Source organism: Alosa pseudoharengus, unplaced genomic scaffold (genome assembly GCF_046254945.1).
Source record: "Alosa pseudoharengus isolate Yale_2024_CS ecotype anadromous, Long Island Sound unplaced genomic scaffold, YU_APseudo_1.1 YU_APseudo_1.1_scf_4, whole genome shotgun sequence".
In the NCBI taxonomy this organism is placed as follows: Eukaryota; Metazoa; Chordata; class Actinopteri; order Clupeiformes; family Clupeidae; genus Alosa; species Alosa pseudoharengus.
This window is the reverse complement of record NW_027468774.1, coordinates 13,319,484-13,386,441: the sequence shown is the minus strand read 5'-3', so window position 1 is coordinate 13,386,441 and position 66,958 is coordinate 13,319,484. Positions and strand designations below refer to the sequence as shown.

The following is a 66,958-nucleotide window of genomic DNA, read 5'->3' as shown; positions in this document are numbered from 1 at the left end:
TGTGGTGTTTTCGGTCTCTTTAGATAACACAGTTAAAACTACCCCAGGCTACCTATTTTAACTGTTGTTCCTTGCATAGCCACTAGACTAGATTGTGATATGTAGTTCCATTTAGAAACACAGGTAATCCAGATTTCATAATCCTGAAAAGGTTGTATCCGAATAAGGTTGATCAAATCGTAAATTGCTTTAAAAAACAGGCATACAAGAAACATGGATTACCTGATCCTGGATAGTAAAACATGAGATTTCCAAATCTGGATGATTCTGATCCAGATTAAACTCTTTGAACAACTGGGTCCTGGGATTACTTGGGGCTGTTGGCCCTCAACCATGAGTATGGAGAGGAGTGATTCTTGGACACCAAAAATTACTGTTGCACCTTATTCCCCTTCCAGAGAAGCCCCTTGCCTCTGCATCTAGGTTCCACACAGACATGACTGAGCGCCCAGTGGCGGCGCTCATTCCCCTACTACCAGACTTTAGCGACTTGGTCTGTCTCCAGTTTTCCTCCCCAACTACTTTTCGTAGGTGGTCTGGCCAGGCTAAGGTGCTTTCTAACATGTACGGCGAAGGGCTGATTGGTTGTGGCTCGCTTCCCCCAGTGGATCAAGCTTTGGAGCCCCTCTTCTCCTCTCCCAACTCCCTCTTGGTGGTCCCTCCTGCCTCAGTGCCAATTGCAGGACTATGGAGGCTCTGCTGGGTAAGCTGCATAGGCCCATAGCGATGCAAGCCCGTCTGGCTAACACAGTGGCCATTCTGTCCCTGTATGTTCGACACCTCTCTGGTCTCTTGCAAAGCAGTGCCGGAGATCCCACTCTTTTGAGAGAGCTCCAGTCAGCCTCTGTGTGCCTCGCTGCAGTGTCTAAGGAGCAGGCAGTGGCATCGGGCCGCTCCTTGGCTCAGTTCTGGGTAGCTAGACGCCATATCTGGCTGTCTCAATCTCAGCTCCAGCAGGCAGACAGAGAGCGTCTTTTGAGAGTGCCGGTGGAGCACTCTGTTTGGCCCACAGGCAACCCTGTTGCAGCAGGCCATGACAGCCGCCGCTGTGCGGAAGAGGTGTCAGGGTCTCTTGGCAGGCGCTCTAGGGCATTCACACCTCAGCCAACACCTACCTTGGGGCATCCGTGTTCCCTGATCTCCCGTTTCCTCAGAGGAGCACGGAGGCTCACAGTGCGCAGTGCTGGCCCTCTTGTCCCACCATGGGATTTGGACCTCGTCCTTGCGGCACTGACGTTTCTGCCTTTTGAGCACCTCACACACACCAGCCTGAAGTGGCTCTCTCTTAAGACGGCGTTCCTCTTGGCCATTACTTCTGCAAAGAGGATTAGTGAGCTCCATGCGCTGTCTGTTCTACGACTTGTGAATCCAAGATGGCCGCAGCGTGAGTGAGTCTGTCTGAGTCATGGTCTGCTTGCTTCTTTTTTCATCTTAAACCTGTGGCTATGCATTGCCTAATATTAAGTTACAATTAACAAATTACCGGTAGTGGGATTCATTTAACAAGTTGCGTGACTGCTTGATGAAGGGACGTAACAATGGATTCAATCCAAATGAAGTCTGTTCGATACCATCCATCAAGTCAAACATGATCTAATGACTTACTTTGACACTAAAGTTGATCCGATTTTTGGTACCTTGAGTGGAATGGAGAGATCCCTATCCACATTAGGTGATCATGTGTCGCTACTGGAACGTGTCGGAATAAATAAAGACAATCTGACCAATCTCTCTACCCAGGTGGAACAACTTGAAAGTGATAATAAATACCTGGTTGATAAGCTCGAGGATCTTGAAAATAGGAGCAGATCTGCAAATCTTCGCTTTCTCGGGATACCAGAGGCCACAGAAGGCCATGACATTCTCGAATTTATGGCTGGTCTGATCCCTCAACTCCTGGGCAAAGACGATTTTCCCACGCCGCCGGCTATCGAGAGGGCACACCGCACCTTTGTCCACAAAGTCCACTCTTACGAGAGTCTCAGCCCTAGGCCTATCCTGATAAAGTTGAGCCATTTTCAAGATAAATTAAAGATCCTTCGCCTAGCTCGTGGAAAAAAAGATCTGACTTTTAATGGCAGCCGCATCTTCATCTACCCAGACTACAGCGCTAACTTGACAAGGAAACGTAAAGCCTTATTCACGGTTAAACAGAGGCTCCGGGATATGGGTCTCGAGTATTCCCTTCGTTATCCTTGCACTCTGAATGTTGTAGTTGATGGAGAAAAACGTGTTTTCACCGATCATAAAGAAGCTGAAGCTGCCTTTACACCATCCACTAACTCCTCCATGAACTCTCCTGGGTAGTGTAGCCCAGGCTACACTTTTCTTTGTTGTTTGTCTCTCTCTTCCTTCATCTCTTATTTTGTTACATTGTTTCCGCAGCCATTCAAAATACAGTATGTCTAATGCCTTCTTAAATTAAGCGTATCTAAAACGTTTCTTCTGGTACTCGGCAGCTAATTTAAGTTAATGCATGAAGTTGATGCGTGGTAGTGTTTGCCCAAAACAAAATTGTCTCCACTGTAAGGCCTAAGTCTCCCCTGATGCAGATTTTGTTGCTCCTGTTAGGATATATAATATTTTTTATTTATTTTTCATACATGTGTTAATAAGAATTATCCTTAACAATTTAAAAATGACCTGTCAGAGGCATCTGACTTAGGCTAATATATTAATAAAAGTTTTGTTTTGAGCCACTCTAACGTCTTCTCTGTGTAGCAGGCCAAGCTTATTGGTTTACTTACCAAAAAATCTGGGCATGGGGACCTGGATTAATAGGCTAGTCTTGTATTTGTGTTCTGTTGTCCTGTCTTGTCTTTGTGTTTGTGAATTGTTTATGTGTTATGTTGTTTTTTGTATGTTTAATTTTAATGACTATTTACTTTATCATTTTGAGTCCTACCATTTACTCCCTCTTACTTATTCAGTTCTACAATGTCTGTTCAGTGAATTTATTTTCTTAAACTTTAAATATCGTACTGGACGGTGATAAAGGTCTGAAAATAATTCACTTAAACATATGAAGTCTACTACCTAAAATTGATATTCTTCGAGTATGGGTTGAACAGTAAACCGGCTGTTATTACTTTATCTGAAACTTGGTATACTAATAAAATACCTAACAATGAAATCGAATTAGCTAATTATGTTTTATATAGGGCTGATAGAGGTACAAGAGGTGGTGGTGTATATACATATGTGTCTTCTAATCTTCAGAGTTAATTATGCCAGATATTGAACCCCTGCTCTTTGAGTGCATTTTTGTAAAAAATAACTCTGCATGCAAATAAGTATATAACCATTGGAAATATATATCGACCTCCCTCTGCACCTGCTGAATCTATAAATTACATGATCTCTACCATTAATTTTATTAAAGACACAAACAAGCTTATACTATTGGGTGATTTCAACAAAAATTGGCTTGATAAATCTGCTATTAAGGATAAAAATAGTTTTGGAAATCTTAATCTAACCCAGTTAATCAGTGAACCCACCCGTGTTACAACAACATGTCAGTCTCTGCTTGACTGGATACTAATCTCTCATCCACACAGGTTCTTTAAATCAGGAATTATGTCTGATTGTTTCAGCGACCATGCAATTGTGTACTGTATATGGAAAATCAAACTGCCTAAATTACCTCCCAAATTAATTACAATTAGACAATATAAAAAACTAAATGTAGATCAACTTATTAATGATATAATTTCAATTAACTGGGATAGGTATTAGTTAATACCAAGACGCGTGGGATTTTTTACATTCAGATTTGAATATAACTAGATGTACCGCAGAGCGGTACAAAATATGACCGCCGCCCAGTCCAGCACATTTTTTCCACAAAAATAAATCACGCTGAAAGGCCTATATGATTCTAACTGTCTCACTAAATTGCATTAGCCACACTCAATTCTAACTGGTATCTGCTAGACAACAAGTACCAAAACATGATTAGTTCATAGATTTCACATGTAAAATTCATTTTATACAACCCCACCCCCATCTTGCCTGTTCATAATTCTGAGAAATTCTTGAATTGTGTGCATGTGTGTGTGTACACGTTTATGTTTATGGGTGTGGGTGTGGGTGTGCGTGCATGTGCATGTGCTTATGTGTTTGCCTGTTTATGTGCCTGTGTGTGTGCATGTGCATGCATGCGTATATATGTCTACTGTGTGAGTATGTGTCATACGTAGGATTACTGTGAATGTATGTGTGTGTGTGTGTATCTGTTTATGTACATGTGTGCATATGGAATGGGTTTACATGACCCATGGAGGCAAACATACGCAAAACATTGGTCATCCTAGGCCCTACGGTTCTCAAGATATTCACAGAAAACTGTGTCTGCCCTACCCTCCTTTCGGGGGGTCCAGTACAGCGGGGGGGCTACAGATCAAAACGAAAAACGATGGTTCCATGCTATCCATGTGGGGTTACATGCCCACCAAGTTTCGTGTACCCCGGTCTTTCAGTGTCCCGGGAATCCTTGTTGGTGTACGGTCACTAAATGTACACATAAATTATTTTATTGTAAGGCCCCCCATGAACGAAAGTTCACAAAACTTGGCATGCATTCGGAGGGTGTCATAATGATCCTACACTTTAAATTTCGTGCAGTTTTGACCATGTCAGCCAGAGATATTGTGATGAAAACACCTACTTTTTTGCTTTTTAATTTTTAACTAGGTGGCGCTATACATGAAATAAGTGGTAATGGGATGGGTTGACATGCCCCCTTAAGACCAACATGATGGACCTCCTAGGCCCTACGGTTCTCGAGATATTCACAGAAAACTGTCTCCGGCCACCTACAGGCCAGTTGGTGTATAGTAACATAAATTAATTTATTGTGTGGCCCCCCATGAACGGAATTCCACGAAACTTGGCGTGCATTCAGAGGGTGTCATAATGATCCTACACTTCCAATTTCGTGCAGTTTTGACTATGTTAGGTCACAGATACCTGCGCTTACAACACCTCATTTTTACTTTTTTTTTTGTGTTTAACTAGGTGGCGCTATACATGAAATGAGTGGTTATGGAATGGGTTGACATGGCCCCTTGAGATCAATATACAAAAAAAAATGGTCCTCCTAAACCTTACGGTTCTAGAGATATTCACAGAAAAAAGTGTCTGCCCTACCCTCCTTTCGGGGGGTGCAGTCCAGAGGGGGGGCTATAGATCAAAACGAAAAATGATGGTTCCATGCTATCCATATGGGGTTACATGCCCACCAAGTTTCGTCTACCCCGGTCTTTCAGTGTCCCGGGAATCCTTGACAGAAATTTTAACATGAGAAAAAGAGTTTCAAAATATCTGGGAACTTTCCGGAGCTCTGAATGGCAGAGGATAGCTACAGATCAGTTCTCACAATCATTGAAGTAGGCTGCATTATGGGCCATCATTTATGGCTTTGTCAATCAACATAGAAGAGGAGAAGCGCAAGTTCAACAGCAAGCAGGACATTTTCAGCATTTCAGCATTTTTAAATCTACCCATGTAGGCTAGCCCAATGAACGCCTATGTAAATAGACAAAACACTCGCATCAAAGCAGGGTGACGTCTTCGGACTTGCGAGTGCTGTGGTGGTGAAGTGTCATGCTGCGTTCAAAAGCGTATAGGTCTACGTCCCGTAGTAGCCTATTTTAATTTAACGTAAGAGATCGCACAGGGATGGATAATGAGCGTTGTTTAAGATCAAATTACAATGCCAGACACCTTCAGATATGAGAGACCCCCTCAGATTTTTGACTTTGTTGTTTTCATGGGAGCCAGTCCTCACTCTATGGGAGCTCGGCTCCCTCTGGCTCCCATGTAATTCGAGCACTGAGTGGAGGCTTAACGCAAGTAAACACAGTTTATCCGCCTCTGATATTTCAGTCAATAACATTCAAAAATCACACTGTATTACCCACATTCACAATATGTACACTCATTAACACTCTAGGAACCATTTAATACCACTGGTATTGTTATAAACATTGGACAATAACCTCCACCATCATCAAATAAGTTCTGAATGCCTTTTTTAAAAATCCAATACCGCATGGTTTGCGATGTTGACAAACATGTGTGGCATGTTTATAAAAACAATATATTTATGGAATAAAACTAGACTAGGTAGGCCTACCTTGGATTAGCATTGCTGTTTATTCTTAAAGTTAAACTGCTCCGCTCTAGAATCTTTGGTTAGCATTAGACAACGTTCCACAAAGACGTGCTGGCAGAAGATTTTGGTAACATACCAACAATTAACACTTGACCGAAGCGCTCTGAAAATGAGGTTGAGGGAGCTGTCGCCACAAAAAAAAGGATTGGTGGACTGGACACAGGCCCTTAAGGTATTTTTATTGTTTCCCATAGGAGACCTGCTGCCTCAAACAGACATTAGACACAGATTTAACACAATAAATACATCTTACATTAACATTTACAAACATTACTACATTATCACAGTCTCAAAGCACAATAATGATAACGTGAAGGGCATTCTAAGTACACAGACCTCTGCCAAAGCAACATAGCTTTGTGTATTGATGCAAGTCGACATCACATTACTGTTCCTAAGGAAATGCATTTCCTTGTGTAGAACAATAGGGGATACTGTGTATATTATAGGGCATTATGGACACCATGAAAACTAAGCGTGAAAATTTGCTAACAGGTTTGCTTGAGTTCACCCAGGCTAGTGGATTTTCCTCTTGACTCTCTATGGACCGCGTTTTTCGACCGACAGAGAACGCATTCTTGAACCGGTTCCGTTCAGAATTCTTTGAACCTTGGTGCTATCTAGTGAACCAGCCCACATTTCCACCAGTATTGAACCGAACCAAGGGTGCGTCATCAACAAGGTGTTGCATGCAAAACAAAAGTTAATGAGATGCATAAACGGGAGAATGATATGAACAGTTGTCCCGTAAAAATGGCAGAAATTACCTGTCTAAACTGCTTATTAATGTATGCAGTGTAGTGCTAGTTGACTAGTTTTGTTTACTCATACGCAACAGTTGATATGGATGGAAAACTCTCGCTTTAGCCTTCTCCCCTCTGAACCAACTTCTGAACGGTAGAATGACACGCCCACTCCAGTTCACAGGAAAAAACAACTATTTTCTGATTCCAGCTCCGAACCAAGGTACCACGTTCTGAACCGTTTTTGTTTGGTCGAAATGCTCCAAACGGTGAAAATGTTGGTTCACGAACAGGAACTGAACCGGTTCTCTATCGGTGGAAAGGCTATATGTCCCTCAGGGTTGGCCATTGATAAGTTTAACTGGCTGAGGGACAAATTAATAGTTATAGTTACTGTGCTTACAAAGAGGGACTCTGTATCTTCTTCCAGAGTTCATTAACACATATTCCACGTTCAGCACACTAGAAGGGTCAGATAAAATCCTCTTGGCCTGCCACATAGTGCATTGCTCAAAAATGTCTTGGGGTGTGTGTCACCTTTCTCTAGATTACAACTTACAATAGTCTATAATATTAACTATGTTTAATATTATATTATAATTATAGTTTTATTTAATTACCGTATTTTCCGGACTATGGGCTCTATTTTGCACACCAGCGCAATTGACTTTGTATACTCGCGCTTTTGTCTTTCCTATTTTGCAGTCAGCGCATATTGGAATTTTCCCTCCACAGGTACATGTGCGCCCACGGGGGCGTTTCAGCAAAAAGAGGGGGCGTGTTCCGGCGCAAACGGTCCCTGTTGATATTTTGCAGTTTCAGAAAACAATTCCGCCACAGACCAGGAACCTCCTGGTCTAAAGTCAGTGGCGTGAATTCAGATGCTATTTTAAGGGCGCATACATGGCCACAAGCCTGCAGAAATGAATGCTATGCACACCGATCTACAGACACCCTGTGCACAGATGGAAACATTCAAAGCCTTGATAATATTTGTCCGTTTCCCGGCTTTGTTCATGCATTGGTCAACTAAAAATTTAGTATCCTATATAGTACATCTACATGCAATATCTTTACAACAACAACGCCTAATTACGACCTATTAATTTGGACAACTTTATACAGCCCTATAAAGGCTAAAGTTACCTTTAGTTTTGTTCCAATTTACCGTTGTGTACGTATGGCTTTAAACATCGTATGCGCTTTAACATCAGCCTATAAGCATTACTCCAGCTGCGCTAAGGTTTTTACAAGCACCACAAATTTGCGTACCTTGTTGTAGCCCATCTGAAATAACTCCAAAACTTTGCTATGTTGCCTCCATCCTTTCGTTGTTTTCAAAAAATGTTTTATATCCATGGTGGCCTTGAAGTCTTGAGTTTGTGAATTCGCTTAAATAAGCTTATTATGTGCTGTTAACCAGCAACCATAGACAGTAAAAGAAAGCAGCAAGTAGCCTTCGCTACAATTTCTGTAGTTGCTGCGTCCATTCATTGTTATTCTCTCTCCTGCTCAAACAAAAGTTGTGAGTGCATTAAGTTGATGATAACGTGTTTACAAACTCTACTTTACATAAAATAAATATTGTAAATAGCCCACTGTCATGCAGTTAATGGGATACTGTGCAGAGTTGGAAAGTTAGGTCAACTTGGAAAGTGTTTCTAGTTGCCTGTTGGTAAGGTACAGCCGTAGCTTTCACCTGCAGGAGCGCTTGCTTGGGCGCCTGTGTTGCGAACACATTTCCACGAATCACGGATGTGTTGATGAGATAAATTAGGAAATATTAGAGGACTTAATGAGACGAACTGCATGCCTATTCCATTTAACCCAAATGCCCCAGCAGCAGCACGGGAGAGGAGAGCTTATCTGACAGATCTGCATTGTCTATAGTGAGGTAATGTTAGATTACATTGCAAAAATATCACCATGCATTCATAAGCTCGTGATTCAGTGAGAGTGATCCCAAAACATCGGAAAGTGACATTTCTGTATTACATTTTGTCAAGAGGAAAAATCAATAGCAAAGTGTTGCACAACTGACAACTGACTATAGCACTGTAAACCGTTCCTGGTTGCGCCTGGCAAATCCGCCATCATAAATCATAGCAATCCGCTATGGAACAAGCGTGCCTGTTGTTAAAGGGAATGTGAGATGACGCTCTGATTGGTTTATTGCATTTTACGCCAAAACCACACCCATGAATAATGTAGCTGCTACAGACCACCCCATTTTAGATTTGCGTTGGGCGCAACAGTCAATATTCCGCCAGTAAAATAGAGACAGCGCCCAAGATCCGCCCACAAAGCGATTTGCGAGAAGTCAATTGCGTTAGAGTGCAAGATATAGCCCTATAAGTTGCTCCGGAGTATAAGTTGCATCAGTCAAAAAATGCCTCATGAAGAGGAAAAAAACAAGGGCCAAGGGCATAACACTGAACAGATGTGGTACATGAAAATGTAGCTAAAAATGTGGAGAATGCAATGCAATCAATGCATAATCTTTGCAACCCACCTTACAGTGTATCTCTGTAGATATTGTTGCAATGCCTAGTCATATCTGCCTCGTTTTAACGGTTAGGACCATGCTGAAGAAAAAGTCATCATTCTCAAAATAACCTATGGCTGAGTTTTTTTTCCAAATGTTTTCATGCATGTCTGGATAACGGCTGAGGAATGTTTAGGAGACAGACTCGTAAATCTTCAAATTATGGCTGGCACACAGGCCTTTATTTGGAGCAAGCTTGTATTCGAGGCAGGCCTTTATTTCTTGCGTGCGTTTTATTGTGAAACGTGTTTTGTTTGGAGCGTCATACCGGTAGGCTATCAAAAGCAGAAGATGTTCGGTTTGGTTTGGGATTTAATTTACGTTTAGACTGTTTGATTATATTGTTAAATGTTGGGACTGTTGGGCACTAAAATCTGCGGGGTATTTGATGGTTCACTGTTAAGTTTCATGTAGTTGAAAGAGTGTCGGGATTTCCACCTGCTGTTTATTGCGAGACAAGGCATCCGCTTCCATTCATTCATTGAATGTGCGCTGTGCTGTAACAGAAACCTTATTGCATAGGCCTACAGTAGCCTAAATTGAGTTATTTTTTTTTTTTTTTTATTAAATTCGTAGGCTGGAATGCCTCTCGGCAACAATTGTACAATTGTGTAAATGTAGGCTAGTACTGCTTCAGCCTGTGCAAGAAATGACAGTATTGTAATCTTCATCAAGATGTTGCAGACAAAACTCTTATTGTTAAACACCTTTAGAGGCAACAATGAATCTTTTCATAACCACACAGCGCAATACCATTCTGCAGGTCAGCCATTACAGGCTTCTATACCCGCCAACTCCTATACCTGCTGGTAAGTGAATTATCAAGATCCAATTATCCATCAGAATGAAGTTTTACTTCAAGTTTCCACAGTCCCTCTTTGAGAGAAGGACAGAAGACAGAACCCTTGTCTTCTTTCAGCGTTGTGTAAGAACAGCACTCTCATCCATATCAGATCATTCAGAGAAATGTTCCAGAAGTATGACTCTTGCTTGGGCCTCATAATTTTACCTCATACCTCATAATTTTTTCACAGTGTGAAGAAAACTACGGCACTTTGGACATTTGTGATTCACATCTTTAAAATTCTTGATGCAGAAAGGAAGTAAACAGCATCCGGCCGCACAACTAGACAAAGTGAGAAAAAGACAGTGATACAGATTAATTAACTGATTATGTTTTGGAATTAAAACACATATACACCTCGGATAACCCATAAAACCTCCAAGGTCTCCAAGCAACTGAAAACAAGGCATTCATTTAACTTACCCAACCAGAAAAGTCATTGTGCACACCAGCCAAACGACAGGACCAACTGTGTGGGTGATTTCTGTGGTCACAAATGCGTGGCAGTATGGACACTGTGTTTTAGCAGGGTAAGGAGGTAGTTCCTCTACATCCATGATGACCTTGGGGGCTGCATTAAATATATACAGTTGGCTTTATTGTTCTCTTTATGAGTCAACATTTGTAATATGAGTACCTCCTTATGTAGTCATGTACATTAAATGGAGAAGAAGGAATCACTGAATCACTTTTGTTGCTAGTTGTAATTTGCATTTACATTTTTTAATTTGACAAATGTGTTTATCCAAAGCGACTTACAGCAATAGAATAACATTTAAGCATTTTGACATTTAAGATCGAGAGAGCTACAGCTACAGCAATAGAACAACATTTAAACATTCTAACATTTAAGCTACAGAGCTACAGCAATAGAAGGACATTTAAGCTACAGTGCAGAGGAGACTATAGCTAGGAATTACAATTGCATCTGTCAATACTAATACTAAAGGATAGGAGTGAACTTTGAATAAAGGCTAGGGGAGGAGGTATTCTCCTGATGGGACTTGGCAGATCGTTCCACCATTGGGGGACCATAGATGAAAAAAGTCAGGAATGCTGTGGGAGTGGGGGCAGCAGTGCCAGATGACATTCCTTGGAGTAGTGCAGTGGCTGAGGAGTAACATAAGCCTTTATGAGAGCACTTAAGTAAGTTGGGTGCAGACCCAGCAATCACCTTTCATGCAAGCATTAGTGACTTGAATTTGATGCCTGAATTTGATGCCTTGTGATGTTGATGTATGGTTTGTTTAGCTGGGAAAACCAGTCCTAGAGAGGTTTAGCTGGAGGTGATGTTCTTTCATCCAAGCGGATATGTCAGAGAGACAGTCCGAGATCCGTGCTGAGACTAGCAACATTAGGTGGGAAAGAAATCACAAGTGCTCCTGAATTTTTTCAAAAACGAATGACTGAGCTGCTCTGGAACATTGAGGGGGTGTGCTGCTTTATGGACGATGTACGGCCACACCCGTGACGAACATGACCGCAGACTCGCTGAGGTGCTGCAGACCATTCAGGCCTCAGGGCTAAAGCTGAAGAAATAAAAATGTGTCTTCAGCCAAAAAGAGCTGAGCTTTATCGGACATCGACTTAGATAGATAGATAGATAGATACTTTCTATCCCCAGGGGAAATTCAAGACTTGGTGGAGAGGGGGGCAGTCCGAACCCGGACAAGGTCCGTTGCCATTCGCGATCTCAGTAAGCCTTAGAAATCAGACTGAGTTGAAACGCATACTGGGCATGATCAATTATCTTTGCTGTTACCTGCCACACAGTGCTACCGTGCTTCAGCCTTTGAATCAGCTACTTAGAGCTGATGCAGTCTGGAGATGGGATAAGAGTCAGGAGCTTGCTTTCACAAAAGTGAAAGAGATGTTGGCCACAGCCCCAGTACTAGCTTGTTACAATCTGGAAAAGCCAACTGTCGTCACGACTGATGCCAGTAGTTACAGGATAGGTGGTGCCTTGCTCAAAGAGCATGATGGGAAGATGCTTCCAGTGGCCTTCTGCAGACATCCCAGAAGATTCCGGGAGTCTTCCGCATATCATAGCGCCTCCCTGACGCCCGCAAATTAGATAAAATCTCCCATACTAAAGCTGGATGACCCTTTCCTGCCTCTCCTTGCATACCAAGCAACCCCTATCGCATCCAGAGGCTGCAGTCTGTCACAGCTGCTTATGGGAAGACACCTCAGGACTACCGTGCCAACATTGGCAAGTAATCTGGTGCCAAAATGGCCTGATTTGAAAAGTGTGGAAGAAAACGATCGAAAAGCAAAAGCATCTTACCAACACTTCTTCAACAGACGCCATGGAGCTAGATCCTTATCACCACTATGTCCAGGTGACCCTGTGCGGATTAAGCTTGATGGGGAAAGGGGTGGACAACCAAAGGTGTTGTCAGTCGTCAGGCCGAACAGCCAAGGTCCTACTACGTCACAACAGACCATGGAGAGTTCGGGAGGAATCCTAAACATCTTCAAGCCATTCCAAGCCTGTCCACCTGTAGTTCCGTATGAGCCACCTCCAAAGTGCACTGAATAAGATTTTATGTTGTAATATTTGCAGTCGTTCAATTCAGTTAGTTGATGATTTGAGTCAGAAATTTTGTTTATGTAAGTTGTGATAACTGATCTTAAAAAGGGGGGAGATGTAATGATAGTATCTGAATTATTGAGAAGTTGATCTCTGATTGGTTGACCCCTGACATGTATGTGACATGCACAACAGTTCCGGTTTAAGTAAACCACCAGTTCAGTAACATGTGTCCTGCGTGATTTATGACAGACTGTTTTGCAGTTAATGTAGGGTGACCAGATTTGTCAGAACTAAACCCGGGACACTTTGTGCGTGACTGCGTTTAATGTGAACATGCGGCAGCTCAGACAGACAGACATTTTTTCTTTAAGCCCAAAAGTTATAGGGGGTTCGGCGGTGTCAACTCTGAGAAAATGTATTAAATATTGTTATGTAAACGCACAAGTTCTGCACACTTTCAGTCAGAGAAAAAGGCCCTGTACTATGCCTAAACACGAGTGCAAAGTCATTTGTTTGTCTCCTAAACATTGCTCACCCGTTATCCAGACATGCATGAAAACATTTAACTCACAGTCATTTTGAGAATGATGACTTTCTCTTTAACATTGTCGTAGCATAGCCTAACCGTTAAAACAAGGCAGATATGAAGAGGCATTGCAACAATGTTTATGGATACATTGTACCGTTGGTTGCAAAGATTATGCAGACTGCTTTAGGCTACAGTCTTAGGCTTTAGGCTACAGTCTCTTTACATGGGTTTAGTTAATGATCAGGCTATAATAAGACCATGTCAGCTATGTAATCTCTGAGAACCAGGACACTTTAATAGTGGTTGGTGTAAACCGGGACATTTTAGCGTCCCGACAGGCTTTTGTCGGGACTCGGGACACGCATCTCAAAATCGGGACTGTCCCGGTTAAACCGTGACGTCTGGTCACCCTAAAGCATACTACATACTCGACGTTCCCGACCGGTAACGTGACGTCAAAATGACGTAGATCTCTCTGGCGCGCCAGGATTTTGGCCGGGTAGCTAGACCTGAACAAAATCTCTTTCCACTTTAGGAAATTACACAAACTCAGCCAGCTGCTAGCTAGCTAGCCAGCTAACTAAAATGTTTAAATTATTAAAAATTTCCCTCGGGATGACTAAAGTATATCTATATATCCATCTATCTATTTATCTATCTATCTGCACTTGGAAACTAGATGGTAATGATGATGGTAGTTGTGAATAGCAGCAACCAAAGTCTGAAGCACCATCACAGAGGCTAGCTAGTGTTTTTTACTGCCATAGACCCCTGAAGTTCGCCTACAAAAAAGAACCAAAACGGCCATCTTTGCCCATATAAGAAGATCCGGTTGTTAATTGAAGCTAACTACCTATCTCTGGGGTAGCAAAAATCTAAGTGTGCCGCCTTCACGTACTGGAGATCAGAGTATCCACTCAAAGGCAGAGGACAAAAGTGTGTTCAGGAAAACGTCTGCATTTCAGACTTTTTCATCCCCGCGAGAGTTTAACAGGTGCGATAATTCAAAATCCCCATGTTATTTTCCCATAGGAAAAATTGCCAGATACCGGATGTCAAATATGGCAGCTTTTTTGTAGGCGAACTTCAGAGGTTTATCAGAGCCCGTCTGCGGAGAGCCTGGCCACTCCATATTAAGTCCCATTGTACCGAATTTTGGTTGCAGTTCCACCAGATTTCCACTGGGGGCGATCGCCATGAGTGCAGAATGAATGGGAGTCAATGGAGCTAGACGGCTAAATTTGTCTCTTTCACCTGATTGTTGTTGACAAATCTCAGATTTGATTGTAGTTTGTATAACTTCAACATGGGTTATAGGTCAAAAGTTGAATGAACGAGTACTTATGTCCTTTTGATTTCTTACAGTTTGGGTCGTTGTTGCCCATAACACGCTAGCATTGTGCTAATGAGTGACATCATTGACACGTTTGAAAGGCTTTTTAGAACAATTAAGTGACTTTAAAAAATATAATACTCCACCAAGTGTATTTTCTTTGCCTCCCCTTTCGAATACAATATTCAAGTTACTTGAAAAAAAATGATATCCCGAGAAAAGTGGATTTTGAGGGGTACAGCTCCATAGACCTCCATGCATTCTGCACTCGTGGACGAGCGCCCTCATGTGGAACCACAGAAGGAACTGCAACCAGTTCAGAAACCGGAAGTTTTCAGAGAGTGGCAGTTCTCCCCTTATTAGACATTCTCTGGATTTATTGACATAGACATAATATACTATAGACGCTGCATCGACCGCTACTCCCTACTAGCGCTGACGAGACGTGGAGCCGCCATCTTGGATCGGTCATCCACTCCACTCAGTGTAATCTGTTTGGCTGGTGCAATGAGCTGTCAGCGCATTAAATTATTCATACCTCACTGAATACCTAACAGATTTTCACGCGTTTTTTTTTGCTGCAAAGGTCATACATGTAGCTATGATACAGGCCACATTGTTCGAAAATACAAAATACAACCAATAGTACGGTAATGTTAAATCTTACTTGTAAAAAGTAAATCCCCCGAGTATGGTCCGCCGATTTGAGCAGGAACATGCTGCACAGTGCCGTCATCTTGTGTTTTCTGCTGCTACCCAACAACCGAGTATGACCGGTCCAAGATGGCGGCCGCATTTCTTGTTTCCAGCAGCCAATGCAGCATCTATGTATATTATGTCTATGTTTATTGACGGCAATACTTCTGACAGCTTCTTCTACCGTGTATCGTAGGTAGCGATAGCCTTTTCACAACAGCGACACCTTTGTTCAGGAGAATATTGCAACTAGTGTCGTGACCAAAGATTCTAGAGCGCTCCGCTCTAGAATCTTTGGTCGTGACCACCACGCACGAGTATAAATGGTTACGGCGCTCCTGTGTCGTCACATTGTCGCGCTACAGGTTGGGAGTATATAGAAGCCTTAAGTTAGTGCATTAGCCTACCTTTAATGCATGGTTCCTGAAAAGACTAGAAATTACACAAAACTTACCAGGGGCATCAGGTGGAGTTTCTATATAACATATTCCAAAGTCTGGATTTTCTTTTGTAGTCTTCATGGAGTCTGGTGAGTGACCGATGTTATGGGATGAACCTAAACATGGAACAAAGCAACAACAATAACAAGTTTATAACTTACGCTAGACAGTTTATCTCCGCTCTGAATCTGAAAATATAATTGGTACACACACAGACTAATGTAAACTACAGGTGATTTATTCTTTCTATAGTGTTAGATTGCACTCATATAGTTTGTTGGTATTTAGCAGACAATTTAAGCTTGTTTTAACAACAAAGACTCGCAACAGTGAGTTCGTGAATCAAACCCGAGCCGATCGAGTTTTGGCAGTGATGTTATCGCTGCTCCCCGTGCCCCACATTTTAGTATGCCTGTCTTCATATAGGCTAGAACAGGCTGAATAGTTATAGCTTCCTATCTTCTGCTTTGATTAAAAATGTCGGTAAGAATGTAATGTGCACACATTCTCTATTGAATGGAGACTATCTCTCCACTTCGTTACATATTCATATATGTATATACAGTACAAGCCAAACGTTTGGACACACCTTCTCATTCAATGCGTTTCCTTTATTTTCATGACTATTTACATTGTAGATTCATCAAAACTATTAATGAACATATGTGGAATTATGTACTTAACAAAAAAGTGTGAAATAACTGAAAACATGTCTTATATTCTTGTTTCTTCAAAGTTGCTATTTTTTTTAAATTTAATACCATATTAAGCCATAACTTGACAAATATTCATCTGTGGGCCAAATAACTTTGCATTCATTCATAGTTTTGATGCCTTCAGTGAGAATCTACGATGTAAATAGTCATGAAAATAAAGAAAACGCATTGAAATGAGAAGATGTGTCCAAACTTTTGGCCTGTATTGTATATATATATATAATTTATTTCAAAAAGTATTCTATTTATTTCTGTACAACCTTTTAATTCTAATAATTTAAGATACTCATTTTTAGTGATTCATGAGCTTTAAGTCATAATCATCAAGATTAAAACAAAAAATGGCTTGAAATATTTCACTTTCTATCTAATGAATCTAGAATATATGATTTCTGATATGATATGCTGATTGGATCATAAACAACCACAGCAACGAAGAGGAATGACTGATAATGACTGACTTCTCTATTATTGTGTTACATGCTCCAAATGTAAAGCAGTTTGAGCTGCATTCTGTGTATGAAAGGTGCTATAAAAATAAAGCTTATTATTATTATAATTTTTTTTTTTTTTTAATTGTGGGGGGGGGGGGGGGGGGGCAGTACTTGGTCCTTTCCTTCTGTCGTTGTTCTATTTTGTCATATATAGCCAGGGTATTCCCAGTGCATCCATTGGGCGGTTAATAACACACAGAAAGTTAGCACTTCACAGAATAGGATATGGCATGTGGGCAAGTATATGTGCCTTTTATTATGGACATTTACAATTTTGCAGTTTCTATAACCTTTTGGGAAACTACACCTTGTGCATTCGCATAGCATGAAATGGGTGGGTTCCTTCTGCCGAAATTCCTATAACTATTTTAGCTCTTACCATGGGAGGGTCTTTTCCCTGTGCATGATTAACATACATGTACACCATGGTCAAAGTAGCCCAGGCACCATTTGTAAAAATCTGTGTGAAAATCATTCAGCTTCTGTTTAAATTTGCTTGACATAAAAGCTGCACGAGACGGCTGTTGAGACTAACTACTGTCACGCTAAATACCTTCTGGGCCCCCAAGTGCTGCCTGATACAATGAGCTTCTAGTTTTTCAATAAACTCAGTAATTGTGAAGAATCTTAGAACTTTTGTGTCCAAATAAAAAAAAAAACGTTGTGTGTGTGTGTGTAGATACAAACCTGTTTGTGTGTTTGTGTTGGTTCTTACAGCGCCCTCCACATTTATTGGCATCCCTGGTTAAGTTGATTAAAAAGAGATACACATTTAAGTCTATAATGTTGATTTGGCTGTTCATTGATTCACTCATCTGCCAAACTTGTTTTTAAGATATGTTCATAGCAAAAATGGATGCATGCGATTAATTTAGATTAATCACAGAGTATGTAATTAATTCGATTATATTTTTTAATCAATTGACAGCCCTAATATTAAACTCTTGTAAGTACAGCAAATATATCTTTCTTGTTTTTAAATGCAGTTGTTTACTCAACTCCAAAGAAAATAAACATCTGTGTCACCACACTGACACCATCAGTGCAGCCATTGGTAGTTTTCAACAACACTGCTAACTATAATCCTTTGTCTGTCATCATATAAAGCTAGATAAGGGGCTGTGATTGGTTCCTGGGTTTTTTGTGACTCCGAAATCGGCTTGAGTGGGAAGATAGTCAAACAGACCTGTAGACCAAAGTTAATGTGCCGACAGATTTGTCTGGGTTCACTGGGTTCAAAAACACTCTTATAATAGGTCTTAGTTGTTTTTTTATCGTGGTGCACAGCAACGTATCGATGGGTGTCTATACCATGGACTCTGATGAAGATGGTATAGGCACCCATCAAAACATTAGCCTGCTGTGCACCATGATAAAAAACAACACAAAACCCAACTCTGTGTGCTCTGGTGATCCTTCTCCCTCTCTAAATGATCGGCTCCTTCCCGTGAAGCACTAGACTGGAATTCAGAAGCGCGGAAGAACATTACATTACATTTAGTAGACACTTCTTGACCAAAGTGACTTACATACTGTGTGTCAGCTATATTACAAGGGATTACATTGTCCCCGGAGCAACTTGGGGTTAAGTGTCTTGCTCAAGAGCACAACGGTGGAAGCCGGGAATTGAACCGACAACTTTCAGGCTACTGCACGTTAGCCCAGCTCCTTAACCACTACACTACCACCGCCCCCTAGAAGGGAGTGGGAGAGAAAGATGGGGTAGGATCGGGACATGACCGCTGGTCAGACTCGAACATGGGTCACCGTGGGCACTTGGAACAATTCATGGTATGAACACTGTAGCCTGTTGCGCCACAGCGCCCCCCAAGAACCACCCTTATACCGTAGGTCTATTAGCCTAATGGGGCCACGTTTCATGTGCAGGTGTTTCAGGCATGGATCCCGGAAAATAGCAGGGAACAACCTAAACTTAAATGTCTGCACAGCAGAGTGCAAAAAAGTGAAAGCTAATTCCAAAATCAACATCCTGAACCAGGTCTGGATGAGCAAGTAGGGAGATTGAGATGGTGAGCCCTGAAAATTTGAAGTATATTAGACCGATAGTATTTATGTCATGTAGGCGGACAGACACGTACGTGTACACACACACACACACACACACACACACATATGCACTAACTGATTACAATGCCTTATCAGGGGTAATAAACATCCTATAAACAGACTATAAGTCACACTTTTTTTCATAGTTTGGCTGGTCCTGCGACTCAGGTGCAACATATTTCTGTATAGGTTTTTTTCCTCTTCATGACACATTTTTTGACTGGTGCGACTTATACTCCGGTGCGACTTATAGTCCGGAAAATACGGTATATATAAAAAAGACAACTATATTCAAAGATGGCAATCTACAGGAGTTTGGTCCACTTTTTTACATCTTGCAATTTGGTGAACTGCAGAGCTACGCAAGACACACCAGTATATACTTACAACATCACAGTCAACTGGGGACATATCTGTACCTGTATTTTAGGACCTTCCTTCAGACACTGTATTAAATTAAATGATTGCGATTGTGGCAAAACTGAGTTTACCAAAGTGTATGTAAACTTCTGACTTCAACTGTATAGATATGAGAAGTGAAATCATTTGAACTCATTTTCCAACAGACATGATAAATGGGTATAAATGGGGATAAAATATGATAGTATACCAGTCCTATGCTGTGTTAGATTAAGCCTTTCTTGTTTTTCCAAAAGGTCTTTCTTTTTCACAGATAGAATATCCAATTCCTTTTGAATGGCCTCAATTTCTGCTTCCTCCCTGGTGTCTGTTGAAAGTGTGACAATGAAAGTGAGAAATAATGGTAATATTTACAATCCGTCCTTTTTCAAATATAGCCATTGTAATTGCTGATTTACTCCCAACAACCAAACTGTATCATATTACCTGTCATCCCTGGGTCTGTTTGATGTCTAAAATCTCGCAACATGGTCAGAATAGTGTATCGGTCATGTAGTTGGCGTCTCCTGATTGACAGGTAGTTCAACTTCTCTGCTACTGTCTCCATCTCCAACTCATAAGATGATATTTGCATTGTATGGCCTATGAAAACAGTTTGTAATGATTATTCAACAGGCAGCTGTACATTCATGTCAAATCACAGCATCAATATGGTTGACTAATGATGAGGAGAACTCCAGTGATTTTTCACATAGGTCTGTTTCATATGGAACATTTTATTTATTATGTATCACTTGTAAGGACACCTCACTATACATAATTCACGGTCATCCTTATCCTGGTCATTTTGATTGTATGCTGTTGACAATTGGTTGTCGTTGATTGATGACGTGTTGTTGTAATGTGTGCTTTTTAAACAACACATGTAGTTGCTTCGCAAATGAAAAGTTTCCTTGTTAGGGTAATTATAAACACACTCTAAGGGCCCTATCATGACAGTCAAAAGTGCATTGTCACTCGTCAAAAGCTTATTCAAATTTAGTAGGATGTGTCCAGTTCACATTGGGAGGGTTTTCGTTATCAAACGTCGAGCGCATGGCGCTGTTCCTAGGTTTTCTAATCAGTCATGGGTGTGTTTGGGGCGTAACATCACTTGAACCAATTCCCTTTAACGGCGCAAAGCGCGATGTCAAATAAATGCACCGGTATTTTGACATTCAACGGCGCATTTGAAGGAGGCTGCTTGCGAGACCGTATGGAATAGTCATTCCACTAAACCATGCTTTACTAAAACCTAGCAGAGTCTTCACGCATTTGCACTCCTCTATATTTTGAACACATTGGCAAAGTGAAACTAACTTCACCATGGTGTCAGTCAACGACAAGACAGTTATATGCAGTTACTTTCACTATTGACTGACAATGGGTTACCATCGAAAACATAGGCTGGAAAAAGCAACACTTACCCTAATATTGCTCAAATGACTGAATAAAACAGCATTTATCCTGCAGAGGAGTTGCTTATATCTCGTGACAGTGCGTCTTCAGCTGTGCTCCATACGTGTCTCGCGCCTCTCCCCTAATCACTTTTAACCATCATTACCAATTTGCAAATGATGGTGAATAACTACTCATCATGAGATGTACAGTATTTCGTAATATCTTTATTCTAATTATGTTTCCCATTGTAATCGTGCAATTTGTAATGTTTTGCATGGACGTGCGCTAGTGTGTGTTCATGAATGATAGAAGGATGGTGCGTGCACCCGCCAATATGACTGTTGACAATGCGCTCTTAAAATAACATATAAACAACTCGCCACATGTGTTTATTTGTGTGTAAAGTATTTTAAATGTATGTTGCATCTTGTAAAGATATTCATGAAGAGAAATCTAGTTATATTTCATACTTCCAGACCGCCAGAGGCGGAAACAGAGGCCAAAGGCGGTGCCACGGTTAAAGGGATATTCCACCATTTGGGGAATTACACTAATTTTCCACCTCCCCTTGAGTTAAACAAATGATTTTTACCTTTCTCCAGTTCATACAGCCGTTCTCCGAGTTTGGCGATACCAGTTTTAGCTCCAGCCTAGCATAGATCATTGAATCTGACTAGACCATTAGCTTCTCGCCTGCTAGCATCACGTTTAAAAGTGACTAAGATTTCCAGGAATTTTCCTATTTAAAACTTGTCTCCTCTCAAGTTAGAAAGTGTAATACCACCAACGGAAAATTAAACGTGATGATTTTCTAGGCTGATTTGACATGGAACTATACTCTCATTCCAGCGTAATATTCAAGGAACACCATGGGCACAGCAGCACAACGATATCATGCAGCGCCTGAAAATAGTCCCTGTAGGCTAACTTCCAGCAACAAGGTTAAACCGCAGCAGACGGATCGGTTAGTGACTGGATTATTACGCCTGAATGAGAGTATAGTTCCATGTCAAATCAGCCTAGAAAATCGCTACATTTGATTTTCCATTGGTCTTATTACACTACTGCTCCGCTCCGTCTACTCCTCAAGAAGGACGCCCCATGGACATAGACCCCGGCCTGTGCGGACGCCATCACACAGCTGAAGTCTCAACTTATCTCACCACCTGCGCTCGCCCACTTTGACCCGTCCAGCCCAATTCTTCTCACCTGCGATGCCTCAAACTTTGCAGTCGGGGCTGTGCTGTCTCAGCTCCATGACGGCATAGAGCGGCCGGTGGTGTTTGCCTCACGGGCCCTTAACCATTAAAGGTGTAGGTTTTTGAACGTTCTAAGTTCCGCAACAATTGAAGGTTCTAAAATTCTATGTTGAATTCAATAGTCCCGAAGCCATGACGTAGCGTTGTCAAGGCAGCGATATCACTGGATGTAAACAAATCAATCTACCATTAGAAATCACCATAGCGGTGGCTTTCTTAATATATTTCAATAATTTTTGACGTTTTAACGTTTCTTAGACGTTAGTATATTTTTTTTACACTGTAGGAATCACATATTACAACATATATTCATACCAACACAATCAAATTCATGACTACAGAGTTTTATTTTAGCATGGGTTTCCTCCGTAAAAGAGACCTGCATGTAACTTTACAGCATGCGTTTAAAATCCTTAAATTCACGGACGTGTTTTGTCTTTATTTTTTGGGCAAAAAACGTCACTCTTAACAGCCGCCAGTCTTTGAGAAGACGTGAAATATCCACTGGAATTTTGTTTCTTACTATTACACCTGCCAGGGAATCCGTGTTATGTGGCTAAGCTGCTGCCTAGCAGGTATAGCACGTTTAAATGGCTATAGCCTACATTTAAAACAATTTATTAGCTAGAAATGATGCCACATGTCCACATTCAATGCTATTTAAGCCACTTCGAAAGTTTGTTTAGATCCAGTGATTCTGCCGTCATGGAAACGCTATGTCACACTTCGGGACTCCATGAACCCAGATATTCTTTAGAACGTTCATTTCTCAACATTCCCGTCACACCGGTGTGACGGTACTCCTTTAATGGTTAATTCAGCAGAGCAGAAGTACTCAGTGGGGGAGAGAGAGGCCCTGGCCCTTAATTCAGCAGAGCAGAAGTACTCAGTGGGGGAGAGAGAGGCCCTGGCCTGCGCCTGGGCATGCGAGTGCTGGCACATATAATTGTATGGCCGTTCATTCACTCTCTGTACAGACCACCAAGCGCTCACAGCTCTGCTTGCTACATCCAGATCAGGACACAGGCCCCTGCGCATCCATCACTGGTATGAGAGACTTCAAGAATATAACTTTACACTGCAGTATACGCCAGGCCGAGAGAACGTGGTGGCAGACCTACTGTCACGCTCTACACCCACTCCGGTTACTTCTCCCTCAGCCACAGACTTCAATACGGACACCACAGACTCTGACCTTATCCAGCTCCTCCACTCTCCGCTGGAGGCAACGGTGTCACTGCAGGAGCTTCGGCAGGCCTCTGAGGAGGACTCAGTGCTGGCACAGCTCCGCTCCTTCATCCACTCGGGGTGGCCTCCAGTCTCCCTACCAGCCTGACACCTTTTCACCGCTTTAAGGATGAGCTTTTCTGCTGGAACGATCACTGTGTGGCCCGGGGCCGCCGCACAGTTGTACCCCTTGCCTTACGGGCCCCGGTGCTTGCCATGGCTCACAAAGCCCACCTGGGCGTCGTCAGGGTCAAGCAGCGGTGCCAAGAGGTGGTCTGGTGGCCAGGAATAGACGGGGACATCGAAGCCATGGTCAAGGACTGTACGCCGTGCCTGGTGAGTGGCAAGACGGGCCCTCCACCGGCCCCGCCCCTCCAGCCCCTGCAGTGGCCAGCAGGGCCCTGGGAGCATATTCACCTTATTCAGCCCCGCCCATTTTTTTAAATTCCACGTTGTCTTTAAACTTCCGGTCGGCTAGCTACGTCTAGTTAGCTTCATTGGGATAATACGGCAGAAGAAGATAGAGAGGCTAACTTGGGAGGAAAACGACAAATGCCATCAGGAGGTCAGACTGCAATATTGTACTTCGCTACCCAAGGCTATTCAGCCCTACAGAGTGGGAAGACGATGTGGCAGTGGCGGCTGTATCGTATGGAGAAACTCGCAAATCCTTATCTGTTTGGTAACTATGGTAACTAGTTTAGAAAGTCATTACAGAACAGCCGCTCCAAAGTCAGTGTTTTCCAAACTTCAGATTGGAAAGGTGTATAACAGAAATGTCTCAAGTCACCAAAATCCTAAATAAACGTTCCTAACTTTAGGATGACCCATAACATATGATGCCAGTCATCTCGATAGAGCTCTGTTATCTCAATGTATCGCAATGGATGTACTGCTCATTCGGAAGTTCGGAGACAATGTGGGCAAAGCTAGCGCCCCCCATGTTTGCGCGCGGAATAAGGTGAATATATAGATGGACATTTGTGGTGAGCTCCATGGCGTCCCGCATCACGCTTTCTCATCGTGGCCTATGACCTCTACTCCAAATGGCCTGAGGCTGTCTCGGTAGGTTCAGTCACCACACACACGGTTATTGACTTTTTGGAGACACTGTTCACCCGCTGGGGCATGCCATCAGCAGTGACCAGAGACAACGGCCCTCAATTCACTTCCACTGAGTTCACCTCTTTTCTCATTGAGCGGGGTATCAGACAGATACGCACTGCCTTCTACAACCCACAGGCGAATGGGGGGGTGGAACGCCTGAACCAGACACTGAAAAATGGTATCAGAGCTCACCTGGCAGAAGGCTTCCAATTCTCAGCAGCACCCCTGCGAACCCCCCTGCACTATCGAGCTACTCAACATTCCACTACAGAGAGTTCTCCAGCGCGCCTCATGCTGGGACGGGAGCTGTCATTGCCGTTGGATCGCCTTCGAGCCCCTGCTTGCCCTCCATCAAGCGTACAACAGGGTGTGCAGCGGCAGTCATCCGGCCAACTGCGCGACAGAGTCACAGCACAGCAGCACAGAATGAAGCTGCGCTTTGACCATTCTCACAGGGTCAAAACCCCGGCGTTCACCACCCTGGACTGGGTCAGGGTCCGGAGACCCACACGGGGCCATAAGCTCAGGTCATTCTGGTCCGAACCCATGCAAGTGACTGAGCAGCTGGGCCCTGCTACTTTCCGCCTGTCCGACGGTACGAGGTGGCATGCCCGCCACCTCCGGAGGGTGCCGCCACCTACCGCAGCGGACCTGGAGGACAGACAGAACTCTAATACATGTCCCACCGGCCCTGATGACCCTGCAGGCCACCGACTCACGTCCGGGTCAGACCGGGCTATCTCGGGGACTATGTGGAGTAATAAGAGTGATAATGTTTTCACATGTTTTACAGTGTTTGCAGGTTGCATCGTTCCAGCCGTTTTAGTCTGGTGTTCTCTTTACAATGTTTATATTCCTGCTTGTTCCAGTGGGACAGATTAAATTTTGTAACTATTTCCCAGGGATGGGATTGGGTCTTTCCCTGGGGAAAGGGGGGGGAAACGTTATGTCTGTCTGACAGTTTTACGACAGCCGGCTTTCGGACGTGTTTTACGTTAGTGAAATAAATTAAAGGCATGTGCCTCTCTGATGCTGTCTGAAAAGACACATAAAAGTATAGCCATAGAACAATTAAATAGCCATCAAGGAAAACACAGCAACTCGTGGCGCCTACACAATATAACCACACAATTGCTTAATTTAGCCTAACAGTGTGGCACAGCAGTAAGATAGCTTTCCACAAAAAGGTCACAGAAAGTGCACCTCACACATGCCTACTCCATAAAAAAGCAGCCTGTAACTCACCCATTAGAAGTTTACTCTACGGGCCTTCTGTTCAGCAAAGTCACTGATGATATATCGTTGAAACCCAACTGCCTGGCTCTGCTGTTCTTTATGGAGAGTATTGCCAATCCACTCAATCGTTCTTGTCCCATGCTAGCCTACTCCTTAGGTAGGACTTTACGTCAGAATTGCTAGCATCAACGCCAGCAGCAACATTCAAGGTGTTTTAAAAAACTATTCAGTTTCATTCATTTGGATTTAGTCTCCTCCTGTTCTCGTCTTTCTTTTCTCTTCTCTGTGCCACTTTTATGCTTACTAATTGCTGATTATTATAACTATGCTACAACACATCCAGAAGTAGCCTCACAATGTAATGTAATCACGAATGACAGGAAGTAAGATCATTGGGATAAACACATTTTCCACATTCCCAGCAGGCCTTGTTCCTTTGTAAAAATGGACAATAAATAAAGAAATTTAATAAGTTGCAGGTATTTTTTTTTAAATTTCTAACTCATATCGTAGCCTATGTTGTAACATCTGAACGTAAACACAATGCAAAAAATAAGGTCACCATGACTAATAGTTAGGGCATCTGAGTGGCCTATCCTTGATTAAGAATATACCGTAGTGTGAGAGAAAAATATTGAAATCCGAGAACTGCCGACGTAAACGCAGCTTATTTACAATATTGCGCGATGAGCCCGAGTACTAACGAGAGGGGGCCCATATCAGGGGCGTGGAAATGAGCCCCCCTTCGCGCCTGGGCCCCGGTTCACCGCACCGTCTGCACCGTCGGTAGCTATGCCCCTGATGTGAACATTTAAAACAGTTGTTTTACAGAGAGTATTTAAGCGTCAACTCTAAAGAGGGCGCACCATTCGCCCACATCTGGTTCTCTGTTCCTGAGGGGCAATGACAGGTGTGTTTGCCACCAGGTCAAGGGCACTGTCCACTGTTAAGGAAGTCTCAATGATTCAGATCTTGAAAGCTGTGGAAGCAAACGGTTTTCTTACCTGCTAACTGCTAACTTCTAGCTACTTCTATTAGGAATCGTTTAGTTCATTAACAACTAGAATAAGTGTTTTAGTCAGCTCACATTCTCTTTTGTATATCGGAAACCAAGGAATAAAGTCTTTTATTCTGTAGTGGATTTATTGAACTGTGTTGCTGGACTAGCAATGGACACTGCAAATAGGACTAGCTGCTTGGAATAATGTTAGATAGTTTTTAGTGAAAGCCATTGCATATCTCAATATTTCAAACCTCTACACTAGAAACACCAAATCCAAGAACCACAGTTTTAACTACAAAGGTTGTGACGGAAGTTAGACAACTAAGCTTTCTAGAAACGCACCCCAGATTGTTCCACAATAAACTGTTTTCATCTCTAATCTCTGCCCACTGTGTTGTGCTCCAGCATCCCTTACATTGTGAACTCCACCATCACCAAAATGGAGGTATCTCAGGTATAGCTATTTAACCACTGATTATGTCCCATTTTAGGGGCCGATTGGTTTAAGACCCCATCTTCGTATACTAACATAGACCACAGCCCTAGTACCATGCAAATTCCCCCTTCATGCTCTCGTAGGCCTGATGATTTGTTAACAAATCCTAACAATGTGAAAATACTTATCTGAAGGAAAATGACAAGCATTTTGACTCAGTTTAAAATCATCTCCAGACAGTACTCTTTATACTATGACTTGGTTGACCAAACAAAAGCTCATGTGTATGTATATATAACAGTGGGCCTTGATTTGAAATACAGGCAAAGTCTTAAATTTCAAACACATGGACCAAATGGAAGTGTCATTATTGGGCAAAATATTCAGATGTAAAAGCAGAATTTTTTTTGCATAATGGAAAACTTATATGACATATGGCTTAACGATATCAAAGTTATTCAAGCTTTCAGTTAGGTCTTGCATATACTGTAGACCAGTATAGCCTATGTGTCAAGAAATAACCAACAAAATCTAATGATTATTTTTTCATTCAAATATTCTAACACAGAAGTACATTACAACATCATTAAACAACAATTGACAATCAACTCAGTGTAAAACAGTAAACAGTAAATTGATAAAATTAAGATATTTTTTTACCGGTGTGACTTCAGTTGGTGCATTAGAGAGACGGGGGAATTGTTTGGAAAGTTTCCAACGGCATCCGGAACTATAGCTGTATTCAAAGCTTTTGGCTTAGAACATTTTCCTATTTAATAAGATTGTATGACAGCTATCTTAAAACATGATTATTGAGACAATAATTTCAGCAAATTATTATTGAGACAATAATTTCACCAAATTCACTGCAAAACATAATGATTTGTTAATGCTAAACATTGTAAAATATTTTGGATACAAATATAATACAAATATTAATGGATACAAATACTTCATATAAAAAGCATAAATACATAAATAAATATATACAATACATATATCTCATGCATGATATATATTAGACTATTTGTAGAAGAAGAAATTGCATACCCTGCTGATGAACTTGTAGTTACTGGCCTTGGCTGGATTGTTTACAAGAGCAAGCTAAACTGTATGGCTATAAAGAGCTATACAGCTATAAAGAGTTGCCCATCAACTTTTCCTGAATACACAGCCATTAATTTGCATCCCTGCAGAGGAACAAATATTTCTTTGATAAGAAAAAATTGGAGTGGAGATTCGTGTTCTGTCATATTTACATATTTACATATGGAAAACATCTTTGTAGGCTGAAATATGATGACACAGACCAGAATTGTCACTTTGATTACATAATAGGCCATGAAAGTTAATTTTCATTAGTTATTTTTTTGTTATGTATTTTTTTTCACAAAGGTCAATGCATATCCTTCCACTATTAAGTATAAAAATCATTATGATGCAAAAAAAAAAACTAAAAAAACATCTTTATTACAATACAAAAATATGACATTCCAACTGGAGCATACTTGTAATTAAAGCACCCTTCACATTTATTGGATAAAACTTAGGATAGGATCTATTGCCTATCTATTAAGAGGGGACATGGAACCTCTATTTAGAATCTTCCATGCTCACTGGTGTAAGTTTGGTGGGCTCCAGAGTTAACAAACCATGCCTGCCTAGCTCCGATCTGCACTGAGGTTCCATGATTTGTTTTTGTGCAATATATATTAGCATCAGATACTGCAGTAAGTTTTAGGACTAGGTCTATGTGTCTTGGTTAAATAGGCTAGGGTCACCGAATATCTGCATGAAGGTTATACACAAATTTCCCAAATCATAGAGCTCAATACCCATTATGCTTTATCACACCAACATAAATGTAACCTATAGCTGCAGATTTCAGATAAAAGGGTTTGAAATTAAAACTCTGGGTAGCCTGACAGATGGGATTTTGATTTTATGTTTTGTGTAATGTTGCATATTTGTTGTGAGAGTGAGATCATGCTACATGGTGATTTTGCATAGGGTGAAGTCAGGTAATTTGGGACACTTTTTGGTAGATCACAAATACTTTCAAACAAATACTGGGTTTTTTTTGTCCCAATTTACCTGATTCATTAGATAATCACTTAAAGCTGCAGTTGGCAAGTTTGACTAATTGAATGGACTTAGCCAAAATTGTTAATGTTTACAACTCTCATGCCCCTCCCCCACTACCACCGAGCACTCTCTCTCATTGAGTTTGTGCTCGTCAAGGCAGTGTAGTGGAAAAAAACAGAATGACAGAATCTGGAAGAGGACGACAGTGCTTAGGCCTATTAGCCTATTATTCAGTAAATATTACAAAATTGACTCTAACAGTGTTCTTTGTGGTAGGCCTAGGTCGTCTGAGTTCTTCTAGTAAACTATAGGAGCAGTTTCGGCATTTGTTAATTTAAAAAATCTAAAAAAAAAGACATCAAAGTTCAACGTTCTGCACTCCAGCCCACTAAGTGGCAGTAGAGTGTGGTAGCCTACTAAGAACGGAAGTTTCATCACTGAGTAGGCTCAACAATCTTTGGTGTTCTTGTATATATGAAAGCAATTCATATAGCTAGAAACGGGGTTGCCACCCGCCATAAAACTCAAAAAGAAGAAGAAGAAGCTAGAAACGGGCAAATTATTATTTCTGGATTAACAACCTGAATGCTTACTTATTGAAACGAGGATGCTTCTGTTTTGTCCAACTTGTGGGAATGTGCTAATTGTTGAGGAGGGACAGAGATGCTACAGGTTCGCCTGCAACACATGTCCTTACGTGCACAATATTACTAGAAAGGTAAGCGTAGTCTACGTTTTAATGTGTAACTTGGACACTTGGAAGATTCAACAAGCACACACGCACGTGTGTTTTACGCATGCTGATTAATTGCTGAATCGCATTGCGAATTAGTGCTGTCAGGTTCAATACTTTTTCCGATGGTTTTTAATATTTCACAAACGTCTGTAAGTTAGATGTTCGTGTTTGAGGTAACCTAAAGACCAGCGATGTCAACTCGAAGGCACAGCTTTTTGTGTCCCAGCGTCATGTGGTCAGTGACTGCTCCACAGTTGCATGCGTCGCAGTGCTGGAGACGTCCCACATATAACAAATAATCCTGTTTAGATTAAATATGATCATTAATTGTGGTGCTTCAACTTTGGTGACCCACCTCTCACCCAAACAGTAAGGAATGTTGATTCCTCCAGAATTGCGTAGTACAGGCTACAATGAAATACTACACCAGTTTCCAGCCCTCTACCTATTCGAACAGACGTTATGGGCTTCCAAAAATGGCAAAAGATGAAATGTGAAATTCCAATGTGTCAATTAGGGCCGTGGCACCCGAAATTCAAATGGATGCCACAGGCAAACCGTTTGAGATATTGACCTGAAACTTCAGATTCCTTTGTTTGGTAACATAAGGCATATATTCACCGCTTTTCAGCAAAATCTGAGAGGTGTCATGTGCATGATACCCCGATATTGGCTGTTTTCGGAATGACCCAAGCGTTTTCATCTTTTTTAAAAATTTTTATGAAAAATGGCAAGTCCAAAATTATTCATACCCTTTTAAAATAATCAATAGAAACATCTTTATTTGCATTCACAGCTCTCAAAATAGTTCATATAACACTACCAAGCCTCTTGGCTCCAGGGGCGGAGCCAGACATTGTAAACATTCGGGGCTTAGCCCATTTAATTTTTTTTTTAAAATAACCCCTTAAATAATGACTTCTGGTTAATTTTGTGTAAACTAATAGACACATTGAGACTTAAAAAATGTGAAACTAACATTCAACAGATTCAAGGTATCTGACTGGCACTACACTGTGTAAAATTATAGTTTTGGGTCTTTCAAGAGGCAATATCTGTTCATATCTGTTTAGCATGTCCTTAGTTAATTAAGTGTTTCTTATGGTTTGTATATTATAGTATTTGTTTATTTTCATTAGGCTATTGTTTGATATGACATTATTGTTTATTATTGCTATTCTCCTTAATGTAGTCTTACAAACATTTTAAAACTTTCACTATTCATTTTACCAATGTATTGTTTTTATTTGTATGTCACTTTAGACAAAAGTGTCTGCCAAATCCCATAACCATAAAACTCTCACTAGCAGGCGACTCACTGGTTGTAGAAGGGCTTAGATGAGGATTACAGATGTTTTGGCATTTAACATGTGGTGATGGAATCAGGTTCATCTTATGTAGTTATATAATAAACAAGCTTAGCCTATATGGATTTTGTATTAGTATTAGGCTATTCATGCTGTTGCATTTATTATCCACTAGGTGGTAGTATAAGCTGAGTAATGCATTGTTAGCTAGTACAAATTACCTCAGATCACTAGATTAGGGTTTGTCAAGTCATCATACAAAGAAGGCTTAGTTACTACTGGTTTCATCATTGTACACCTTGATCCACCAAATGATCTCTTCCTCCTGCTGCCTTGAAACATTAAAACTAAATCTGTCTTAGTGTGGCCCAACATTTGAAAAAGATAGACAGAGGAAGTAGTAGCAAAATGCATTATTATTTAATGCAAAGACACAAAAAATGTAATTTATGTCAAATGTAGCATAACATATGATTTTACATGCCTTTCTTGGACACATGCTATCATAAAGAACTGACAAAAGCGTTTTCTCGTTTTCTATTGGTGTGTTTCTACTGAGGTGGCAACATAAGGCTTTACCGACGTGTCTTCAATTGAGCAAATCTGTCAATAACATCATGACTTGTGGAATCCAGATGCTCCTTTTCAATTGACATAACGGCCAGGTCATTGAGTCTGTCTTGGCCCATAGTGCTCCTTAACCATGTGTGAAGACGCCGTAAGGCACTGAAAGAGCGTTCACAGCTGCAGCTGTTGACTGGAATTGTCAGGGCAACTTGGAACACAGCCTTCAGGGTGGGAAACATATCTGCATCCAGCATTTGGAATACAGTGGCCGTGTCAGGGATAGCCTCTTTCTCCATCTTTCTCTTGATGAAACTTTTAGCCACCAGGAGTTCTTCTGACCTTAATTGAATCTGGTAATGGCTGGCAAGGCTAATGAGAGCATCTTCACAGAGAAAGGTCTCTGAGGTTGGGTTGCAGGCTTGAATACCTGACATAAGCTCTTCTCCCACACCTGAAAACCGTTGGGTGAGCTCCTGTAACATCCTGTCCAGGCACGGATAAAAAAATATGATGTCTGAGGTCATCTGAGCCTGTCAGGTTTGATGTTGACCCACAGGCTGACTCCACTACAAAACCTTCAAATCTTTTTTGCTTTTGCCTGGGAGCAACAGGGATCTGGATGTCGTTTTCCTCACATAAGGCCATGGCCCTCTTGAACACCTTCAGCACTAGCTTCTGTTCTGAGCTCCGTCAACGTTTGAAGGACTGCCATCTTGTACTGGACAGCTTTGCCCAAGTCAATACTCTCCCCCTGTAGATATCTGCAGACCTTCAGTTATGCCGAGGAGTTTGGAGAACATCACCAGCATGAAGAGCATCTTTGGTCTACAGAGCTTTGACCGGATGCCTAGAGCCAAGGTTGTGTCCATTGTGTTGAGGCATGTTAAAATGGCAGGGAGGGATTTCAGGACAGCATTGACTGACCTCACCTGGCATGCCCATCTTGTTGTGGAGAGGTGTATAAGTTCAATGACCCTAATCCAAGCTGTTTTTGGATTTCCATAAACTTGTTGTAGTTCACCAGGGAATTGCTAAAAAAAAGTGTACACACTCTCCAAAAGCTCAAAGAATGCAGAGGCTTCTGGGATTGCCTTGCATGTATAACACAGGACAAGGTTCAGCTCGTGTGCATAGCAGTGCACATACACTGCTTCAGGGTGTCGCTCTCTAAAGCGGGCCTGCACCCCCCCCACTGCTCCACTCATGACAGATGCACCACCATAGGACTGGGCAACACACAGCAGATCACCCTAGGTGCACGACTGTAACAGTCCCTCAATGGCATCTGTTATAGACTTTGCATCAAACCCCTGCAGTTTCTGTAGCCCAAGGAAAGATTCCTTAACTCTGCCTTCTTGCGTCACAAAACGCACACAGACCGCAAGCTGCTCTGTGTGTCTATCTCTGGCCTTATCTGCCATTACAGCATACATTTTGGCTGCTTTAATTTGGTTAACTATGCTTCCTGTGATCTCTTGTGAAACAATCCTAATCATTTCATTTTGGGAAAAATGAGAGAGATAGGTGCTATGTGAAGGGGGAGTATAGCTTTGCAAGAATGGATCAAATTATTTAAGGAACTTCATGAATTCAAGAAAGTTGCCTTGATTCTGGCTTGACTCCTGCTCATCATGCCCTCGGAATGGGATACCTTGCTTTCCGAGAATCTTGGTTAGAGCTGAAATTCGGCGAAGGTATTGCCGCCTTTCTGAGATCTCTGCTACACTAGCTGTTTTAAGCTGTTCAATGACATCACCCTGTATTTTAGTGGTTTTAAAGCTATGCCAGCAGGTCATGGTGGACATATGGAGGGTGCTCTTCTCATGCTCTCTGAAGGTATCCAAAGCCCTTTTCCAATTGGAAAACCCAGAGCCACTGAAGGCATCCTTGTTGGTTCGGATGTTCTGCTTTCCAAAGATGCGACATGAAAAGCAAAATGCTGAGTTTCTGGCTACAGAGTACTCCAGCCATTTAAACTGCTCAAACCAATTTTTGTTGAATGCTCTTTGTTGAGCTCCAAACTGACTGAAGGGATATTGTGGGAGAAGAACCTGCTTTGGGCCACTTTCTGGAGTCCCTAAATCACACCCTGCTGTTCCACCTGCTGCCCCTTGCTCTGAAGTTTCATCTTCATCTTCCCTGATTTGGTCACTTTCTGGAGTCCCTAAATATCCTGTTGTTGCCCCTGCTGTCCCTTGCTGTGAAGCTTCCTCTTCCCTGATCTCATCTGTGTGACAAATATATAGAATATCTTATACTATAATATACATAATATTATGATATAATTACAGTATGGCCAGTCATCATGATACAAGGGTATTTTAGAAGGAATGCATTATCATCTTTGACATTTCACTGCATTTCTTACTTCCAGTAACTATATGCATGTGACTAAACTTCCTTGTATCATCTTGACATAGGCGTTTCTAAATTATATTAATTTTGTAATTTAGCAAGATTATTCATAGGTTTCATCAGGTCCCTTTACACAGGTGCATAAAATCAAGCACCTAGATTATGAATGCAGACTGCATGGTGCTTGATTAACACACTTATGGAAAGGGCCCTTTCCTCTCAATATATCATTGTAATGTTTTTTTTTTTTAGTTAATAATTAGTTAGGCAGCCAAAACAACATAACATGACTTCAATATTTATGTGGACTCTTGGATTATAAGATCTGTGGTGGTGGATAGGATATCAACAAGGTTTTAAGGTAGGCTAACAGTTAACATTCTTTTGTGCAGCAACTGAAAAGTTGACATGGGCAGATAGGCCTAACTGTTAATGGGTTTTTCTGACATTTCAAAACAGTGTAGCCTAATTTCGAGGATCACTTTGTTTTGGGAGCTGGAATTTCTTATTCTGCAGTAGGCTTAGCTAGCCTATGAGAGTACTGAATTTGCCTTTTCCGCCGACGAACGAGGACCTTTAACGTTAACGTTAAGCATTTAGGGAGCTAGCCAAGTAGCCTAACGTTAGCCTGCCTAACTGACTGAACGCTCTTAACGTGAAATCACCAACCTGAAACAACACCATCCGTCAGTTCACTGGGCGATGCTGTTGCTTGAACGTTGCTGGGTGGTCTTTTGAAAAACGTTCTAATATCCATAACGTTTCAACAACATGTACACAAAGTGTTTTATCACAGACTGTAAAAGTGACAGACTTCTGACAGAGGCTTTTTGGAACACTGAAGCCATGACGTAGCGTTGTCAAGGCAGCATTTTCACTGGATCTAAACAAATCAATCTAACCATTGAAATCACCATAGCGGATAGCCCAGAGACCTGGCATAGATTGTGTAGCAAGTCAAATTATTTTTCAATATTGGGCTTTGAAAATAAGGGATATATTTCCTCAGTAATAGAGCATTTTGTGACATTTATAGAGAAACCGAGGGGAAGTTATATTGGAAATAAGAGTTGCCGGGAATTTAAAAGACTAAAAAAAGATTCGGGGCTTTTGAAAAAAGATTCGGGGCTTAAGCCCCCTAAGCCACCCCCTAGCTCCGCCACTGCTTGGCTCCATTCAGGACTGTACCTTTTTAAGAGCAATCCAGGTTTTGAGTCAGGAATAGGGGTGGGCGATATACATCGTCTGCGATAATATCGTGATTGTTGTTTTAACGATGTGCAAATTTACATTATCGAGTATTTAAATTACTTATGGGGAAAAAAACACTCAAAATCACGCATTGAAACCCCATACTATCACTAAATCCAGGAGGTGTATGCAAGAGAAGCCCCGTTGCAGCAGAGCAAGTGTCACATGATCGCTAGTGGGTCCACGTTGTCACACGCAGGCCTAATGTTTATTTTGTGTAGCGAGATCCAGACGTAACCTACTTGGGATTTTGTGCAGCTACTTCTGTTCACGTAGCATTAATGAGTCACATTTTTTCCTACATGGTATTATATGGAGAGAAAACATTTGCCTTTGAGTATTTTAATAGTCAGTTGTAAACAAAGAACTCTTCTCATGTAACCCTTTTGTAAATGAACTGAAGTTCGCTCTAAATATCTACGTGTATCGATTATGCTAACCGTTAGCATCTCTATGGGATTTCTCATATACATTAGCCATAAGCTAACGCATTAGTTTCTATTCTGTAACTTGGAATGCTAGCCTACATGATTTCTCTTAAAACAAAACATCGAAGGAAATAACTTATGTACTCTGTTGGTCTGCTTAGTTTTACAGTGAATCCTAAGTAAAGGTTTTTGAAAGGAACTTCAGCTTCAGACTTTCTCTTGGGAAACTGTTAGGCCTAGTCATCTTCTTTAATGTAGCTGGCTAGACCATGCCACTGCCACACAAGTGGGTAAAATTGGAAATGTGTCAGAGTGACAATGCATTGGTTGATTTGGTTAAAAAGTCACAGAATAGGTTATTGGTTATTATTGTATTGATGCTATTCATAAATTATGAGCTGTAAAGTAATTCAGACTTCTACATTTTTTTTTTTAAAGGATGGACTAATTATCGTTATCGTCAAAATCACAAAAAATATCGAGATATTATTTTTTGTCCATATCGCCCACCCCTAATTCCCACAAGGTGGGTGCTCTGAAAATGAGAACCAAAATGATTTTTCAGACTTGTAAGGTCTGCTGTTCAGACCCTGAAGGAATTTATTTTCTGTTCATTGTTTTTTTGTGAGTGTTTCTACTTATCTCAGTAAGGAAAATAAATCAAGAGCCTATGCTGAGTACAAATATGTCTTCTGAAGGCCTAAACAGAGCCCAGCCAAAAACTCCAATAAAATTTGTATCAACTTTGAGGGACAGCTATGACCATGCAGGATTATCCAGACCAAACATGACGATTTTGCTACATACTATTCCTATTTATGTACCAGCATGCAACATTTGAGCCTCCTACATGGTTTAGTTCTTGCGCTGTGGGCTTGTGAACTTTGACAAAAAAAAGAGGCCGACCAAAATCGACACCCCCCTCCCCCTGTAAAACTGGCTGTATCTTGGAAAGTATTGATCTTACATAGAGTAATTTTACAGTGTGTCTCCTGGGTAACATGGGTAGTTACACCTGGTAATTTTTTCAGATTTTTTTGAGACCTACGTGCGTGGGCCCTGGTTCAATTGACGTGGAATGACCCCCCTTGTTTTAGTGTTACCGTTTACTTTGAGAAGTTCACTAGGTCCCTTTGTCTGAAAAACACCCAAAACTAATATATTTTTTATAGCTATTCTCCACTTTGGGGATGGTATTTTGGTGGTTGAAATTTTCACCCCATCCCAAAATGGATCACTTGGTCATCATGTACAGTATGCTGATCATGGATCACTCTTCTCCAAACATGCACAACTCAGCTTAACCTTTATATGGGCACACCTGGACAAAGAATTTAGCCTTCGCTGGATTTTTTATTTGACCCAGGGACATGGCCTGCGATTGGCATAAAAAAGAAAGCATTAAACCCAAATGACGCCATGTCTATTTCGATTGTGGGGGTGAGAAGATTTATTACACATTGTTATCATACACTGCTCAAAAAAATGAAAGGAACACTTTGAAAACACATCAGATGGATGGACCAAAACACAATGTCCAAGACTGTTCGACTGGATTTAAGTCAGGGAAGTGTGGGGGACAGTCAATGCTATCAATTCCTTCATCTTCCAGGAACTGCCTGCACACTCTCGCCACATGTGGCCAGCCATTGTTGAGCACCAGGGGCCTCTGCACCAGTACAGGGTCAGCCAATGTGTCTGAAGATTCATCCCGATACCTAAGAGCAGTGAGGGTGCTGTTGTTTTGCCCATAGAGGTCTGCGTCCCTCCAAGGGTATGCCTCCCCAGACCATCACTGACCCACCACCAAATCGGCCATGCTAAATGATGTTGCAGGCAGCATAACATTCTCCACAACATCTCCAGACCCTTTCACGTCTGTCACATGTGCTCAGGGTGAACCTGCTCTCATCTGTGAAAAGCACACAATGGCGGACCGGCCAATTTTGTATTTTATGGCAAATGCCAATTGAGCTCCACAGTGCTGGGCAGTGAGCACAGGTCCCTCTAGAGGCCATCGGGTCCTCAGGCCACCCTCATGAAGTCTGTTTCTGACAATGTGGTCAGAGATATTCACACCAGTAGCCTGCTGGAGGTCATTTTGTAGGGCTCTGACAGGGCTCCTACTGTTCCTCCTTGCACAAAGGAGCAGATACTTGTCCTGCTGCTGGGTAAAGGATCTTCTACCACACTGCCCAGCTCTCTTAAAGCAACTGCCTGTCTCCAGGAATCTCCTTTTGAGACTGTGCTGGGAGACACAGAAGTCCTGGCAATGGAATGTATTGGTGTGCCATTCTGGAGGAGTTGGACTACCTGTGTAACCTTTGTAGGCTCCAGGTACTGGCTTATGCTACCAGTAGTGACACTGACCATACCCAAATGCGAAACTTTTTGTGAAACTGATTCACAACCACCTCTGTTACGTAACTGGCCAGACCAATAGCTTACAAGTTTGATAGACTTGATGCTATACTCCTATGAAAAAGTGTTCCCTTATTTATTTTGAGCAGTGTATATAACTAGACCCACCACTGTCATTATTTAAACGTTTGTGATCATTAATTTTTCAATCATTTTGGATAAATGATGATTTTGAGATGATGTTGCAATCATTAGATAATTTACAGTTTCCCATAGACTATAAGGCTATATATAAAATGATGGAATATTAGGATCACAGAGAAGAACAAAAATCCAAATTCCTCTGCCACTGCAGGACATATTTAACTTAAATTTAAAGTACGCATATTGACTAATTTAAGACATATTGGTCCCTCACCAGATGACCACTGTCGTCATTAGTGAAGATTGCTTTGCTTCATCACTGTGGCGGTGTTGCCTTTCTTTACAATTATGTCTTTTACATACTCGCCATTTCCGACCTGTCGTGCGACAATGTGATGTCACCATGTGATGTAACCATTTATACTCGCGCGTGGTGGTCGCGACACTAGTTGCAATATTCTCCTAAACAGAGGTGTTGCTGTTTGTTGCTGTTGTGAAAAAGCTTCGCTTACTTTACACGGTAGAAGAAGCAATGAAGACTCTCTAGTTGCCATGGTGAATCTGTGATCGGTGGCGGGGTCAATTTGAGGGAGCCGTGAGCGCGCACTTATCAAGGATATGTTTCACCTGGCTTGATGAATCCGTGTCTGCTCATCCTGGCTTGGTCTTTGTGTGCAACCAATTAAGCCTGGACACTCTTGTTTTAGATTCATTGAGCTTAGCTCAGTAACTTGTCCTGGATGTCTTAATTCTACTATTGTGCAACGGGCCCCTGGTGAGTTTCTCAGAGTAAACGGTAACACTAAAACAAGAGGCTACATTAAGATTCTAGAGGAAAAGATCAGGCAGTGTGCCGAGAGACCTGCCACAATAGGTGGCATTTGACCATTAAACCACACAATGATCCAAAACATACAGCCAAAAAAGGCAAGAAATGGTTAACAGATATCAACATTTTAGAGTGGCCTAGCCATAGTCCAGACCTCAATCCGTCAAAAAGTGAGCACGAGGCCAGAGTGATGGCAAATAATCGTTCCTGCCTCAAAACCCGTTTTGCTGCTGAAAAGGTGCGGTCTAGAATCATTGTGGAGACATGGAGAAGCTTGGTAGGTATTATATGAACCATTTTGAAAGTTGTGCAAATAAAGATGTTTCCAGTGATTGTTAAAAAAGGGTATGAATAAATTGACACACTATTTTTTATAAAAATGTTAAAGACAAAAACACTTTTTCTACCACATTCTTACATTCTACAGTCTTACAACCACAAGGTTGTGTCATTTTTAGTCAAAACAAACATATTGGTCAAGAGAAAATCAACTTTAAATCAGTATTTGCCAGGGGTATGAATAATTTTGTTCTTAACTGTATGTGAGGGTCCGGGGGTGTCCCCCCTAGGAAAATGTATGAAATAATTTTGAACCCCGACCAGTAGGCACAGCTGAAGTGCCCTTGAGCAAGGCACCTAACCCCTCACTGCTTCCCGAGCGCTGCGGTTCATGCAGGCTGCTCACTGCGCCGGGATTAGTGTGTGCTTCACCTCACTGTGTGTACACTGTGTGCTGTGTGTGTTTCACTAATTCACGGATTGGGATAAATGCAGAGACCAAATTTCCCTCACGGGATCAAAAGAGTATATATACTTATACTATACATTTTTTGTACATTCACATTGTTACTTTCATAGCCAAGAAAGGCTGAAGTGGAAAGGGACAGGGTTGTAGTACACATTTTGTTGATTGATGCTGTCTCGGGCCTTGTGGTTTTGTAATTATAGGTAAACAACAGAAAATATCCAAAGCTAAAAGAGGTTGATGACGTGCTTGGAGGAGCTGCAGCATGGGAAAATGTTGATTCCACGGCAGGTATGTTGTGGTGTGTTTTTGTGTTTTCAGTATGCTTCAAGTATGCGGTCACTGTATCACAGTCATGATCTCTTTTGGCTCTTTTTTAGAAAAATGTCCAAAGTGTGAACATCCAAGGGCTTACTTCATGCAGATCCAAACTAGATCAGCTGATGAACCAATGACCACCTTCTACAAATGTTGTAATGCTCAGTGCGGACATAGGTGGAGAGATTAACATACAAACAAAGTCTTGATAAAGTACAGGGAAAACTATTATTAAAAATGTTTTAATGTAAATACAACTAATAATGAATGTCATTTATTCAATAAAATATTCACAAAAGTTATGGTCTAGATGTGATTTGCTTCAGTAGCTGAAAAATTGAGTCAGATAATGTAAGAACGTGTTTTTGCATTAGATATGAGGCATTTTGCATTTTGTGTGAGCAATAGTTGGATTTGTGTGTATGTTACAGTATGTTTACCTACCTGAGTTTTACTTGTATTCAACTTAAGTGATATTGGTCACATTTACCTTTTAAGCTTACTGATTTAAAAATTGTTAATTCACCCACCAATTACATATCTCTCATCTCATATGCCATGCCAATACTCTTGGCTTAATCTTGGTTTCTCGTAATATTACCATTGCTTTACCAGTCTCTCTCATTGTTCATACACGTGTAAACCTGTGAGCGGCCCAACGCAATTCTCATCCGTGGGAGCATGTCTGTGCCATCTCTCTCCTTTCAGACGGTATGCAAGGGCTGATGGCTGGTACGCACACACTAGGGGTGGAACGGTACATGTATTCGTGTATTGGGCTGATGGGTGCCTATTGCCGACCTCACAGCACATCAACGGTTAGACCGAGAATTCTCGTCTTAAATCAAAATTCCACTGGAGCTCCAAGCGGATTGGTACACGCAGCCTTACACAGAGGCGATTCTAGGGTCTGTGGGGGCCCCAAGCAAAAATTCCAAGGGGGCCCTACCGACAAGTGTTATCACCATTATGTTATATTACTATTAGGTTATTATGTTAAATAATAAAAATACAAAAAGCGTATTATAAAAATTCTTATATTTTGACATGTATCTCACAAAATATAATTTTGAGTGCATGGTGTATGCACTCATAATGATTCTCTACAACATCTTTTTACTGCATTGCCATGAACAAAGTAGAGGCAAAAGAGGGGTTTCTTTGTTGAACAAATTGGGATGCAATGTGAGCCTTGAATTGGATGTCATGCAGGAATTAGCTAGGATCTCAAAAACGAATTATGAACATGCTTTGCCATAGAGAAACACACGATAGCGTTGGATTATAAACATGCTTTGCCACAAAAACAGACAAAAAAATCGTAAACGTGGGGTAAGTCCAGCTATATGAAGTTATTTTGTTATTAGGGCCCGAGCACCGAAGGGCGCAAGGCCCTATTGTTTTTGTAAGGATTATTATTATTATTATATTAACTTTGTCTCAGAGCGTTTTCCTTTTTTGAGGTGGTTAACATGGTCGAAAACGCTTGAAATTTGGCACACATATCAGGTGTCACGCAAAGCAGTTAGGTACAAGAGCTTGGCCCTGGGCGTGGCCCAGGGACTCAGTAGCGCCCCCTTAGGTGATTGAGGCAGTGGTTGGCACATACTTTCAGCTAGACGCATCAAATTCGGTAGGTATGTGTATCTCCCCAAGATGAACAACTTTCGTATGTACAATGCATTAGCCACGCCCAACAGGAAGTGAGGTATTTGGGATTTTGTGCGGACTAAAATGTGATGAATTGTGATGCCAGAAGACGTTCTTCCCATCGGTGAAAACGCATGAAATTTGGCACACACGTCAAGAGGTACCATGAATACACAGGGGAAAAGCCTTGGCACTGGGCTTGGCCCAGGAACTCCATAGCGCCCCCTTATGTCACTGTGACTTGTGGTTGGAATATAGTTTTAGATACACACACCAAATTTGGTGGGTGTGTGTAACTCCCAAAAACAATCAACTTTTGTATTAACATGCCATTAGCCACGCCCACAGGAAGTGAGGTAATTGGGATTTTGTGCATTGTGGACATGATCGATCAATTTTAATGTACTCCTCCTAGACGATTGATCCGATTCATGTGAAAGTTGGTATACATGATGCCAATATGCTTCTGATTCTAAATTGTGAAGCTTTTTTTGATATGTTGTAATTTGACGAAATGGCGAAACTATGAATTTTAATACCCTTCCACGTTAACAATAAATGTCTCTTAATTCACCATGCATGGCTTGAAATGTTTTAAATTTCACAGGTCTTTGAATACCATGGGAGTGATGATATTCACATGCCCATAATGCATATTTTGCATAGCGCCACCACCTGGCAACAGAAAGAATGGCAATTACACTGATGTCACATGGTCAATTTTAACATACTCCTCCTAGACAATTTGTCAGATTCATGTGAAATTTGGCAAATATGATGCCAAGATGTTGCTGGTGTTAAATTGCGAAGGGATTTTTGATATGTTGTAATATGTCATGATTTTAATATCTCACCCTATAAACAGGAAATGTGTCATAAAGTCACATTGCATTGAATGAATGGTCTGAAACTTCTCAGGTTAATAGATATTATGATTATGATGATATTCTGACACCCAATGGGCCTGCTTGGCATAGCGCCACCACCTGGTCAAGCAGGAAATGTGCCAGAAATGGAAAATGCCTTAAGTGATTGATCTGAACGTTTACAAAAAAAATGGATATCATTATTGTGATGATATTCACATGTGTAATTTCCATGCCTAACATAGCGCCACCATCTGGCCAACCAAAAAGTGTATCAGAAATGTTCTTTGCTTAAAATGAATGGTCTGAAATTTCTCAGGTTAATATATATTATGATTATGATGACACACAATGGGCCTGCCTTGCATATTGCCCCACCTGGCCAAGCAAGTAAATGTGCCAGAAAATAACATGCAAAAACAAATAACACACATATCAAATATGTACATTTTACAAATGCACCACGTCGGTGCTTTGTTGGATTCTGAAATGTCATGGGTTGCGGCCCGCAGGTGCTCGGGCCCGCCATTGCCGCTTGCGGCTATATTTAGGGCCCGAGCACCGAGAGGTGCGAAGCCCTATTGTTTTTGAAAGGATTATTATTATTATTATTATTATTATTATTTGTTCACCTTTTTGCTATTTTTGAGGTGGTTAGCATAGATGAAAAGTCTTGGAATTTGGCACACACATCTGGTATTACAATGGCTACACAGGCATAAAGGCTTGGCCCCGGGCGTGGCCCAGGGACTCAGTAGCGCCCCCTTAGGTGATTGATGCAGTGGTTGGCACATACTTTCAGCTAGACACACCAAATTTGGCAAGTGTGTGTATCTCCCCAAGATGAACAACTTTCGTATGTACAATGCATTAGCCACGCCCAACAGGAAGTGAGGTATTTGGGATTTTGTGCAGACTAAAATGTGATGAATTGTGATGCCAAAAGAGGTGCTTCCCATCGCTGAAAACACATGAAATTTGGCACACACATCAAGAGGTACCGTGAATACACAGGGGACAAGCCTTGGCACCGGGCGTTGCCCAGGAACTCCATAGCGCCCCCTTATGTCACTGTGACTTGTGGTTGGCATATAGTTTTAGATACACACACCAAATTTGGTGGGTGTATGTAACTCCCAAAAACAATCAACTTTTGTATTAACATGCCATTAGCCACGCCCACAGGAAGTGAGGTAATTGAGATTTTGTGCGTTGTGGACATGATCAATTTTAACATACTCCTCCTAGACGGTTGATCCGATTCATGTCAAAGTTGGTATACATGACGCTGAGATGTTCCTGATTATAAATTGTGAAGCTTTTTTTTGATATGTTGTAATTTGACGAAATGGCGAAATTATTCATTTTAATACCCTTCCACATAAACAATAAATGTGTCATAATTCACCATGCATGGCTTGAAATGTTTTACATTTCACAGGTCTTTGAATACCATGGGAGTGATGATATTCACATGCCCATAATGCATATTTTGCATAGCGCCACCACCTGGCAACAGAAAGAATGGCAATTACACTGATGTCACATGGTCAATTTTAACATACTCCTCCTAGACAATTTGTCAGATTCATGTGAAATTTGGCAAATATGATGCCAAGATGTTGCTGGTGTTAAATTGCGAAGGGATTTTTGATATGTTGTAATATGTCATGATTTTAATATCTCACCCTATAAACAGGAAATGTGTCATAAAGTCACATTGCATTGAATGAATGGTCTGAAACTTCTCAGGTTAATAGATATTATGATTATGATGATATTCTGACACCCAATGGGCCTGCTTGGCATAGCGCCACCACCTGGTCAAGCAGGAAATGTGCCAGAAATGGAAAATGCCTTAAGTGATTGATCTGAACGTTTACAAAAAAAATGGATATCATTATTGTGATGATATTCACATGTGTAATTTCCATGCCTAACATAGCGCCACCATCTGGCCAACCAAAAAGTGTATCAGAAATGTTCTTTGCTTAAAATGAATGGTCTGAAATTTCTCAGGTTAATATATATTATGATTATGATGACACCCAATGGGCCTGCCGTACATTGCGCCCCCACCTGGCCAAGCAAGTACATGTGGCAGAAAATAAAATACAAAAACAAATAGCACACGCATGAAATATGTACATTTCACAAACGCACCACGTCGGTGCTTTGTTGCATTCCGACATGTCACGGGTTGCGGCCCGCAGGTGCTCGGGCCCGCCATTGCCGCTTGCGGCTATATTTAGGGCCCGAGCACCCGAAGGGCGCAAGGCCCTATTGTTTTTGTAAGGATTATTATTAGGGCCCGAGCACCGAAGGGCGCAAGGCCCTATTGTTTTTGTAAGGATTATTATTATTATTATTATTATTGTTATTCCACTTTTTTGCTTTCCTGTTTTTGAGGTGGTTAACATGGTCGAAAATTCTTGAAATTTGGCACACACGTCAGGTGTCACGCAACGCAGTTAGGTACAACAGCTTGACCTCGGGTGTGGCCCAGAGACTCGCTAGCGCCCCCTTAGGTGACTGATCCCGTGGTTGGCATATATTTTGAGGTGGTTAACATGGTCGAAAACGCATGAAATTTAGCACACACATCAGGTGTCACACAAAGCAGCTAGGTAAAAAAGCTTGGCCCCGGGTATGGCCCAGAGACTCGCTAGCGCCCCCTTACGCCCCCTTAGATGACTGATCCCGTGGTGGGCATATACTTTCAGCTACACACACCAAATTTGGTAGGTGTCTGTATCTCCCCAAGATGAACAACTTTCGTATGTACAATGCATTAGCCACGCCCAACAGGAAGTGACGTATTTGGGATTTTGTGCAGACTAATATGTGATGAAATATGTGATGAATCATGATGCCAAAAGAGGTGCTTCCCATGGGTGAAAACGCATGAAATTTGGCACACACATCAAGTGGTACAGTGAATAGACAGGGATAAAAGCTTGGCACCGGGCGTTGCCTAGGAACTCCATAGCGCCCCCTTATGTCACTGTGACTTGTGGTTGGCATATAGTTTTAGATACACACACCAAATTTGGTGGGTGTGTGTAACTCCCAAAAACAAACAACTTTTGTATTAACATGCCATTAGCCACGCCCACAGGAAGTGAGGTAATTGAGATTTTGTGCGTTGTGGACATGATCAATTTTAACGTACTCCTCCTAGACGGTTGATCCGATTCATGTCAAAGTTGGTATACATGACGCCGAGATGTTCCTGATTATAAATTGTGAAGCCTTTTTTTGATATGTTGTAATTTGACGAAATGGCGAAATTAGTAATTTTAATGCCCTACCACATAAGCAATAAATGTGTCATAATTCACCATGCATGGCTTGAAATGTTTTAAATTTCACAGGTCATTGAATACCATGTTAATGATGGTATTCACATGCCCATAATGCATGTTTGGCATAGCGCCACCAACTGGCAACAGAAAGAATGACAATTACACTGATATCACATGATCAATTTGAACATACTCCTCCTAGACGGTTTGTCAGATTCATTTGAAATTTGGCAAACATTATGCCAAGATGTCGCTGATGTTAAATTGTGAAGGGATTTTTGAATGTTGTAATATATTTGATATGATTTTAATATCTCACCACATAAACAGGACATGTGTCATAAATCACAGTGCATTGAATGAATGGTCTGAAACTTCTCAGGTTAATAGATATCATGATTATGATGATATCCAGAAACCCAATGGGCCTGCCTGGCATAGCGCCACCACCTGGCCAAGCAGGAAATGTGCCAGAAATGGAAAATGCCTTAAGTGATTGATCTGAAACTTTATAAAATATTGGATATCATTATTGTGATGATATTCACACATATAATTCACATGCATAGCATAGCGCCACCATCTGGCCAAACAGGAAATATGCCAGAAATGCTCTATGCTTTGAATGAATTGTCTGAAACTTCTCAGGTTAATTGATATTATAATTATGATGATATCCACACACCCAATTGGCCTGCCTGGCATAGCGCCACCACCTGGCCAAGCAGGAAAATGTGCCAGAAATTGGTAATGCCTATATTGGATTATCTGAAACTTTGCAAAATATTGGATATCATTATTGTGATGATATTCACATGTGTAATTCAAATGCCTAATATAGCGCCACCATCTGGCCAAAAATTGTATCAGAAATGTTATTTGCTTAAAATGAATAATCTGAAATTTCTCAGGCTAATTTATATTATGATTATGATGACACACAATGGGCCTGCCTTGCATTGCGCCCCCACCTGGCCAAGCAAGTACATGTGGCAGAAAATAAAATACAAAAACAAATAGCACACGCATCAAATATGTACATTTCACAAACGCACCACGTCGGTGCTTTGTTGGATTCCGACATGTCACGGGTTGCGGCCCGCAGGTGCTCGGGCCCGCCATTGCCGCTTGCGGCTATATTTAGGGCCCGAGCACCGAAAGGCGCAAGGCCCTATTGTTTTTGTAAGGATTATTATTATTATTATTATTATTATTATTATTATTATATTAACTTTGTCTCAGAGCGTTTTCCTTTTTTGAGGTGGTTAACATGGTCGAAAACGCTTGAAATTTGGCACACATATCAGGTGTCACGCAAAGCAGTTAGGTACAAGAGCTTGGCCCTGGGCGTGGCCCAGGGACTCAGTAGCGCCCCCTTAGGTGATTGAGGCAGTGGTTGGCACATACTTTCAGCTAGACGCATCAAATTCGGTAGGTATGTGTATCTCCCCAAGATGAACAACTTTCGTATGTACAATGCATTAGCCACGCCCAACAGGAAGTGAGGTATTTGGGATTTTGTGCGGACTAAAATGTGATGAATTGTGATGCCAGAAGACGTTCTTCCCATCGGTGAAAACGCATGAAATTTGGCACACACGTCAAGAGGGACCATGAATACACAGGGGAAAAGCCTTGGCACTGGGCTTGGCCCAGGAACTCCATAGCGCCCCCTTATGTCACTGTGACTTGTGGTTGGAATATAGTTTTAGATACACACACCAAATTTGGTGGGTGTGAGTAACTCCCAAAAACAATCAACTTTTGTTTTAACATGCCATTAGCCACGCCCACAGGAAGTGAGGTAATTGGGATTTTGTGCATTGTGGACATGATCAATTTTAACATACTCCTCCTAGACGATTGATCCGATTCATGTGAAAGTTGGTATACATGATGCCAATATGCTTCTGATTCTAAATTGTGAAGCTTTTTTTGATATGTTGTAATTTGACGAAATGGCGAAACTATGAATTTTAATACCCTTCCACGTTAACAATAAATGTCTCTTAATTCACCATGCATGGCTTGAAATGTTTTAAATTTCACAGGTCTTTGAATACCATGGTAGTGATGATATTCACATGCCCATAATGTATATTTGGCATAGCGCCACCACCTGGCAACAGAAAGAATGGCAATTACATTGATGTTACATGATCAATTTTAACATACTCCTCCTAGACGGTTTGCCGGATTCATGTGAAATTTGGCTAACATTATGCCAAGATGTTGCTGATGTTAAATTCCGAAGGGATTTTTGATATGTTGTAATATGTCATGATTTTAATATCTCACCATATAAACTGGAAATGTGTCATATAATCACAGTGCATTGAATGAATGGTCTGAAACTTCTCAGGTTAATAGATATTATGATTATGATGATATCCAGACACCCAATGGGCCTGCCTGACATAGCGCCACCACCTGGCCAAGTAGGAAATGTGCCAGAAATGGACAATGCCTTAAGTGATTGATCTGAAACTTTATAAAATATTGGATATCATTATTGTGATGATATTCACACATATAATTCACATGCCTAGCATAGCGCCACCATCTGGCCAAACAGGAAATATGCCAGAAATGCTGTATGCTTTGAATGAATGGTCTGAAACTTCTCAGGTTAATAGATATTATAATTATGATGATATCCAGACACCCTATGGGCCTGCCTGGCATAGCGCCACCACCTGGCCAAGCAGGAAAATGTGCCAGAAATTGGTAATGCCGTTATTGGTTGATCTGAAACTTTACAAAATATTGGATATCATTATTGTGATGATATTCACATGTGTAATTCACATGCCTAATATAGCGCCACCATCTGGCCAAAAAGTGTATCAAAAATGTTCTTTGCTTAAAATGAATAATCTGAAATTTCTCAGGTTAATATATATTATGATTATGATGACACACAATGGGCCTGCCTTGCATATTGCCCCACCTGGCCAAGCAAGTAAATGTGCCAGAAAATAACATGCAAAAACAAATAACACACACATCAAATATGTACATTTTACAAATGCACCACGTCGGTGCTTTGTTGGATTCTGAAATGTCATGGGTTGCGGCCCGCAGGTGCTCGGGCCCGCCATAGCCGCTTGCGGCTATATTTAGGGCCCGAGCACCGAAGGGCGCAAGGCCCTATTGTTTTTGTAAGGATTATTATTATTATTATTATTATTATTATTGTTATTCCACTTTTTTGCTTTCCTGTTTTTGAGGTGGTTAACATGGTCGAAAATTCTTGAAATTTGGCACACACGTCAGGTGTCACGCAACGCAGTTAGGTACAAGAGCTTGACCTCGGGTGTGGCCCAGAGACTCGCTAGCGCCCCCTTAGGTGACTGATTCCGTGGTTGGCATATATTTTGAGGTGGTTAACATGGTCGAAAACGCATGAAATTTAGCACACACATCAAGTGGTACAGTGAATAGACAGGGATAAAAGCTTGGCACCGGGCGTTGCCCAGGAACTCCATAGCGCCCCCTTACGTCACAGTGACTTGTGGTTGGCATATAGTTTTAGATACACACACCAAATTTGGTGGGTGTATGCAACTCCCAAAAACAAACAACTTTTGTATTAACATGCCATTAGCCACGCCCACAGGAAGTGAGGTAATTGAGATTTTGTCCGTTGTGGACATGATCAATTTTAACGTACTCCTCCTAGACGGTTGATCCGATTCATGTCAAAGTTGGTATACATGACGCCGAGATGTTCCTGATTATAAATTGTGAAGCCTTTTTTTGATATGTTGTAATTTGACGAAATGGCGAAATTATTAATTTTAATACCGTTCCACATAAACAATAAATGTGTCATAATTCACCATGCATGGCTTGAAATGTTTTAAATTTCACAGGTCATTGAAGACCATGTTAATGATAATATTCACATGCCCATAATGCATGTTTGGCATAGCGCCACCAACTGGCAACAGAAAGAATGGCAATTATGCTGATTTCACATGATCAATTTGAACATACTCCTCCTAGACGGTTTGTCAGATTCATTTGAAATTTGGCAAACATTATGCCAAGATGTTGCTGATGTTAAATTGTGAATGGATTTTTGAATGTTGTAATATATTTGATATGATTTTAATATCTCACCACGTAAACAGGAAATGTGTCATAAATCACAGTGCATTGAATGAATGGTCTGAAACTTCTCAGGTTAATAGATATCATGATTATGATGATATCCAGACACCCAATGGGCCTGCCTGGCATAGCGCCACCACCTGGCCAAGCAGGAAATGTGCCAGAAATGGAAAATGCCTTAAGTGATTGATCTGAAACTTTATTAAATATTGGATATCATTATTGTGAGAATATTCACATGCGTAATTCACAGGCCTAGCATAGCGCCACCATCTGGCCAAGCAGGAAATGTGCCAGAAATGCTCTATGCTTTGAATAAATGGTCTGAAACTTCTCAGGTTAATAGATATTATGATTATGATGATATCCAGACACCCAATGGGCCTGCCTGCCATAGCGCCACCACCTGGTCAAGCAGGAAATCTGCCAGAAATGGACAATGCCGTAAGTGATTGGTCTGAAAGTTTACAAACATTTTGGATATCATTATTGTGATGATATTCACATGGGTAATTTCAATGCCTAACATAGCGCCACCATCTGGCCAACCAACAAGTGTATCAGAAATGTTCTTTGCTTAAAATGAATGGTCTGAAATTTCTCAGGTTAATATATATTATGATGATGACACCCAATGGGCCTGCCTGTCATAGCGCCACCACCTGGCCAAGCAAGTACTTGTGGCAGAAAATAAAATACAAAAACAAGTAGCACACGCATCAAATATTTACATTTCACAAATGCACCATGTCGGTGCTTTGTTGGATTCCGACATGTAACGGGTTGCGGCCCGCAGGTGCTCGGGCCCGCCATTGCCGCTTGCGGCTATATTTAGGGCCCGAGCACCGAAGGGCGCAAGGCCCTATTGTTTTTGTAAGGATTATTATTATTATTATTTTTCACTATTATTATTGTTATTCCACTTTTTTGCTTTCCTGTTTTTGAGGTGGTTAACATGGTCGAAAACTCTTGAAATTTGGCACACACATCAGGTGTCACGCATCGCAGTTAGGTACAAGAGCTTGACCCCGGCCGTGGCCCAGGGACTCGCTAGCGCCCCCTTAGGTGACTGATCCCATGGTTGGCAAATATTTTGAGGTGGTTAACATAATCGAAAAGTCTTGAAATTTGGCACACACATCAGGTGTCACACAAAGCAGCTAGGTAAAAAAGCTTGGCCCCGGGTATGGCCCAGAGACTCGCTAGCGCCCCCTTATGTCACTGTGACTTGTGGTTGGCATATAGTTTTAGATACACACACCAAATTTGGGGGGTGTATGTAACTCCCAAAAACAAACAACTTTTGTATTAACATGCCATTAGCCACGCCCACAGGAAGTGAGGTAATTGAGAATTTGTGCGTTGTGGACATGATCAATTTTAACGTACTCCTCCTACACGGTTGATCCGATTCATGTCAAAGTTGGTATACATGACGCCGAGATGCTCCTGATTCTAAATTGTGAAGCCTTTTTTTGATATGTTGTAATTTGACAAAATGGCGAAATTGTTAATTTTAATACCGTTCCACACAAACAATAAATGTGTCATAATTCACCATGCATGGCTTGAAATGTTTTACATTTCACAGGTCATTAAAGACCATGTTAATGATAATATTCACATGCCCATAATGCATGTTTGGCATAGCGCCACCAACTGGCAACAGAAAGAATGGCAATTATGCTGATTTCACATGATCAATTTGAACATACTCCTCCTAGACGGTTTGTCAGATTCATTTGAAATTTGGCAAACATTATGCCAAGATGTCGCTGATGTTAAATTGTGAAGGTATTTTTGAATGTTGTAATATATTATATATGATTTTAATATCTCACCACATAAACAGGAAATGTGTCTCAAATCACAGTGCATTGAATGAATGGTCTGAAACTTCTCAGGTTAATAGATATCATGATTATGATGATATCCAGACACCCAATGGGCCTGCCTGGCATAGCGCCACCACCTGGCCAAGCAGGAAATGTGCCAGAAATGGAAAATGCCTTAAGTGATTGATCTGAAACTTTATAAAATATTCGATATCATTATTGTGATGATATTCACATGTGTAATTCACAGGCCTAGCATAGCGCCACCCTCTGGCCAAGCAGGAAATGTGCCAGAAATGCTCTATGCTTTGAATAAATGGTCTGAAACTTCTCAGGTTAATAGATATTATGATTATGATGATATCCAGACACCCAATGGGCCTGCCTGACATAGCGCTACCACCTGGTCAAGCAGGAAATGTGCCAGAAATGGACAATGCCTTAAGTGATTGATCTGAAAGTGTACAAACATTTTGGATATCATTATTGTGATGATATTCACATGTGTAATTTCAATGCCTAACATAGCGCCACCATCTGGCCAACCAAAAAGTGTATCAGAAATGTTCTTTGCTTAAAATGAATGGTCTGAAATTTATCAGGTTAATATATATTATGATTATGATGACACCCAATGGGCCTGCCTTGCATTACGCCCCCACCTGGCCAAGCGAGTAAATGTGGCAGAAAATAAAATACAAAAGCAAATAGCCCACGCATCAAATATGTACATTTCACACACGCAAAACGTCGGTGCTTTGTTGGATTCCGACATGTCACGGGTTGCGGCCCGCAGGTGCTCGGGCCCGCCATTGCCGCTTGCGGCTATATTTATTATTATATTAACTTTGTCTCAGAGCGTTTTCCTTTTTTGAGGTGGTTAACATGGTCGAAAACGCTTGAAATTTGGCACACATATCAGGTGTCACGCAAAGCAGTTAGGTACAAGAGCTTGGCCCTGGGCGTGGCCCAGGGACTCAGTAGCGCCCCCTTAGGTGATTGAGGCAGTGGTTGGCACATACTTTCAGCTAGACGCATCAAATTCGGTAGGTATGTGTATCTCCCCAAGATGAACAACTTTCGTATGTACAATGCATTAGCCACGCCCAACAGGAAGTGAGGTATTTGGGATTTTGTGCGGACTAAAATGTGATGAATTGTGATGCCAGAAGACGTTCTTCCCATCGGTGAAAACGCATGAAATTTGGCACACACGTCAAGAGGTACCATGAATACACAGGGGAAAAGCCTTGGCACTGGGCTTGGCCCAGGAACTCCATAGCGCCCCCTTATGTCACTGTGACTTGTGGTTGGAATATAGTTTTAGATACACACACCAAATTTGGTGGGTGTGTGTAACTCCCAAAAACAATCAACTTTTGTATTAACATGCCATTAGCCACGCCCACAGGAAGTGAGGTAATTGAGATTTTGTGCGTTGTGGACATGATACATTTTAACGTACTCCTCCTAGACGGTTGATCCAATTCATGTCAAAGTTGGTATACATGATGCCGAGATGTTCCTGATTATAAATTGTCAAGTTTTTTTTTGATATGTTGTAATTTGACGAAATGGCGAAATTATTAATTTTAATACCCTTCCACATAAACAATAAATGTATTATAATTCACCATGCATGGCTTGAAATGTTTTAAATTTCACAGGTCATTGAAGACCATGTTAATGATAATATTCACATGCCCATAATGCATGTTTGGCATAGCGCCACCAACTGGCAACAGAAAGAATGACAATTATACTGATGTCACATGATCAATTTGAACATACTCCTCCTAGACGGTTTGTCAGATTCATTTGAAATTTGGCAAATATTATGCCAAGATGTCGCTGATGTTAAATTGTGAAGGGATTTTTGATAACTTATATATTTGATATGATTTTAATATCTCACCACATAAACAGGAAATGTGTCATAAATCACAGTGCATTGAATGAATGGTGTGAAACTTCTCAGGTTAATAGATATCAAGATTATGATGATATCCAGACACCCAATGGGCCTGCCTGGCATAGCGCCACCACCTGACCAAGCAGGAAATGTGCCAGAAATGGACAATGCCTTAAGTGATTGATCTGAAACTTTATAAAATATTGGATATCATTATTGTGATGATATTCACATGCGTAATTCACAGGCCTAGCATAGCGCCACCTTTTGGCCAAGCAGGAAATTTGCCAGAAATGCTCTATGCTTTGAATAAATGGTCTGAAACTTTTCAGGTTAATAGATATTATGATTATGATGATATCTAGATACCCAATGGGCCTGCCTGGCATAGCGCCACCACCTGGTCAAGCAGTAAATGTGCCAGAAATGGACAATGCTTTAAGTGATTGATCTGAAAGTTTACAAACATTTTGGATATCATTACTGTTATGATATTCACATGTGTAATTTTCATGCCTAACATAGCGCCACCATCTGGCCAACCAAAAAGTGTATCAGAAATGTTCTTTGCTTAAAATGAATGGTCTGAAATTTCTCAGGTAAATATGTATTATGATTATGATGACACCCAATGGGCCTGCCTTGCATTACGTCCCCACCTGGCCAAGCGAGTAAATGTAGCAGAAAATAAAATACAAAAACAAATAGCACACGCATCAAATATGTACATTTCACAAACGCACCACCTCGGTGCTTTGTTGGATTCCGACATGTCACGGGTTGCGGCCCGCAGGTGCTCGGGCCCGCCATTGCCGCTTGCGGCTATATTTATTATTAGGGCCCGAGCACCCGAAGGGCGCAAGGCCCTATTGTTTTTGTAAGGATTATTAGGGGTCCGAGCAGCGTAGCTGCAGGAACCCTATTGTTTCTGTACCGTTCATTTTTTGGCCAAAATTCTGTAAAAGTCATACTGCAGCCTAAACCGTAACTCCAAAACTCTTGAAATGTTCAGGTATGGTTACCAGTACCCCCCTCTACCCATAACCCAAAATTTGGGGTACTGCACCCAAAGGTGGCGCTATTGAAAAAAAAAGTTAATTATGCTTATTTCTCCTTACCAGATTCACCTAGACTCAAAATTCTTTCAGAATATTAATCTCTAAACTCAGATGCATCTTTTTGGCCCTGGTCTTATGGTCTACAAATGTTTACTTTTTCCACAATTTCATGGAAAAGCCAAACATTATAAAAAGTTTCACACTCTTCAAAAATAATCGAATCTTCACCAAAATTCTCACAGACAATGTTTAGACCAAGCCTCACAAAAGTTATCGCTCAGAATTTTGATATTTTGTTCCATTTCAGAGATATAGGCCAATAAAGTTAGACCACTTAGGCCTTTTTTCCTAGATCACCTATATTCCTATAAACCGTAAGTCCTAGAAACTTGACATTTTCAAGTATTGTTACCAGTACCCCCCACTACCCATAACCCAAATTTGGGGTACTGCACCCAAAGGTGGCGCTCTTGTCAAAAACGCTTATTTCTCCTTACCAGATTCACCTAGACTCAAAATTATTTCATCATATTAATCTCTACATTCAGATGCATCTTTTTCACCCTGGTCTTATGCTCTAAAAATTTTTACTTTTGCCACAATTTCAGAGAAAAGCCAAACATCATAAAAAGTTTCACAGGCTTCAAAAATAATCAAATCTTCACCAAAATTCTCACAGACAATGTTTAGACAAAGCCTCACAAAAGTTATCAAAAGAATTTGGATACGTTGTTCCATTTCAGAGATATAGGCCAAAAAAGTTCGACCACTCAGCCCATTTCTCCTATATCACCTATATTCCTATATGAGTAATTTTTTTTTCTTGGATAACAACCATACAACCATCATTAGGTGGATACCATTAACAGTGCACATTTTCAGATATGTACTCTTTTTTATAAAGCCCTTAATTCTATTGTCAAATGTATGCTAGGAATTTTCTTGATGTTGTGTGTTTGCCAACACACATTTTCACCATTTGAATGTGACTGCTGAATGTGTATGATTGTCAGTGGCAGAGTGGGATAATGCCTAGTGCTGGTGTTTGTTAGGTTGAGAGTTCGAATCCTGCTAGAGCTTTAGGCTCAAGATGCACATGCTATTGGTTATTGAAGATTCACACTATTGAACAGCACCTGAATGACATCAGACAATTAACATTCACACTCATTAGTTGCCAAGAATCAGAATGCCGACACACTCTATGACATATAGGGGAACTTCTTTGTTTACTATTTTTCCTTCATCATTAAGTCTATCATATTTATATTTCATCCATTACTGTTCTTCTCTATAAATGTCTAATTGCCCCAGAATATCCAAAAGTTTTCAGGTGTACTCTTTCAGGAAAGCCCTTCATTTTATTGTCAAATGTATACTTGGAGTTTTTCTTGTGTGTTTACCAACACACATTTTCACCATTTGAATGTGACTGCTGAATGTGTATGATTGTCAGTGGCAGAGTGGGATAATGTCTAGTGCTGGTGTTTGTTAGGTTGAGAGTTTGAATCCTGCTAGAGCTTTAGGCTCAAGATGCACATGCTATTGGTTATTGAAGATTCACACTATTGAACAGCACCTGAATGACATCAGACAATTAACATTCACACTCATTAGTTGCCAAGAATCAGAATGCCGACACACTCTATGACATATAGGGGAACTTCTTTGTTTACTATTTTTCCTTCATCAAGTCTATCATATTTATATTTAATCTATTAGTGTTCATCTCTACAAATGTCTAATCGCCCCTCCATGCTTGGAGTTTTTCTTGTGTGTTTACCAATACACATTTTCACCATGTGAATGTGACTGGCCAACATGTAGGATTGACAGTGGCTCAGTGGGATAATGCCTTGTACTGGTGATCCTTAGGTTGAGAGTTCAAATCCCACTTGAAGCATTAGTGAGTTGTGGATGTTAGCATACTACAATAGAATGCTGTTGGGTTGTGGAGGATAACACACTATAACATTACTGCTACTTGTCAATATGGACTTGTAGTGCAAGGCAAGTATTACTGTATAATTATAAGCTGTAGCCTATAATTATTTGTTATTCTTATAATATTTGTCATTTCTTATACATATTTAGTTGGCTCTTCCACTTGACAGAACAACTCTATATCGGTTAAGGATGTCACGCATGAAACAATGCTGCAGAAACACGAAAATATGACTGAGTTTAGTAGGCTATAATTTTCAGTTCCTGTTTATCTATTGCACAATGGGTAATAATTTAAAGGAATCATGTTGCAGTCTTGTAAATAGTGACCCTGCAAGATCCCTAGTCATTGCAAAATCATAGTCTGTGACTTAAAACTCTACTACTTGTCTTTAGATGTGAGAGGGTCTGAGACTGTAGTCTTTCAAAAATCTTTTCCAAATCTTTGCAAATCTTTCCAAAGTTTACCCGCTGGGAAACCCTGTAGCTCCGGAGCAGGGGCTCAGACCAGGATAAATTGTTTGCTCGCCCTCAGTTTGCTCTTTTGTTCATCTCAACCCAGCACTCCAGTGTGTCCTGCTCTGTGTGCGTCTTTGAGTTAACGTAAGTCATCACTTTAATCACCCTCACTATGACTTTTGTGATGTTTATCAGTTTGTAGAGTAGCTCTGCCATCATGTGTAAAGTTAAGGTCTTTGTTTGTTGGTTTGGTGTGTTGGAGTCCCATGTGAGAGATGATTAGGTGATGTTGGTTGACTTGGGATGTCAAGTATTGTTTAGTTTCACCTTATATAGCCATATGATTTCAGTTTATTGTTCAAATGTCAATTGGTTTGTTTGTGAGTTGGGATCTGTACTGATTTACCCCATTTCACTGATTACTCCATTTTCTGTTTGTTTCCTCTTTGATGCAGCACACATACAAGTAAAGAACAAAAGAACAGATGAATTGAAACTCAAATAAAGTTAACTTGTGTTGCACCGAAACCTGCCATCTCCGTGTCATCACTCCATACCATTGAGCCTTCTGAGTCACACCATTGAACAGCACCTGAATGACATCAGGCAATTAACATTCACACTCATTACACACTGCTGGTGTTTGTTAGGTTGAGAGTTCGAATCCTGCTAGAGCTTGAAGCTCAAGATGCACATGCTATTGGTTATTGAAGATTGACACCATTGAACAGCACCTGAATGACATCAGGCAATTAACATTCACACTCATTAGTTGCCAAGAATCAGAATGCCGACACACTCTGACATATAGGGGAACTTCTTTGTTTACTATTTTTCCTTCATCATTAAGTCTATCATATTTATATTTCATCCATTACTGTTCTTCTCTACAAATGTCTAATTGTCCCAGAATTTCCAAACGTTTTCAGGTGTTCTCTTTCAGGAAAGCCCTTCATTTTATTGTCAAATGTATACTTGGAGTTTTTCTTGTGTGTTTACCAATACACATTTTCACCATGTGAATGTGACTGGCAAAGATGTAGGATTGACAGTGGCTTAGTGGGATAATGCCTTGTACTGGTCATCCTTATGTTGAGTGTTCAAATCCCACCTGAAGCATTAGTGTTAAAATACTGTTGGGTTGTGGAGGTTAGCATACTAGAATAGAATGCTGTTGGGTTGTGGAGGTTAGCACACTATAACATTACAGCATTACAGCTACTTGTCAATATGGACTTGTAGTGCAAGGCAAGTATAACTGTATAATTATACGCTGTTTATCTTATTGACTCCGACACAGAACCCACCACCACAAATACAATTCAATTCTGTGGGAAACACTGCCTTCCATTATCAAACCCTTCATCTTATCCACAACAAATAAATAGTCCTGTAGAATCAAGTATTGTTAGAATACTGTTGGGTTGTGGAGGTTAGCACACTATAATGTTACAGCACAGGGTAATCCTAATTTTATTCATCAAATTTATTCCAATCCAACTCAAAAGTTTTAAACGACACAAAGTGAAGGTTTTATCCAGATCAAAACCAAGAATAGATTATGTGATCTAATCCAATTTCAGGATCCTTGTTTCCCTTTGAACAACCCATTTTCAAGATTTGATCCAATCCGATAGCTGAAATCCGGTAACTGAAATCCGATAACCGAAATCCGATCACGTTTCTTTTGAACAATTGTGCCCAAACAATCAAAGCATATGTAAAACTAAAAAGCTATGCCATCATGTTCGTTTTGCTCGGACCCCGTAAATCACCGCTTGCGGTTATATTTATTATTATTATTGTTATTCCACTTTTTTGCTTTCCTGTTTTTGAGGTGGTTAACATGGTCGAAACCTCTTGAAATTTGGCACACACGTCAGGTGTCATGCATCGCAGTTAGGTACAAGAGCTTGACCCCGGGCGTGGCCCAGGGACTCGCTAGCGCCCCCTTAGGTGACTGATCCCGTGGTTGGCAAATATTTTGAGGTGGTTAACATAATCGAAAACGCATGAAATTTAGCACACACATCAAGTGGTACAGTGAATAGACAGGGATAAAAGCTTGGCACCGGGCGTTGCCCAGGAACTCCATAGCGCCCCCTTACTTCACAGTGACTTGTGGTTGGCATATAGTTTTAGATACACACACCAAATTTGGTGGGTGTATGTAACTCCCAAAAACAAACAACTTTTGTATTAACATGCCATTAGCCACGCCCACAGGAAGTGAGGTAATTGAGATTTTGTGCGTTGTGGACATGATCAATTTTAAAGTACTCCTCCTAGACGGTTGATCCGATTCATGTCAAAGTTGGTATACATGATGCCGAGATGTTCCTGATTATAAATTGTGAAGTTTTTTTTCCATATGTTGTAATTTGACGAAATGGCAAAATTATTAATTTTAACACCCTTCCACATAAACAATAAATGTGTCATAATTCACCATGCATGGCTTGAAATGTTTTAAATTTCACAGGTCATTGAAGACCATGTTAATGATAATATTCACATGCCCATAATGCATGTTTGGCATAGCGCCACCAACTGGCAACAGAAAGAATGACAATTATACTGATGTCACATGATCAATTTGAACATACTCCTCCTAGACGGTTTGCCAGATTCATTTGAAATTTGGCAAACATTATGCCAAGATGTCGCTGATGTTAAATTGTGAAGGGATTTTTGAATATTGTAATATATTTGATATGATTTTAATATCTCACCACATAAACAGGAAATGTGTCATAAATCACAGTGCATTGAATGAATGGTCTGAAACTTCTCAGGTTAATAGATATCATGATTATGATGATATCCAGACACCCAATGGGCCTCCCTGGCATAGCGCCACCACCTGGCCAAGCAGGAAATGTGCCAGAAATGGACAATGCCTTAAGTGATTGATCTGAAACTTTATAAAATATTGGATATCATTATTGTGATGATATTCACATTCGTAATTCACAGGCCTAACATAGCGCCACCTTCTGGCCAAGCAGGAAATGTGCCAGAAATGCTCTATGCTTTGAATAAATGGTCTGAAACTTTTCAGGTTAATAGATATTATGATTATGATGATATCCAGATACCCAATGGGCCTGCCTGGCATAGCGCCACCACCTGGCCAAGCAGGAAAATGTGCCAGAAATTGGTAATGCCTTTATTGGTTGATCTGAAACTTTACAAAATATTGGATGTCATTATTGTGATGATATTCACATGTCTAATTTCCATGTCTAACATAGCGCCACCATCTGGCCAAACAGGAAATGTGCCAGAAATGGGTAATGCCTTAACTGATTTATTTGAAACTTGGTAGGTATAAAATATTTGAAATCATTATTGTGATGATATTCACATGTGTAATTCTGATGCCTAGTATACCGCCACCATCTGGCCAAGCATGAAATGTGCCAGAAATGCTTTATGCTTTGAATGAATGGTCTGAAACTTAACAGGTTAATACATATTAGGATTATGAGGATATCCACACACCCAATGGGCCTGCCTGGCATAGCGCCACCACCTGGTCAAGCAGGAAATGTGCCAGAAATGGACGATGCCTTAACTGATTAATCTGAAACTTTATAAAATATTGGATATTATTGTGATGACATTCACATGTGGAATTCACATGCTTAGCATAGCTCCACCATCTGGCCAATCAGGAAATGTGCCAAAAATGTTTAATGCTTTGACTGATTGATCTGAAATTTTACACAAAATTCGATATCATGATGATGATATTCATATGTCTTTTTAACAAGCCTTGCATAGCGCCACCAATTGGCAAGAGAAGGAATGTGTTTTTTCCAAGTCTGTTGGATATTACAATCAGATGCATGTGATTAATCAGATTGGGTGTATATGACATCCAAACACCCAATATGCCGGTGTGGCATAGCGCCATCAGCTGGCCATAGTCAGAATATTTTTTGGAATTTATTTACAAAATTTTAATTAAATATCATTATTTTGATGATATTTACATGTGTAATTTCCATGCCTAACATAGCGCCACCATCTGGCCAACCAAAAATGCATCAGAAATGTTCTTTGCTTAAAATGAATAGTCTGAAATTTCTCAGGTTAATATATATTATGATTATGATGACATCCAATGGGCCTGCCTTTCATTGCGCCCCCACCTGGCCAAGCAAGTAAATGTGCCAGAAAATAAAATGCAAAAACAAATAGCACACACATCAAATATGCACATTTCGCAAACGCACCACGTCAGTGCTTTGTTGGATTCCGAAATGTCACGGGTTGCGGCCCGCAGGTGCTCGGGCCCGCCATTGCCGCTTGCGGCTATATTTTATTATTGTTATTCTACTTTTTTGCTTTCCTGTTTTTGAGGGAGTTAACATGGTCAAAAATTCTTGAAATTTGGCACACACGTCAGGTGTCACGCAACGCAGTTAGGTACAAGAGCTTGACCCCGGGCGTGGCCCAGGGACTCGCTAGCGCCCCCTTAGGTGACTGATCCCGTGGTTGGCAAATATTTTGAGGTGGTTAACGTAATCGAAAAGTCTTGAAATTTGGCACACACATCAGGTGTCACACAAAGCAGCTAGGTAAAAAAGCTTGGCCCCGCGCATGGCCCAGAGACTCGCTAGCGCCCCCTTACGCCCCCTTAGATGACTGATCCCGTGGTGGGCATATACTTTCAGCTACACACACCAAATTTGGTAGGTGTTTGTATCTCCCCAAGATAAACAACTTTCGAATGTACAATGCATTAGCCACGCCCAACAGGAAGTGAGGTATTTGGGATTTTGTGCAGACTAATATGTGATGAAATATGTGATGAATCATGATGCCAAAGGAGGTGCTTCCCATGGGTGAAAACGCATGAAATTTGGCACACACATCAAGTGATACAGTGAATAGACAGGGATAAAAGCTTGGCACCGGGCGTTGCCCAGGAACTCCATAGCGCCCCCTTATGTCACTGTGACTTGTGGTTGGCATATAGTTTTAGATACACACACCAAATTTGGTGGGTGTATGTAACTCCCAAAAACAAACAACTTTTGTATTAACATGCCATTAGCCACGCCCACAGGAAGTGAGGTAATTGAGATTTTGTGCATTGTGGACATGATCAATTTTAACGTACTCCTCCTAGACGGTTGATCCGATTCATGTCAAAGTTGGTATACATGACGCCGAGATGTTCCTGATTATAAATTGTGAAGCCTTTTTTTGATATGTTGTAATTTGACGAAATGGCGAAATTATTAATTTTAATACCCTTCCACATAAGCAATAAATGTGTCATAATTCACCATGCATGGCTTGAAATGTTTTAAATTTCACAGGTCATTGAAGACCATGTTAATGATAATATTCACATGCCCATAATGCATGTTTGGCATAGCGCCACCAACTGGCAACAGAAAGAATGACAATTACACTGATGTCACATGATCAATTTTAACATACTGCTCCTAGACGGTTTGTCAGATTCATGTGAAATTTGGCAAACATTATGCCAAGATGTCGCTGATGTTAAATTGTGAAGGGATTTTTGATATGTTATATATTTGATATGATTTTAATATCTCACCACATGAAGAGGAAATGTGTCATAAATCACAGTTCATTGAATGAATGGTCTGAAACTTCTCAGGTTAATAGATATCATGATTATGATGATATTCAGACACCCAATGGGCCTGCCTGGCATAGCGCCACCACCTGGCCAAGCAGGAAATGTGTCAGTAATGCTCTATGCTTTGAATAAATGGTCTGAAACTTCTCAGGTTAATAGATATTATGATTATGATGATATCCAGACACCCAATGGGCCTGCCTGGCATAGCGCCACCACCTGGTCAAGCAGGAAATGTGCCAGAAATGGACAATGCCTTAAGTGATTGATCTGAAAGTTTACACAAATTTTGGATATCATTATTGTGATGATATTCACATGTCTAATTTCCATGTCTAACATAGCGCCATCATCTGGCCAACCAAAAAGTGTATCAGAAATGTTCTTTGCTTAAAATGAATGGTCTGAAATTTCTCAGGTTAATATATATTATGATTATGATGACACCCAATGGGCCTGCCTTGCATTGCGCCCCCACCTGGCCAAGCAAGTACATGTGGCAGAAAATAAAATACAAAAACAAATAGCACATGCATCAAATATGTACATTTCACAAATGAACCACGTCGGTGCTTTGTTGGATTCCGACATGTCACGGCTTGCGGCCCGCAGGTGCTCGGGCCCGCCATTGCCGCTTGCGGCTATATTTAGGGCCCGAGCACCGAAGGGCGCAAGGCCCTATTGTTTTTGTAAGGATTATTATTATTATTATTATATTAACTTTGTCTCAGAGCGTTTTCCTTTTTTGAGGTGGTTAACATGGTCGAAAACGCTTGAAATTTGGCACACATATCAGGTGTCACGCAAAGCAGTTAGGTACAAGAGCTTGGCCCTGGGCGTGGCCCAGGGACTCAGTAGCGCCCCCTTAGGTGATTGAGGCAGTGGTTGGCACATACTTTCAGCTAGACGCATCAAATTCGGTAGGTATGTGTATCTCCCCAAGATGAACAACTTTCGTATGTACAATGCATTAGCCACGCCCAACAGGAAGTGAGGTATTTGGGATTTTGTGCGGACTAAAATGTGATGAATTGTGATGCCAGAAGACGTTCTTCCCATCGGTGAAAACGCATGAAATTTGGCACACACGTCAAGAGGTACCATGAATACACAGGGGAAAAGCCTTGGCACTGGGCTTGGCCCAGGAACTCCATAGCGCCCCCTTATGTCACTGTGACTTGTGGTTGGAATATAGTTTTAGATACACACACCAAATTTGGTGAGTTTGTGTAACTCCCAAAAACAATCAACTTTTGTATTAACATGCCATTAGCCACGCCCACAGGAAGTGAGGTAATTGGGATTTTGTGCATTGTGGACATGATCAATTTTAATGTACTCCTCCTAGACGATTGATCCGATTCATGTGAAAGTTGGTATACATGATGCCAATATGCTTCTGATTCTAAATTGTGAAGCTTTTTTTGATATGTTGTAATTTGATGAAATGGCGAAACTATGAATTTTAATACCCTTCCACGTTAACAATAAATGTGTCTTAATTCACCATGCATGGCTTGAAATGTTTTAAATTTCACAGGTCTTTGAATACCATGGTAGTGATGATATTCACATGCCCATAATGTATATTTGGCATAGCGCCACCACCTGGCAACAGAAAGAATGGCAATTACATTGATGTTACATGATCAATTTTAACATACTCCTCCTAGACGGTTTGCCGGATTCATGTGAAATTTGGCTAACATTATGCCAAGATGTTGCTGATGTTAAATTGCGAAGGGATTTTTGATATGTTGTAATATGTCATGATTTTAATATCTCACCATATAAACTGGAAATGTGTCATATAATCACAGTGCATTGAATGAATGGTCTGAAACTTCTCAGGTTAATAGATATTATGATTATGATGATATCCAGACACCCAATGGGCCTGCCTGACATAGCGCCACCCCCTGGCCAAGTAGGAAATGTGCCAGAAATGGACAATGCCTTAAGTGATTGATCTGAAACTTTATAAAATATTGGATATCATTATTGTGATGATATTCACACATATAATTCACATGCCTAGCATAGCGCCACCATCTGGCCAAACAGGAAATATGCCAGAAATGCTCTATGCTTTGAATGAATGGTCTGAAACTTCTCAGGTTAATAGATATTATAATTATGATGATATCCAGACACCCTATGGGCCTGCCTGGCATAGCGCCACCACCTGGCCAAGCAGGAAAATGTGCCAGAAATTGGTAATGCCTTTATTGGTTGATCTGAAACTTTACAAAATATTGGATATCATTATTGTGATGATATTCACATGTGTAATTCACATGCCTAATATAGCGCCACCATCTGGCCAAAAAGTGTATCAAAAATGTTCTTTGCTTAAAATGAATAATCTGAAATTTCTCAGGTTAATATATATTATGATTATGATGACACACAATGGGCCTGCCTTGCATATTGCCCCACCTGGCCAAGCAAGTAAATGTGCCAGAAAATAACATGCAAAAACAAATAACACACATATCAAATATGTACATTTTACAAATGCACCACGTCGGTGCTTTGTTGGATTCTGAAATGTCATGGGTTGCGGCCCGCAGGTGCTCGGGCCCGCCATTGCCGCTTGCGGCTATATTTAGGGCCCGAGCACCGAAGGGCGCAAGGCCCTATTGTTTTTGTAAGGATTATTATTATTATTATTATTATTAGGGCCCGAGCACCGAAGGGCGCAAGGCCCTATTGTTTTTGTAAGGATTATTATTATTATTATTATTATTATTGTTATTCCACTTTTTTGCTTTCCTGTTTTTGAGGTGGTTAACATGGTCGAAACCTCTTGAAATTTGGCACACACGTCAGGTGTCATGCATCGCAGTTAGGTACAAGAGCTTGACCCCGGGCGTGGCCCAGGGACTCGCTAGCGCCCCCTTAGGTGACTGATCCCGTGGTTGGCAAATATTTTGAGGTGGTTAACATAATCGAAAACGCATGAAATTTAGCACACACATCAAGTGGTACAGTGAATAGACAGGGATAAAAGCTTGGCACCGGGCGTTGCCCAGGAACTCCATAGCGCCCCCTTACGTCACAGTGACTTGTGGTTGGCATATAGTTTTAGATACACACACCAAATTTGGTGGGTGTATGTAACTCCCAAAAACAAACAACTTTTGTATTAACATGCCATTAGCCACGCCCACAGGAAGTGAGGTAATTGAGATTTTGTGCGTTGTGGACATGATCAATTTTAACGTACTCCTCCTAGACGGTTGATCCGATTCATGTCAAAGTTGGTATACATGATGCCGAGATGTTCCTGATTATAAATTGTGAAGTTTTTTTCCGATATGTTGTAATTTGACGAAATGGCAAAATTATTAATTTTAATACCCTTCCACATAAACAATAAATGTGTCATAATTCACCATGCATGGCTTGAAATATTTTAAATTTCACAGGTCATTGAAGACCATGTTAATGATAATATTCACATGCCCATAATGCATGTTTGGCATAGCGCCACCAACTGGCAACAGAAAGAATGACAATTATACTAATGTCACATGATAAATTTGAACATACTCCTCCTAGACGGTTTGCCAGATTCATTTGAAATTTGGCAAACATTATGCCAAGATGTCACTGATGTTAAATTGTGAATGGATTTTTGAATGTTGTAATATATTTGATATGATTTTAATATCTCACCACATAAACAGGAAATGTGTCATAAATCACAGTGCATTGAATGAATGGTCTGAAACTTCTCAGGTTAATAGATATTATGATTATCATGATATTCTGACACCCAATGGGCCTGCTTGGCATAGCGCCACCACCTGGCCAAGTAGGAAATGTGCCAGAAATGGACAATGCCTTAAGTGATTGATCGATCTGAA

The 66,958-nt window shown here is 40.9% G+C and overlaps 2 protein-coding genes across 2 annotated transcripts; one reads left to right on the top strand and one right to left on the bottom strand.

Moving 5' to 3' along the window:
* Positions 1 to 6,349: 6,349 nt before the first annotated feature.
* LOC143101727 (uncharacterized) lies at positions 6,350 to 28,313 on the bottom strand. The gene is made up of 8 exons (XM_076264890.1): positions 28,240 to 28,313; positions 27,850 to 27,958; positions 19,968 to 20,123; positions 19,732 to 19,848; positions 17,742 to 17,795; positions 15,859 to 15,960; positions 10,734 to 10,881; positions 6,350 to 10,592 (listed from the first exon to the last, which is right to left on the bottom strand). The coding sequence occupies exons 3-8, from the start codon at positions 20,113 to 20,115 to the stop codon at positions 10,484 to 10,486; spliced, it is 678 nt and encodes a 225-aa protein (XP_076121005.1). The 5' UTR covers positions 20,116 to 20,123; positions 27,850 to 27,958; positions 28,240 to 28,313; the 3' UTR covers positions 6,350 to 10,483.
* Positions 28,314 to 29,720: 1,407 nt separating this feature from the next.
* On the top strand, positions 29,721 to 40,613 carry polr3k (polymerase (RNA) III (DNA directed) polypeptide K). Its single transcript, XM_076264889.1, has 3 exons — positions 29,721 to 29,992; positions 40,201 to 40,288; positions 40,378 to 40,613. Exons 1-3 carry the CDS (start codon positions 29,882 to 29,884, stop codon positions 40,503 to 40,505), a joined length of 327 nt encoding a protein of 108 aa, XP_076121004.1. The 5' UTR covers positions 29,721 to 29,881; the 3' UTR covers positions 40,506 to 40,613.
* Positions 40,614 to 66,958: the final 26,345 nt, after the last annotated feature.

Bases quoted from the DNA above. Each gene is read 5' to 3' on its own strand.
- LOC143101727 (XM_076264890.1), bottom strand. From the start codon at position 20,115: ATGCAAATATCATCTTATGAGTTGGAGATGGAGACAGTAGCAGAGAAG. The intron at 19,849-19,967 runs GTAATATGATAC...CACTTTCAACAG, and splicing joins AACAGACCCAGGGATGACAG to ACACCAGGGAGGAAGCAGAA. The intron at 10,593-10,733 runs GTAAGTTAAATG...CACTTTGTCTAG, and splicing joins ACAATGACTTTTCTGGTTGG to TTGTGCGGCCGGATGCTGTT.
- polr3k (XM_076264889.1), top strand. From the start codon at position 29,882: ATGCTTCTGTTTTGTCCAACTTGTGGGAATGTGCTAATTGTTGAGGAG. The intron at 29,993-40,200 runs GTAAGCGTAGTC...TTGTAATTATAG, and splicing joins TGCACAATATTACTAGAAAG to GTAAACAACAGAAAATATCC. The intron at 40,289-40,377 runs GTATGTTGTGGT...GCTCTTTTTTAG, and splicing joins AAATGTTGATTCCACGGCAG to AAAAATGTCCAAAGTGTGAA.